Genomic DNA, 72,089 nt, shown 5'->3' with positions numbered 1-72,089 from the left:
TGTTTTTAGATATGCTTAGATTGGCTTTTAATGTGCGATTTTTTTTTTAATCAATACAACCAAATCTAATGAGCATGTATTATGTGAAAGGCCCTGAAATAACTAGGTATAGCTCAGCGAAAGAAGCTGCCCTCCCGCTTTTTGTATATCTATAATTCATATGCAAACTTATACTATTTATAAAGCACTGTTACATAATCAAAGACTATGTTGTGCCCTAACGTGACTAGTATTCAGCTTTTATCTAGGTTTATCTACAGTGAGCATCCTATTTCCCTATAGTGCTTTGAAAGCAATTTCTTTCCTATTCATTCATTCAATGAAGATATAGTGAGCACTCAGTTACATAGAGGGGCAAATTGGATAAAAAATGCACAAGTATTCAATGTTCCTATTCTATAAGAACAATGCTATCCAAAATGTGCCAAACATCTCCCTTTTCTTTTATGTCCTCCATATACTTTATCAATGTATGTGTGTATACGTATGTGTTGTGTGTGTGTATAAATATACACACACACACACATTTGACTCTTAAACAACACAGGGGTCAGGGGTGTCAACCCTCAGTGCAATTGAAAATTCTCCTATACCTTTACAGTCAGCCTTCTATATCCATGGTTCCTCCATATTCTCAGTTCCACATCTGTGAATTCAACCAACCTCGGATCATGTAGTATTGTAGCATTTACTATTGAAAGAAATCTGCCTATAAGTGGACCTCTGCAATTTAAATCTGTGTTGCTCAAGGGTCAATTATATATATAAACATATACATATATATATACATTTACTCTGCCTGATATATAGTGTATATACTTATACATGTATATATGTGCATATATATATATATTTACTGTATATTTATCTGTAGATACTCTGCTAACCTAGCAATACAACCCTTGCATCATCAGCTTTTCCCCAAGTTTTGCTCCATCATCAAGGCTAAAAGTTAAATCAATTGCTGATATACTTCACTTGGTTCAGGTTAGCAGGCTTCATTATTCTCAGTCATGTCCTCAGCACCATGAAAGTATAAGACTAGATCACGGCATGGAGGAGTTTTCAACTTATTTTACTACTAATGGCTTTCCTAATCTTCTTTGCCACTTGAATGTATGCCCTTCCATAGAATTTACTCCTATTAGCTTTCCATTGAAACACTTTTTAGCACACAGTATGTTCTCAATAAGCATCACCTGACTGAAAAGCTACTTTCCAAAATGATTGAGGTGGCTTGCATGAAAATGGAAATATGCATTTAGACAAGCAAATGGAAATGCACCATTAGATAAACATATACAAACTAAAGCTAAATTAAAAGGGCCTACAAAATGTTTAACCCACTCAACAATTTGTTTAATGAATTGAAGACAATAACTGTTTTTAAAACTATGTCCATATAACTAATTTGAAAATTAAATCTTGCCCTGTGCTTTCTCACAGCTATCACAAAGAGCAAAATACAGATTGTGTGATCTTATTTCCAACAAAAAGAAGTATTTCATTTTATGAAAGAAAACATGTTTTTCCTGGGTGATGAATTCTAAGAATTTACTGCAAAGCTAATTAGATTAAAGCAAAATTCAGAGCACATATCTTCCTTAATGATCTAAAGAAAGATGGGTAAATTGACACAGAATTGCTAAAATGAATGTGTTGGATTGAGTGAGATATACAGCTCTTTCCAGAATTTCTTTTGTGATTCTATCAACTATCATTCTTTGTGTTATTTATGGCTATACCCAGGGATAATTATTATTTATTAGAACAAGTTGGTGAGCATTTTCAAGAACAGAAGAAAAAGAACACCAGATTGCTAAATGAGCATACATGTCTTATATGCTTTCCCAAATGCACAATATATTTGTACAGTATAGGTTATCTTGCATGAAAAAACATACCTCAATATTAATATCTATTTGCTACTCCCCAAAAGAGCAAACGTGGGAGATTCAAGATGGTGGAGGAGTAGGTGGACATGGAGTTCATTTCTCTCCATGGATGCATCAGGAATACATTTATAGATGCAACAATTCTCACAGAACACTGGCTGAAAACTAGCAGAAAATCTTGGACACTGGAAAAACTATAAAGATCCCTGCATAACTGGGTAGGATGGAAAAAAAGAAGGGAGAAGGAGGAGGAGAGGAAACGGGACGGGACCTGCACCCCAGGGTGGGGGAGATGAAGCAGAGGAGAGATTCCCAAATTTGGGGAAACCCCCTCTCCGACAGGGAAATCGATTGGGACAAAAGGGAAACATTTGAGGCTGTCGGAAGAAGGTGAAGTGGCCGATCTGCGCCAGACGGGACAGAGTGAGAAATACACATATGGTCCGTACCACAGCTCTATGTGCCCCAGACTGGGATGGTGTTCACAGGTGTGCAAGGGGTCTGGGAGCTGATGCATGGGGATTGGAGAACAGACCCACAGAGAAAACTGCTGTTGGCTGTGGGGAGACAGCCTGAGGGGATGGGAGGGAGGAAATCTGCAGCAGGCAATGCCTATGGAGGAAGACTGGACTGCCATTGGGTGCTATTTCTGAGTCACACACAGGGGGAGAAGCCACTATTGTAACCTCTCTCTCCCCACACGCTGGCGCCTGCTGACGACAATAAAAGAAGCCAGCTCAGGACTGGCTCTTGTGTGCCAGCTGCCGAGCAATAAAAAGAAAAGCCGCCTCAGAGCTAGCCCTCACATGCCTTATGCCAGGCACCAGAAAAGGCCCTCACTAGGGCCATATCTCTTACGCCCATGGCCTTGGCTTCTCTGTGCGTTTGGAGCCACTGGGGCTCCCAATATCGAAGCAGGCATACCACCTCTGCACTCGGTCCTCAAAGGTGCAGAGCCAAGAGCTCCAAGGCAGCCTCAGGACCAGACTCCTGTAGGTGGACCACACTCAGAGGCAGGGATAAAACCAAACCTTAACCCCAGAGACAGGGTGACTAAACAAGAAGAATGAAAATCTTCCCATCAGCTGTATAAGCTACAGATTAAATCCCCACGATCAGCTGGGTAGACCCTGCATCTATGGAACATCTAAGTAGACAACGAGTATTCCCACAAATGAAAATGGTGAAGCTCAGGCACCTGCGGACTTTGGGGGTAGTACACACAGGAAGTGGGCCAGATCACAGTCTGAGTGGTGCCCACAGGGCCCACAGCAGGTCCAGACACCAGCCCAGAGGCAGAGGAGAGCCTCATGGGGAGGCAGAGGTGGGCTGTGGCTCACAGCGTGGGCAAAGACACGTATAGCGGAGACCCCAGGGAAACATAATTATTACTATTAATTTTATTATGTTTTGATTCATTCTGTTGTTGGTTCTAGTTTTTTTTTTGTTCGTTGTTTAGTTTTTTCTTTTTTTTTTAGTCTTTTGGGATCCCCATGTTTTATAACATTTTTAATTTTTATTTTTTTAATGTCTATTTTTACTTTGCTTTCTTGCCCCTTGTTTCTGCCCTTTTTATTTTATCATTATTATTTTTCCAATCACCTTTATAGTTTGTTCTGTTTCCTTGCTTTATTCTTCAGTTAACACATTGCTTTGGTTTTGTTTTTAGGTTACGTGTTTTTGTCAGTTTTAATCTTAATTGTTTGATTTTATTTTTGAGTTCTATTTGTCTGGTTGTTCTCTTGCTTTTTAATTTGTTTGGCTCAGTTTTTGTTTCTTTTACCTGTGTGTGTGTTTCCTTGTTTCTGTTTTTCTTTCTTTGATTTTGCTTTTACCATTTCTCTGGAGTTTTATCTATTTTTTTTCTTAAATATATTTTTAATTTTTTTGTATATTTCTGTTTCTATGTTGAATTTCTGTTGTTTTCCCTTCTTCCCCTTTCTCATTTTCTTTGTTTATTTTAATATCATTTTTGTCAGTTTGCGTGGTTTCCTTGCTTCACTTTTCAGTTGGCACTCTGCTTTGGTTTTGTTTTTTGGTTTGGGTTTTATTGTCAGCTTTCTTCTTAATTGTTTGATTTCATTCTTGGGTTCTTCTGTTTGTTTGGTTGTTCTCTTTCTATTTGACTTATTTGGCTCTGTTTTTGTTTCTTTTGTCTGTGTGTGTTTCCTTGTTTCTGTTTCTGTTTGTTGATTTTACTTTTTACCATTTTTCTGGGGTTTTGTTAGTCTTTTCTTTTTTTTTTTTCAAATCCCCTTTATTGCCGGGACAAGTAACTTGTGGTGTCTTGGTCCCTTGACCATAAGTTGGGCCTGAGGCTCTGGAGTTGGAGCACCAAGTCCAGGATCCTGGACACTAGAGAATTCCGGCCCCAGGGAAGAATAATCGCCAAGAGCTCTCATGGAGGCCACTGAACACAAGCTCCACCCAACTGACAGCACCTCCCGGCACTGGACGCCTCACACCAAACAACAAACAAGACAGGAACACAAAGGCACCAATAAATATACAGACTACCTAAAGTAATACTAAGCTCACAGACAACCCAAAACACACCACTTGATAAGGCCCTGCTCATCAGAGGGAAAAGACGCAGCTCCACACACCAGAACACAGGCACCATTCCCTCCCATCAAGAGACCTACACAAGACACTGGACCAACCCCAGCACTGGGGGCAGAGAAAGAAGCAAGAGAAACTATGACCTTGCAGCCTAGGGAAAGGAGACTTCAAATATTGTAAATCAGACAAAATGAGAAGACAGGGAAATATCATACAGGAAAAGGAGCAAGATAAAACCCCACAAGACCAAATAAATGAAGAGGAAATAGGCAAACTACTTGAAAAAGATTTCAGAGTAATGATAGTAAAGATGATGCAAAATCGTGGAAATAGAATAGAGAAAATACAAGAAACGTCTAACAAGGTCCTAGAAAACTAAAGAGAAGACAAACGGTAATTAACAACACAATAACTGAAATTAAAAATACTCTAGAACAAATCAACAGCAGAATAACTGAGGCAGAAGAATGGATAAGTGACCTGGAAGATAGAATGGTGGAAATAGCTGCCGCAGAGCAGAATAAAGAAAACAGAATGAAAAGAATGGAGGACAGTCTCAGAGACCTTTGGGACAACATTAAGCGAACAAAGATTCGAATTATGAGCGTCCCAGAAGAAGAAGAAAAAAAGAAAAGGGTCTGAGAAAATATTTGAAGAGATTATAGTTGAAAACCTCCCCAACATGGGAAAGGAAATAGTCACCCAAGTCCAGGAAGCGCAGAGAGTCCCATACAGGATAAACCTAAGGAGAAACACGCTGAGACACATATTAATCAAACTAACAAAAATTAAACCCAAAGAAAAAATACTAAAAACAGAGAAAGCAACAAATAACTTACAAGTTAATCCCTATAAGGTTAACAGCCGATCTCCCAGGAGAAACTCTACAGGCAAGAAAGGAGTGGCAAGATATATTTAAAGTGATGAACCGGGAAAATCTACAACCAAGATTACTCTACCCAGCAAGGATCTCATTCAGATTTGATGGAGAAATCAAAAGACTTACAGACAAGCAAAAGTTAAGAGAATACAGCACCACCAAAACAGCTTTACAACAAATGCTAAAGGAGCTTCTTTAGGCAGGAAACACAAGAGAAGGAAAGGACTTCCAAAAACAAACCCAAAACAATTAAGAAAATGGTAATAGAAATATACCTATCAATAATTACCTTAAATGTAAATAGATTAAATGCCCCAACCAAAAGACATAGACAGGCTGAAAGGATACAAAAACAAGACCCGCATATAGGCTGTCCACAAGAGACCCACTTCAGACCTAGGGCCACATACAGACTGAAAGTGAGGGGATGGAAAAAGATATTCCATGCAAATGGAAATCAAAAGAAAGCTGGAGTAGCAATTCTCATATCAGACAAAATAGACTTTAAAAAAAAAAAGGCTACTAAAAGACACAAGGAAGGACACTGTACAATGATAAAGGGATCAATCCTGGAAGAAGATATAACAATTGTAAATATTTATGCACCCAACACAGGATCACCTCAATACATAATGCAAATGCTAACAGCCATAAAAGGGGAAATCGACAGTAACACAATAATAGTAGGTGACTTTAACACTCAACTTACACCTATGAAGAGATCATCCAAAACAGAAAATAAATAAGGAAAAACAAGCTTTACATGGCACATTAGACCAGATGTACTTAATTGATATAGGACATCCCATCCAAAAACAACAGAATACACTTTCTTCTCAAGTGCACACGGAACATTCTCCAGGACAGATCACATCTTGGGTCACAAATCAAGCCTCGGTAAATTTAAGAAAACTGAAATTGTATCAAGCATCTTTTCCGACCACAACGCTATGAGATGAGATATCAATTACAGGAAAAAAACTGTAAAAAATACAAACACGTGGAGGCTAAACAATACGCTACTAAACAACCAAGAGATCACTGAAGTAATCAAAGAGGAAACCAAAAAACCTAGAAACAAAGGACAATGAAAACATGATGCCCTAAAACCTATGGGATGCAGCAAAAGCAGTTCTAAGAGGGAAGTTTATAGCAATTCAATCTCACCTCAAGAAACAAGAAAAATCTCAAATAAAAAACCTAACCTTACAAGTAAAGAAATTAAAGGAAGAACAACAACAAAAAAAACCCCAAAGTTATCAGAAAGAAAGAAATCATACAGATCAGATCAGAAATAAATGAAAAAGAAATGAAGAAAAAATAGCAAAGATCAAGAGCAAAGAACTAAAAGCTGGTTCTCTAAGAAAATAAACAAAATAGATAAATCTTTAGCCAGATGCATCATGAAAAAAGGGAGAAGACTCAAATCAATAGAATTAGAAATGAAAAAGGAGAAGTAACAACTGACACTGCAGAAATACAAAGGATCGTGAAAGACTATTACAAGCAGCTGTAGGCCAATAAAGATAACCTGGAAAAAATGGACTAATTCTTAGAAAAGTACAAACTTCCAAGATGGAACGCGGCAAAAATAGAAAACATGAACAGACCAATCAGAAGCACTGAAATTGAAACTGTGATTAAAATTCCTCCAACAAACAAAAGCCCAGGGCCAGATGTCTTCACAGGAAAATTATATCAAACGTTTAGAGAAGAGCTAACACCTATCCTTCTCAAACTCTTCCAAAATATAGCAGAGGGAAGAACACACCCAAACTCATTCTGTGAGGCCACCATCACCCTGATACCAAAACCAGAAAAAGATACTGCAGAAAACGGAAAATACAGGCCAATATCACTGATGAACATAGATGCAAAAATCCTCAACAAAATTCTAGCAAACAGAATCCAAAAGCACATTAAAAGGATCATACAGGGCTCCCCTGGTGGCGCAGTGGTTGAGAATCTGCCTGCTAATGCACGGGACACGGGTTCGAGCCCTGGTCTGGGAGGATCCCACATGACGCGGAGCAACTAGGCCCATGAGCCACAACTACTGAGCCTGCACAACTGGAGCCTGTGCTCCACAACAAGAGAGGCCGCAATGGTGAAAGGCCCGTGTACTGTGATGAATAGTGGCCCCGCTTGCCACAACTAGAGAAAGCCCTCGCACAGAAACGAAGACGCAACACAGCAAAATTAATTAATTAATTAATTAACTCCTACCCCCAACATCTTCTTTAAAAAAAAAAAAAAGGATCATACACCATGATCAAGTGGGGTTTATCCCAGGAATACAAGGACTTTTCAATATACACAAATCAATCAACGTGATATACCATATTAACGAACTGATGGATAAAAACCATATGATCATCTCAATAGATGCAGAAAAAGCTTTGGAGAAAATTCAACACCCACTTATGATAAAAACTCTCCAGAAAGTGGGCACAGAGGGAACCTAACCAACATAACAAAGGCCAAATCCAACAAACCCACAGCAAACAACATTCTCAATAGTGAAAAACTGAAAGCATTTTCTCTAAGATCAGGAACAACACAAAGATGTCCACTCTCACCACTATTACACATACTTTTGCAAGTCATAGCCATGGCAGTCACAGAAGAAAAAGAAATAAAAAGAATACAAACTGGAAAAGAATTTGTAAAACTGCCACTGTTTGCAGATGACATGATACTATGCAAAGAAAATCCTAAAGATGCCACTGGAAAACTACTAGAGCTAATCAACGAATTTGGTAAAGTTCCAGGATACAAAATTATGCACAGAAATCTCTTGCATTCCTCTACACTAACAACGAAATATCAGAAAGAGAAATTAAGGAAACACTGCCATTCACCACTGCAAAAAAAGAAAAAAATACTTAGGAATAAACCTACCTAAGGAGGCAAATGACCTGTATGCAGAAAACTGTAAGACACTGATGAAAGAAACCAAAGACAATACAAACAGATGGAAAGATACACCATGTTCTTGGATTGGAAGAATCAATACTGTGAAAATGACTATACTATCCAAAGCAATCTACAGATTCAGTGCAATCCCTATCAAATTACCAATGGCATTTTTTACAGAACTGGCACAAAAAAAATCTTAAAATTTGTATGGAGACACAAAAGACCCTGAATAGCCAAAGCAATCTTGAGGGAAAAAAACAGAGCTGGAGGAATCAGACTCCCTGTCTTCAGACTATATTACAAAGTTACAGTCAACAAGACAATATGGTACTGGCACAAAAACAGAAATTTAGACCAATGGTACAGGATAGAATGCCCAGAGATAAACCCACAGACATATGGGCACCTAATTTATGACAAAGGAGGCAAGGACATACAATGGAGAAAGGACAGCCTCTTCAATAAGTGGTGCTGGGAAAACTGGACAGCTACATATAAAAGAATGAAATTATAACACTCTCTAACACCATACACAAAAATAAACTCCAAATGGATTAAAGACTTAAATGTAAGACCAGACACTATAAAACTCTTAGAGGAAAACATAGGAAAAACACTCTTTGACATAAATCATGGCAAGATCTTTTTTGACCTACCTCCTAGAGCAATGGAAATAAAAACGAAAATAAACAAATGGGACCTAATGAAAATTAAAAGCTTTTACACAGTAAAGGAAACTATAAAAAGACGAAAAGACAACTCTCAGAATGGGAGAAAATATTTGCAAATGAAGCAACTGACAAAGGATTAATCTCCAGGATATACAAGCAGCTCATGCAGCTCAGTATCAAAAAAACAAACAACCCAATGCAAAAATGGGTGGAAGACCTAAATAGACATTTCTCCAAAGAAAATATACAGATTGCCAACAAACAAATAAAAAGATGCTCAGCATCACTAATCATTAGAGAAATGCAAATCAAAACCACAATGAGGTATCACCTCACACCAGTCAGAATGGGCATCATCAAAAAATGTAGAAACAATAAATGCTGAAGTGGGTGTGGAGCAAAGGGAACACTCCTGCACTGTTGGTAGGAATGTAAATTGATACAGCCACTATGGAGAACAGTATGGAGGTTCCCTAAAAAACTAAAAATAGAACTATCATATGACCCCGCAATCCCACTACTGGGCATATATCCTGAGAAAACCATAATTCAAAAAGATACATGTACCACAGTGTTCACTGCAGCACTATTTACAATTGCCAGGACATGGAAGCAACCTAAATGTCCATCAACAGATGAATGGATAAAGAAGATGTGGCACATATATACAATGGAATATTACTCAGCCATAAAAAGGAACAAAATTGAGTTATTTGTAATGAAGTGGATGGACCTAGAGTCTGTCATACACAGTGAAGTCAGAAAAAGAAAAACAAATACCGTATGCTAATGCACATATATGGAATCTAAAAAAACAGTACTGATGAACCTAGTGGCAGGGTAGGAATAAAGATGCAGACATACAGAACGGACTTGAGGACACAGAGTGGGAAGGGGAAGCTGGGATGAAGCAAGAGAGTAGCATTGACAGATATACACTACCAAATGTAAAATGCATGGCTAGTGGGAAGCTACTGCATAGTACAGGGAGATCAGCTTGATGCTTTGTGACCACCTAGAGGGGTGGGATAGGGAGGATAGGAGGGAGACACAAGAGGGAGGGGATATGGGGATATATGTATAGCTGATTCACTTTGTTGTACAATAGAAACTAACACAACATTGTAAAGCAATTATACTCCAATAAAGATATTTTAAAAATTAAAAAGAGTAAGACTTTATTTTAATATGAAGTATCACATGAAGTTACGTAAGTGAACACAATTTTAGCTTATAAGGCACTGCGAAAATGTAAATTAGTGACTAACATTGAAAAAAGTATAGTTATTTATCAGTGTTTTATTAGTGAGAACAAATTGCTACTCTGCATAGGCCAAATGCATTGCCTGCCAGTACCACAGCAAGCCGCTGAAGCCATTATCCCTGATGAATGCAATCATTAGGCAGCCAGGCTTTGTACCGTGTGTCCATGCCCCCACAGGACCAGAAGTCAGTGTTCCTGGGCTAGGCATGTAATCCAAGGGCAGTGAATCTATTGGGTTGGTTTGTGACATTAAATGAGAACTGGTTAAATTTTTAAAAAATGCTGGGGCCAATGTACTTCTTTCTCTTTGGATTCAAACTAAGAAATGACAGGAAGATTGAGCAGTGACAGAACTGAAAGTGACAAAGGAATAATGCAGTAATAAAAATTACTTAGGAATATAGGCATAGAGGATAATAGAGTTGCCATCAGAGGTGTTTTGGTTTATGACAGGATCCAAGACGGTAGGTTGCCTCCAAAAGCACTTGTTTTGCAGTTCAATACAAATCCATCTGTGTTCTAATAAGAAAACATCTTAACCCTTTTTTCCCCAGGTTTAGTGAGATATAATTGTCAACACTGAGTACGTTAAGAGACACAATGTGATTTGATTGACATATATATTGCAAAATAATTACCACAGTAAGGCCAGTTAACACAACCATCACCTCACATAGTTACCAGTGTGTGTGTGTGTGTGTGTGTGTGGTGAGAACCGTTAAGATCTGCTCTCTTAGCAATTTTCAAGCATGTGATATATTAGATCCCTAAAACTTACTCATAACTGGAAGTATGTACCTTTTAACCATCATCACCCAATGCCTCTCTCCCCACTGCAACTCTACTCTGTTTCTGAGTCCAGTTTTCTCAGATTTCACATATAAGTGGTATCATACAGTATTTGTCTTTCTCTGACTTATGTCACTTAGCCCTCAAGTTCCATCCTTGTTGTTGGAAATAGTAGGATACTTTTCTTTTTTTATGGCTGAATATTATTATTTATATTATTTAGAAAATACTATGTATGAATAATCATATTACGTATCAACAGTTATATATTATCAATATCAATAATTACACTATATTAATAATTAGTATTTTATATATATACATATACCTCCTGCTTTTCAAAGGCTTGCTTTACACTACTTGCCTTTTAGAACCGGTTTTTGTTAATCAAAAGAAATCTGAAGAGGATTTTTCACGTATATGAAAAAAGGCAAAAAGTAAAAATAGTGTTCAGCGCTTGTTTTGCAGTGAGGCCATTATATAAGCAGTGTGTACCTGGAGTAGCAAGAGTGGCACCGCCAAGCTCCTTCCCCATGAACTACACTCAGCATCTCAGCATCAAGCCACTATAGTTTGAACTGTGTCTGTGAGCATCTGTGCTTTATCCAGATTTATTTCGTGCATCCATTAGCAAAATGTATGTATCCTAAGGTAACTGCTTCTTCACTTTACACCATTTCAGCTTAAGAAAGGTTTCATAGGAACACTCTGCTTTCGAATAGTGAGTGAAACCTGTATAGGACATCCTTATCCATTCATCCGTCAACAGATATTTAAATTATTTCCATATATTGGCTATTGTAAATAATGCTACAATGAACATGAGAGTGCAGCTATCTCTCCCTATGGAAATGATTTCATTACTTTAGGCTATACACCTAGAAATGGGATAGATGGATCACAAGAGTAGTTCAATTTTTAATTTTTTGAGGAATCTCCATATCATTTTCCATATGGCTGCCTCAATTTACTTTATCACCAATAGTGCACAAGTGTTACTTTTCACGACATTCTTCCCAGCATTTTATCTCTTGGCCTTTTGATAACACAGATCCTAACAGGTGAAGTAATACCTTATTGTGGTTTTGATTTGCATTTCCCTGATGACTAGTGATGTTAAGGACCATTTCATGGTACTGTTAGCCATTTGTATATCCTCTTTGGAAAAACACCTAACCCAGTCCTCTACCCATTGTTTAATCCAATTATTTAGAGTCTTTTGCTATTCAGTTGTATGAATCTCTACATTTAGGATAGTAATCCCTTATTAAATATATGGTTTGCAAATATTTTCTGCCATCCCATAGATTGCCTTTTCACTTGTTGACTGTTTCTTTTGCTGTGTAGAAGCTTTTTAGTTTGATGTAGTCCCACTCATTTACTTTTCCTTTTGTTGCTTGTGCTTTTAGTGTCATATCCAAAAATGCCAACACCAACATCAAGGAGATTTTTCCCATTTTCTTCTAGAAGTTTTACGGTTTCAGGTCTTACATTTAAGTCTTTCATCCATTTTAAGTTAATTTTTCTCAGTTGTGTAAAACGGAGTCCAATTTCATTCTTTTCCATGGAAATGTCCAGCTTTCACAACACCATTTATTGAATAGTCTACCTTTTTCCCATTGAGTATTCTTGGCTCCCTTGTCAAATATTAGTTGATCATATATGCATGGGTTTATTTCTGGGCTTTCAATTATGTTCCATTTATCTATGTGTCTGTTTTTATGCCAGGACTATACTTCTTAATTATTACAGCTTTTTAATATAATTTGAAATCAAGAAAAGCGGTGCCTCCAGCTTTGTTCTGTCTCAAGGTGACTTTGGCAATTTGGGTTGCCAAATTTGACTTTGAGATTCCAGACAATTTTTAATTTTTTTTTCTACTTCTGTGAAAAATACCATGGGAAATTTGATAGGAATTTCATTGAATTTGTTGATGCCTTCAAGTAGTATGGATAGTTTAACAATATTAATTCTTCTCATCCATGAACACAAGATATTTCCCATGTATATATGTCTTCTTCAATTTCTTTTGTCAATGTCTTACTGTTTTCAGTGTACAGGTCTTTCCCTTTGCTTAAATTTATTACTTTTGATGATATTGTAAATGAGACTGTTTTCTTGAGTTCTTTTTCAGATAATTCATTATAAGTGTACAGAAACACAATTGATTTTTATACATTGATTTTGTATCTTGGAATTATTGAATTTGTTTACTAGTTCTAACAAGATTTCAGTGGAGTCTTTAGGGTTTCCTATATATAAAATAATTTCATCTGCAACCAGACACTTATACTACTTCCTTTCTGATTTGGATGATTCTTATTTCTTTTCTTGCCTAATTGCTCTGGCTAGGACTACCAGTACCATGTTGCATACAAGTGGTTTAACTGGGCACCCTTGTATTGATCATGATCTTAGAGGAAGAGCTTTCAGCCTTTCACTGTTGAGTATGATGTTAGCTATGGACTTGTCAAATACAGTCATTATTTTGAGGTACATAACTTTTATACCCAATGTTGACAGTTTTTATCATGAAAGAATGTGTATTCCACTATTTTTGGATGAAACATTCTATATATATCTGTTAGGCCCACTTGAACTATTGTGTCGTTCAAATTCACTGTTTCTTTATTGATTGTCTATCTGGATAATCTATCCTTTGCTCACAGTGGGGTTTTAAAGTTCCCTACTATTAATTGATATTTATAAGACATTCCATCCGAAAACAGCAGATAACACTTTCTTCTCAAATGCACATGGCACATTCTCAGGATAGATCACATCTTGGGTCACAAATCAAGCCTCGGTAAATCTAAGAAAACTGAAATGACATCAAGCATCTTTTCCAAACACAACACTATAAGATTAGAAATAAATTACGGGTAAAAAAGAGACGTAAAACACACAAACACATGGATGCTAAACAATACATTAGTAAATAACCAAGAGATCACTGAAGAAATCAAAGAGGAAATCAAAAAATACCTAGAGACAAATGACAATGAAAACACGATGATCCAAAAGTTATGGGATGCAGCAAAAGCAGTTCTAAGAGGGAAGTTTAGAGAAATACAAGCCTACCTCAAGAAACAAGAAAAATCTCAAATAAACAATCTAACCTTACACCTAAAGGAACTAGAGAAAGAAGAAAAAGCAAAACCCAAAGTTAGTAGAAGGAAAGAAACCATAAAGATCAGAGCAGAAATGAATGAAATAGAAACAAAACAATAGCAAAGATCATAAAAACTGGTTCTTTGAGGAGATAAAGAAAATTGACAAACTTTTAGCCAGACTCATCAAGAAAAAGAGGGAGAGGACTCAAATCAATAAAATTAGAAATGAAAAAGGAGAAATTACAATGGACACCACAGAAATACAAAGCATCCTAAGAGACTACTATAAGCAACTCTATGCCAATAAAATGGACAACCTGGAAGAAATGGACAAATACATAGAGAGGTATAACCTTCCAAGACTGAACCAGGAAGAAATAAAAAATATAAACAGACCAATCACAAGTAATGCAAGTGAAACTGTGATTGAAAATCTTCCAACAAACAAAAGTCCAGGATCAGATGGCTTCACAGGTGAATTCTATCAAACATTTAGAGACGAGCTAACACCCATCTTTCTCAAACTCTTCCAAAAAATTACAGATGAAGGAACACTCCCAAACTCATTTTATGAGGCCACCATCACCCTGATACCAAAACCAAACAAAGATACTAGAAAAAAAGAAAATTACAGACCAATATCACTGAAGAATATGGGTGCAAAAATGCAAAAAAAATAGCAAACAGAATCCAACAACACATTAAAAGGATCATACACCATGATCAAGTGGGATTTATCCCAGGGATGCAAGGATTCTTCAATATACTCAAGTCAATCAATGTGATACAACATATTAACGAACAGATGAATGAAAACCATATAATCGTCTCAGTAGATGCAGAAAAAGCTTTGGACAAAATTCAACACCCATTTATGGTCAAAATTCTCCAGAAAGTGGGCATAGAGGGAACCAACCTCAACATACTAAAGGCCATACCCAACAAACCAACAGCAAACATCATTCTCAACAGTGAATAACTGAAAGCATTTCCTCTAAGATCAGACACAAGACATGCATGTCCACTCTCGCCACTATTATTCAACAAACTTTTGGCAGTCCTAGCCACAGCAATCAGAGAAGAAAATAAATAAAAGCAATACAAATTGGAAAACAAGAAGTAAAACTGTCACTGTTTGCAGATGACATGATACTATACATAGAAAATCCTAAAGATGCGACCAGAAAACTACTAGAGCTAATCAATGAATTTGGTAAAGTTGCAGGATACAAACCTAATGTACAGAAATCTCTTGCATTCCTATACACTAACAAGAAAAGATCCGAAAGAAAAATTAACGAAACAATCTCATTCAACACTGCAACAAAAAGAATGAAATACCTAGGAATAAACCTACCTAAGGATATAAAAGACCTGTACTCAGAAAACTATAAGACACTGATGAAAGAAATCAAAGATGACACAAACAGATGGAAAGATATAACCCGTTCTTAGACTGGAAGAATCAACATTGTGAAAATGACTATACTACCTAAAGCAATCTACAGATTCAATGCAATCCCTATCTAATTATCAATGGCATTTTTCACAGAACTAAAACAATAAATCTTAAAATTTGTATGGAGACACAAAAGACCCCGAATAGCCAAAGCAAACTTGAGGGAAAAAAAACGGAGCTGGAGGAATCAGACTCCGTGTTTTCAGACTATACTACAAAGCTACAGTCATCAAAACAATATGGTACTGACACAAAAACAGAAATACAGATCAATGGAACAGGATAGAAAGCCCAGAGATAAACCCACACACCTATGGTCAACTAATCTATGACAAAGGAGGCAAAGATATACAATGGAGAAAAGACAGTCTCTTCACTAAGTGGTGCTGGGAAAACTGGACAATGAAATGTAAAAGAATGAAATTAGAACACTCCCTAACACCATACACAAAAATAAATTCAAAGTGGATTAAAGAACTAAATGTAAGACTGGACACTATAAAACTCTTAGAGGAAAACATAGGAAGAACACTCTTTGACATAAGTCACAGCAAGATCTTTTTTGACCCACCTACTAGAGTAATGGAAATAAAAACAAACATAAACAAATGGGACCTAATGAAACAAAAGCTTTTGCACAGCACAGGAAAACTCTAAACAAGACGAAAAGAAAACCCTCAGAATGGGAGAAAATATTTGCAAATGAATCAACGGACAAAGGATTAATCTCCAAAATATATAAACAGCTCATGCAGCTCAATATTTAAAAAAAAAACAACCCAATCCAAAAATGGGCAGAAAACCTAAATAGACATTTCTCCAAAGAAGACAGATGGCCAAGAGGCACATGAAAAGCTGCTCAACATCACTAATTATTAGAGAAATGCAAACCAAAACTACAATGAGGTATCACCTCACACCAGTTAGAATGGGCATCATCAGAAAATCTACAAACAACAAATGCTGGATAGGGTGTAGAGAAAAGGGAATCCTCTTGCACTGTTGGTGGGAATGTAAATTGATACAGCCACTATGGAGAACAGTATGGATGTTCCTCAGAAAACTAAAAAATATAATTACCATATGACCCAAGAATCCCACTACTGGGCATATACCCAGAGAAAACAATAATTCAAAAAGACACATGCTCCCCAATGTTCACTGTAGCACTATTTACAATAGCCAGGTCATGGAAGCAACCTAAATGCCCATCGACAGACAAATGGATAAAGAAGATGTGGTACAATGGAATATTACTCAGCCATAAAAAGGAACGAAACTGGTTCATTTGTACAGACGTGGATGGACCTAGAGACTGTCATACAGAATGAAGTAAGTCAGAAGGAGAAAAACAAATATCGTCTCAACGCATATGTGTGGAATCTAGAGAAATGGTACAGATGAACCAGTTTGCAAGGCAGAAATAGACACACAGATGTAGAGAACAAACGTATGGACACTAAGGGGGAAAGCAGGGGGTGGGGAGGTGAAGGTGGGATGAATTGGGAGATTGGGATTGATATATAAACACTAATATGAATAAAATAGATAACTAATAAGAACCTGCTGTATAAAAAAATAAAGTTCAAAAAAAGAGTTCCCTACTATTATTGCATTGCTGTTTATTTCTTCTCTTAGTTCTGTTGGTGTTTTCTTCATATATTTAGGTGCTCTGATGCTGAATGCATAAATATTTACAATTGTTATATGTGCTGGATAAATTGACCCCTTTATAAGATAAAATGGCCTTCTTTCTGTCTTGAAAACAGCTTTATCTTCAGATAACATGAGGAAGTATTAGTTGCTGGGAACTAGAAATGATAAACTAGAGCAACTGTATATCTAAGGTAATCCAAACTTCTCTAAAAGTATTCTTAGACATTTGTAAAATCTCAGTTTCCAGATAACAAAACTAACTCCAAATCAGACATGAGCGCAGAAGCATGGAGTCAATAAATTTTAACAGTATTTATAAAACTTTTTCATTTAAATAATTTCGGCATGCAGTAAAATTGCAAACTTAGTGAGAAAGATGTTTCAGCCTTCACTCATTTCCCCTAATGTTAACATCTTACATAACAAAAGTACAATTACTATGAAGAGGAAATTAACAGTGATGCAATATTATTACTAAACACTAAACCTTATTTGATATTCACCAATTTTTCCACCACCAGTCATTTACTGTTCCAGGATCCTATCCGGGATCCCTTATTGCATTTAGTTGTTATTTCTCCTTAGTTTCCTCTAGCAGTTAATAGTTCCATAGTCTTTCCTTTTCTTTCATGATCTAGACATTTTTGAAGAGTACTGATCAGTTACTTTGTAAAATATCCCTCAATTTATGTTTGTCCAATAATTTCTCAAGATTAGAATGAGTTATGCATTTTTTTGGAAAAATACCACAAAAACAATATTGTGACTTTCCCAGTGCATAATACCAAGAGGTTCATGGTATCTATCAATATGTCATATTACTAATGATGGTTATGGTGATCACTTGATTAAGTTGGTGTTAGCCAGGTTTTTTTCACAGGTTTTTTTTTGTTCAAAAGTATCTTAGGGACATACTTTGAGACTATGCAAATCATGTTTCTCCTCAGTGTCTCCCCACTACCTTTAGAGGGTTTTATCTGCAACATGTATTACTGTGGTGTTTGTCTAAGAGTAACTTCTTATTTCTCTATTTTCTGCTACATTTTTTAATTGAAATTCCACTGTGAGGAAGAGCTATCTCTTCTCCCTCACATATTTGCTTATTTATGGAGTTATTAATATCAGCAAGAATGCATGAATATTTCTTTTATTCTTGTGTTAAAGTTCAATACTATTATTATTTATTTTGTTATTCTATTTGTTATGGCTTTGGCCATTAGAGGCTCTTTCAGGTTGCCTCCTACGTTCTTTGGAAAAGCAACCAACTTATTATTATTATTATTTTTTTGGTATTTTCTTAGTTCCTGGAATCACACAGTGTTGCAGACTCAATTTGTGTTTTTCTTGTCCTATGCCTATAATCAACCCCTTCTCTAAGGAGTCCTGGTTCCTATTTACTGGAGAATGATGTTTACGACCAAGATCTAGATGTTGGGTATACTCACTGTTACTTGAGCATCATGGCTTCTGACTCTCTCGACATACATAGCTAGGTTATATATGTGTGCCTACAAACTCACACACACAGTTTATCTGACTGTATTTATAAAATCACCTAATGGCTAAAATTTATTTGCAGTACTTGTAGCACTTTCACAGTCATCATCACTTGCAGCACCTTCACAGCCATCCTGAGACATGTGGAGAGCAGTGAAAAATTTGAGTCACCTGCCATATATGTTTGCAGCTAAGGTAAAACAAGACAAGCTTTTGCCTTCTTGTTTCAGCTTTCATAGTATAAACATGTGTTTTCGGGCAGCCTATTTAGTGCCATTTTTTTTTCATTTTTGTGCGTTTTGTTGGTGATTTTACTGTTTAATATGGCTCCCAAGGGTAATGTTGAAGTGCCATCTAGTGTTTCTAAGCACAAGAAGGCTGTGATGTGCCTTATGGAGAAAACATGTGTGTTAGATAAGCTTCATTAAAAATGAGTTATAGGACCACTGGTTGTGAGAGTAATGTTAAAGAATCAACAATAACTAAGGTGTCTTTAAACAGAAACACACGTAAAACAAGGCTAAATATTGATCAGTTGATGAGAATACTGTGAACAAAGGCTTGCAGGAAACGAATCCTATATTTTCCATAGGAGAAATGATTTGGTATTCACTAGTTCACTGTCTGTGGTGACTTCGTAGATTATAACCATTGTGAATAATGAGAACACGCTATATTTCTTTATCTATCTGTTTATATATTAAAAACAATGAATTTATATTGATACCTCTCATTCCAATCGAACACCACAGGATTCACTTTAGCCTTTCCTCCTTTCTTTATTTATACTTCTTTCTGAAACAGTGAGGAGCCCAGCTCTCATTACCTACAGTCTATTTAGGCTATTTATTTGTTCAATTCTAGTATATACATAAAAATTCTAGTATATACATAAAAATTCTAGTATATATAATATGTGCATAAAATGTGCTTTGCTAACTCATTCCTGTTAGGAACACTTTTACTAATTAGATTATAGCATTTATGTACATGTTTTTGTCATATGTATCCAGTTAAGATTCTGTTCTCCACAGTAAATTTGGTTATTTTCTTCACTACTCTCTTCAGTGTGGTTAAAATACTCACTTGCAATGTAGTTAGGTTAATTTTTTAGTTTGTGGTCTATTTTGGCTTCTCTCCCACCTCTTCATTAATTTTAATTATACATTGGTTTATTTGAGGGATATATAAAATATTACTCTATAATTCCAAGAATCAGAGTTATACAGAAAGATATACCCACAGAAGTGTCACTAGTGTCACTAATGATATATTTCAATTGAATTGATTCTGTTATTTACAAATTACGAATTTAAATGTTTTCCATCTCAATTCTAGAACCTAGGTTTGCTACATGCAGTTCTACATAACTATAGGTGTTCATATAGGTTAAATTAGAAAACCTAAAGGCAGAAGAATCAAATGTCTTACTTTCAGATAATTCAAGTAAACTCTACTTTTTTTAATCTACTTTTAACCATGTAAATAAAAGCAGTAAGGTACACTGAGCAGAATGTAGAGTGATTATTTTAAAATTAGACAACTAATTAATTTTTAAGTTCATCTTAATCATTTGTAAAAGATATAGTACAATATATAATAACATATGCATCAGTATGTATCAACATACAGTTTTTAAGGGTTTTCACATTTACTTCAGATAACTAGCTACCTAATTAGCACACTGAGTTTGAAAAGGTATTACTGAATTTAGTAAAACCTCTGCAATAGAATAACAAAGATATTTCTCGTCACAGAATATATGAAAGGACATCTTAATACAGATCTATGAAAGTTCTAACAGTAAGCAGCAGTTAAGATAGTCAGCAGGTTCAAAAATACCAATAGTTGAATTCTATACTTGCTCTATTCAAGACAATAACCACTAGACACATGTGGCTATTGAAACTGAAATTGAAATTAGTTACATACAGTTATAGGTCAACATATAAACCCCACGGTTCATCAAATCAAAGAAATATGAGACATACAGAAAAACTAGAGAGAAAATAACACAAGCATACCACTAAAAGAAATCATTAAACCACAGGGAAGAAAGTAAAAGAAGAAGAAAAGAACATAGAAGAACTACAAAAAGCACCACATAACAAGTAACAAAATGGCAGTAAGTATATACCTATCAGTAATCACTGTAAATGTCAATGGACTAAATGCTCAATCAAAAGACATAGGGTGGGTGACTGGATAAAACAACAAGACCCATCTATATGCTGCTTACAAGAGATTCACTTCAGAGCTAAAGACACACAAAGACTGAGAGTGTAGGGATGGAAAAAGATATTTCATGCAAATGGAAATGACAAGAAAGCTAGGATAGCAATACGTATATGAGACAAAGTAGACTTTTTAAAGAAGTATATAACAAAAGACAAAGAAGGACATTATATAATGATAAAGGCATCAATACAAGAAGAGGATATAACACTCATAAACATGTATGTACCTAACACAGGAGCACCTAAATATATAAAACAAATATTAACAGACATAAAGGAAGAAATTAACAATAATACAATAATAGTAGGGGACTTTAATACCCCACATATATAAATGGAAATATCCAGACAGAAAATCAATAAGGAAACATTAGTCTTAAATGACAATTTAGACCAGTTGGACTTAATAGATATCTACAGGACATTGCATCAAAAAAAAGCAGCTTATACATTCTTTTCAACTACACATGGAATGTTCTCCAGGATAGATAACATCCTATGCCATAAAACAAGTCTCAAAAAATTTAAGAAGACAGAAACTATACCAACCATTTTTCTTCAAATACAATGGTATGAAACTAGAAATCAATTACACAAAGAAAAATGGGTAAACACAAACACACGGAGACTAAACAATATGCTATGAAAAAAAACAATAGGTTAATGAAGAAATAAAGAGGAAATGAGAAAATATCTCCAGACAAATGAAAATGGAAACAGAACAATCCAAATTCTGTGGGATGCAACAAAAGTAGTTATAAGAGGAGAATTTATGATGATACAGGCCTACTCCAAGAAAAATGAAAAAGCTCAAAGAAAACAAGGTTACCTATCATCTAAAGGAATTAGAAAAAGACCAAAAAACAGCCCAAAATCAGCAGAAAGAATGAAATAATAAAGATCAGAGAGGAAATACATAAAATAGAGACCAAAAAATAGAAAAGATCAATGAAACCAAGAGCTGGTTTTTTGAAAAGATAAACAAATTTGATGTGCCTTTAGGAAGGCTCATCAAGGAAAAAAGAGAGAGGATCCCAATAAACAAAAGAAATTATAGAGGAAAAATAACAATCAATATCACAGAGAAACAAAAAAAATCATAAGAGAATGCTATGAACATTTATATACCAATAAATTGGACAACCTGGAAGAAATGGATAAATTTCTAGAATCATACAATCTTCCAAGACTGAATCATTAAGAAATAGACAATCTGAACAGATAGATCAGTAGTAGTGAAGTGGAATTTGTAATTAAAAAAACTCCCAGGAAACAAATCTCCAGGACCAGATGGCTTCACAGGGGAAGTCTACCAAACATATAAAGAAAAGCTCATACCTATCCTTCTCAAACTATTACAAAAAATTGAAGAGGAGGGAACAGTCCCCAACTCTTTCTACAAGGCTACCATTACCCTGAGACCAAAACCAGAAAAAAAAAAAAAGAAAATTACAAGCCAATATCTCTGATGAAAATAGGTGCAAAAATTCTCAATAAAATATTAGCAAACTGAATCCTACAGTATGTAAAAAGAATTGTATACCATGATCAAGCTGGATTTATTTCAGAGTCACAAGGATGGTTCAACATTCACAATCAATCAATGTGATACACCACATTAACAAAAAAAAGGATTAAAAATAACATGATCATATCAATAAATGCAGAAAAAGCATTTGACAAAACTCAGCATCCATTCATAATAAAAATTCTCATCTACAGTTGGTATAAAGGAAACATATCTCAACATAATAAAGGCCATTTATGACATACCCACAGGTATCATCATACTCAGTGGTAAAAAACTGAAAGCTTTTCCGCTAAAATCAGGAACAAGACAAGGATGCCCACCATCACCATTTCTATTTAACATAGTATTGGAAGTCTTAGACACAGCAATCAGACAAGAAAAAGAAATAAAAGCCATCCAAATTGGAAGGGAAGAAGTAAAACAGATGACATGATACTATATACAGAAAGCCCTAAAGTCACCATTAGAAGTAATAAATGAAGACAGCAGAGTTGCAGGACATAAGATTGATATAAAGAAATTTGTTGCTTTTCTATACACTAAATGAACTATCAGAAGGCAAGAAAACAATACCATTTAAAATCACATCAGAAAGAAATAATACCTAGGAATAAACTTAACCAGGAGATGAAAGACCTATACTCTGAAAACTATAAAATCTTGATGAAGAAAATTGAAGATAATACAAAGAAATGCAAAAATATCCCATGTTCATGGACTGGAAGAATTAATATTAAAATGCCCATACTACCCAAAGCAATTACAGATTAAATGCAATCCCTATCAAAATGCCCATGACATTTTTCACAGAACTAAAACAAATAATCCTAAAATTTATGTGGAACCACAAAAGTTCCTGAATCCCCAAAGCACTCTTGAGAAAAAAGAATAAAGCTGGGGATATTATATTTCCTGACTTCAGACTATACTACAAAGCTACAGTAATAAAAACAGTACAGTCCTGGCACAAGAACACACACAGATCAAGAGGACAGAATACAAAGCCCAGAAATAAACCCACACACCTATAGTTAATTATTCTATGATAAAGGAGACAAGAATAGACAATGGAGAAAAAACAGTGTCTTCAATAAGTGATGCTGGGAAAAGAGGACAGCTACATGTCAAAGAATAAAATTAGAATATTTTCTCACACCATATACAAAAATAAACTCGGGCTTCCCTGGTGGCACAGTGGTTGAGAGTCCGCCTGATGATGCAGCGGACACGGGTTCATGCCCCAGTCTGGGAAGATCCCACATGCCACGGAGCAGCTAGGCCTGTGAGCCATGGTCACTGAGCCTGTGCGTCTGGAGCCTGTGCTCCGCAATGGGAGAGGCCACAACAGTGAGAGGCCACAACAGTGAGAGGCCTGCGTACCATGAAAGAAAAAAAAAAACTCAAAATGGATTAAAGACCTAAATGTAAGATCAGAAACTCTAAAACTCCTAGAAGATAACATAGGCAGAACATTCTTTGACATAAATTGCAGCAATATTTTTTTGGATCTGCCTCCCAAGGCAAAGGAAACAAAAACAAATATAAGCAAATGGGACCTAATTAAACTTAAAATCTTTTACACAGCAAGGGAAAACATCAACACAACAAAAAGACAACATACTGAATGGGAGAAAACATTTGCAAATTATATGACCAATAAGGGGTTAATATCCAAAACATATAAACAGCTCATACAACTATCAAAAAAAAAAAAAACTGATTAAAAACTGGGCAGAAGAACTGAATAGACATGTTTTCCAAAGAGGACATGCAGATGGCCAACAGGCACATGAAAAGATGCTCAACATCACTAATCATCAGAGAAATCAAATGAAAACTACAATGAGGCATCACCTCACACCTGTCAGAATGGCTATCATTAAAAAGAACACAAATAACAAATGTTGACAAGGACGTGGAGGTAAGGGAACCCTAGTACACTGATGGTGGGAATGTAAACTGGTGCAACCACTATAGAAAACAGTATGGAGGTTCCTCAAAAATTAAAAATGTAACTACCATATGATCCAGCAATTCCACTGCTGGGTATATATCTGAAGAAAATGAAAACACTAATTCAAAAAGATACATACACCCCAATGTTCAGAGCAGCAATATTTACAACTTCCATAATATGGAAGCAACCTCAGTTTCCATCAACAGATGAATGGATAAAGAAGATGTGATTGATATATCTATAGATCTATCTATCTACCTATCTATAGATAGATATAAAATGAAATATTCAACCATAAAAAAGAATGAAATTTTGGCATTTATAACAACATGGATGAACCTGGAGGGCATTATGTTTAGTGAAATAAGTCAGAGAAAAAAAGACAAATACTGTATGATATCATTTATATGTGGAATCTAAAAAATTAAAACAAATAAATGAACACAGCAAAACAGAAAGAGACTCACAGATATTGAGAACAAACCAGTGGTTACCAGTGGAGAAAGGGAAGAGGGGAGAGGCAAGATAAAGATAGGGGATTAAGAAGTATAAACTATTATGTATAAAATAAATAAGATACAGGGATATATTGTACAGCACAGTGCATATAGCAAATACTTTATTATAACGTTAAATGGAGTATAATCTATAAAAATACTGAATCACTATGTTGTACCCCTAAAACTAATACTGTAGATCGACTATACTTCAACTAAAAAATGAAGAGAGAAAAAAATGGAGGGGAGCATAATAGGAGAATAACAAAATATACTAATCATCACAGAAGAAAACATGACAAAGGCATTAAAACATGCTTTTGAGAAATATTAAATGTATGAAAAGCAGTTGTATATTTTATGCTACTCTGACTTTTGGGTTAAGTGAGAAACAATAAGCTAAAAATTACATAGATAATATGCTCCTAAATTTGTTGAACATATATAATATAGAGGCAACAGAGAGGTGTTTAGGCAGTTAAATACATGGACCTGGAGAAAAAGATAATTAACTGTTTACAGTAGATTTCTCTGGGTGTTGGATGACAATATTGTTTTCATACTGTTTTTACAGTTCTACAATATTCACAGTTAAGTTAGGTTTTGTTGTCTAATCAGAAAAATAATGTGTTCTAAAAAAAATAGCCCAGGATCTGAATTATGTGCTTCCTCTGAGTTCTTACAGATCAGTGAGGAACGAGAGCCAGGCAGAGGATATGACTACAGAACCGGAATTGGACAGTATTTCTTTCCAAAGCCCTTGACTAACATCACTCAACTCAACTGTGCTTCACTCCACACACTCACCTCAGCTCAGCACTAGAGGACTGGGACACTGACTTTCACTGCTCAGGGTCGCCTTATATGGAAGTAAGTTATTTGCCAGGTTGTTCATATGTTTTACTTCTCAACTGTGAAGTCCAGGTTCCAATCCTTTGGTCTCCTTACATAGTGTCTCATCCAGCATCCTTATTTATTGCAAAAACAAGGACATTAAAAAGTCGAACAGAAAATTCTCCCTTGACTAGAAAGTGCCCAGTTTTTTATCCCATCAGGCACTCTTTTCATACAAAGGGTGAAATTAATAGTTGAAGACCAAAACCACTCCTAGGGGGAAACGAGATTTTTTTGAGTAACTAAGAAAAAGCTTGAGGCAAACTTATTAAAAGAATTATTTGGCTAATCCAAAGTCATCATAGCTAAAGTGTTTTTGTTTGTTTGTGGCAAACATCCATAGAGATGTTTGCAGTGGAAGAAAATTCCCAATTTCAGAATTTCACAGACAGGTGAAATGGTGAATAGGAACAGAAATAGTTGGAACAATGAGATACAGTTTGATAGAACTGTGTAAGGAAGGTAGAAACTTCAAGCAATCACAGATAGACCGAAAACTTTGTCAACATTATACCAGTTCTTATACATGGACATGACAAATTCAGGACAGAACAGAGAAAATAAGCAGATGATGACAAGGCAGGTGGTCTAGTGGTTACAGGCACAGAAGCTGAAGTCTGATGGCCAGAGTGGAAATCTCACCTCCACCATCACTAGCTGTCTAACTCTCAACAAGTCACTCAGATTTCTCTACTGTAAAATGAGGATAATAACAATACTTAACCTACATGGCTCTTGCGAGAATATAATAAAGCCACATAGTAAGTTTAATAAATACTAGTTGATTTAGATTATGAGGTGGAGAACATAACTATTTCAGTGGAATCCATTTTATTTGCTTTACAACATGATAAGAAGTTGAATTACTATTTAAAATTTAAACATCAGTTTGAACTGCAGTCATGAATGCTAGGCCCTAGTTGAGGTTCTTCAATCTCAAGGTGAGCTATGGGCACACCATTTTCTTTTCTAAGCCCCAGTGGTGTCATGAGGTGTACTGGATAAGCTCTACATTGCTGCTTTCAAATTCCTATGATCTATATAGCTGGGAGAAAAAAAGTGTTTTAATACTGCTGCTTAAAAAATATTTTCACAGCAGGAACTGAAATAGTGAAGCATTTCAACATATTTATGTAACAGCTAAATTAAACAAAGAGTGTTAAACAATTTTCCAGTGGGGGAGCTACAGAAGTAAAAACTGATCAAAACAAAGAGTTTTTAGAATGTATGCATACTAAAGTTTCACTGAATGGAAGAAAATCCCTGAAAAACCAATCCTAGTATTGAAAAGAGAAAAAAATAAGCTTTTTCTTTTCTCTGCATGTACCCTCCTTCATAGTCTCATAGAGAGATGGAAGGTATACTGATGACAGATAAAATTAATTTCACTGACATTACATGTTTTCACCTTTTAACATTATAATCTAATTTAACTACTATTTATTAACTTACGATGTGATATTAGAAGCTGGTAGGGTTTTTAAGATTTTTTAAGAATCTCATGTCTGTCCTAGGAAGTTATATATTATATATAATAGAATAAGACATGTTATATATAATAAAGTACATTAAAATATATGGTATTAATGTGGTATTTTTATACACTATAGAATATAGTGTATAAAAAATATATGGTATTTTTAATACACTATAGAATAAGATACATATAGTTAAAGATGAAAGGTAGAATGTATTCAAATACAAAAATAAATGGCTTAACTCCAGGATAGTAAATTCAAATGATAATCAGACCCAAGAAAGGCAAGTAAGTACAATGGGCAAAGGAGATAAGGAGCCACACTGAAGCATGTTTTCTCAAAAAAGCTGCCCATGGATTGCTGCCATTTGGTAATGGAGGTCCCGAGTTCCCAGATCTTCTAATTTTCTAAAGAGAAACAAGAATTTAGATGTTTATGTAAAATATCTATTTTTTTTTCCTAGTGTTGGAAATTATTTAAACGTTTTTAAACATGGTATAAATCAAACAGACACAACTCCGAGGCCTATGCATCCTGTGAACTGCTACTTTACAATCTTTGGATTGTTAAACGCTATAGAAAAATATTTGTTAACATTTTATGATTCTTCAGATGTTTAACATGCTGTAATATTTTTCTCATAAAGCTGGAGGCAATTATTAGACCAATATTTGCAATTTTATGGGGAAATTGAGGATGAGGGAAGCTAAATAATGTCTACATGGTCACATAACAATAAGCAGAAGATTTGGTTTCAAAATCAGGTTTGTCGCCCTCCAATGTCTGTCCATATCCTTTTCTAATAGGCAACATTTTTTATCAAAAAAAAGATATATGAAAAAAGAGAACATTATTTTAGACCTGGTAGGGTAGGTAAGATTTGGGTACCCAAAGGGGAGATATAAAATGGTTTCAGTTAGAGGCAACATGTGAATGCTGGAGGAAGGCATGAGCATGGTATTTTTAGAGGCTAACTTGGAAACTGGACTGCTGTCAGTAGACACTTCACAGTGGGAACCAGGGAAAGTGGATTATATATAATACATAAATAATGTTTAATTTAACATTCACCACAAAACAGAACATTGAAAGCTAGTAAACTTAAAGGAATTGCTTTTTTTATTCATGTTAGTCTTCAGTGTCAAGCAATGATCAACAACCACCTTTATTGTCATTACTATTTTAAAGTTACATTTCTTAATTTCATCTGGAGATTACTCAGTCGCCCTACAAAGTGTCTTACACTGATATCGCAGACAGTATGATCTGCCCCCACAAAAGTTTACGAACTTCCTTGATCACTGCCATGAAACTAGTCTACCTTCTTAAACAAATAATTTGTTAATTTCAAAAACACAAAACGAAGACTGATTCCTTTAAAATCAAATTGTACTATCTCCCTTTAAATTACCTAAACTTTGTGGGAAAATTCGAAATAATATTTTCATGAGTAAGGTTATGTATCTCAGATCTAGCCTTGGAGAGATAGTCCAGTGTTGCTAGAACTTCTGATATTTTTCTTCAAAAACAAAAACAAAAAAAAAACTGGAAAGCTGGGGTTTTTTAAATGTAAAGTCTCTTAATTTTTCAAATCTTGGCTCAGTTAAGAAGATAACTTATAAGCTTAAATATATATATATATATATATATATATATATATATATATCTGCAGACCCCCTAAAGGAAATGGAGGAATTAGCTAGAGTTGGGTCAGAGTAAGGAAGAATTGCAGCAATGTTCAAACATTGCTGTAAGAACCTTTGTATAAGAAATGGCTTATACAAAGGTGAGGAGGAAAACGACTACTAATTACATTTGGGAAACAGAAATGTAACTTGTTAACTTTCTTTACCACAACCCTCCTTGCCTCCCTCCCCCAATTTCCCAACAAAGTTAAGAAAATAGTGTAGCCTCACTTATATTTTAAGATATTTTAATAAACCAGCTGAAGCAGCATGTGGGTTTCAGGCCATTTTCATTCATGAAAAGATTAGCTCTGTATTAAATACATTTTAAACTAAGAGAAAAGATATAGATATTATTCTAGAGCTTTAAAATACTGCATCTCAAATTTACCTAATTATTTGGTTTGGTATAGTTAGACACACCCTAGAGGAATATCTAAGAAGTTCCTAGGAGCATGAGACTTTTTCAAACATTACAGCTGTTCCCCCCAATTCTAGAAGATTTGGATGGGTGCCGTGTGTGTGCGTGTGTGTGTGTGTGTGTGTGTGTGTGTGTGTGTGTGTTGTGTGTGTGTGTGTGTGTGTGTGTTCAGTTGTCTGGGTTCTGGGGATTGTAAGGATTGACAATCACAGCCCTAGCCCTAAGCAACTGACATGCAAATATCTTATTCCTCAGATATATAAATAAATTTAAAACTGTGGAAATCAACGTAACTAGTCATGACAGTAACTAACATGTAGGACAGGCTGACCACTTTTGTAAAGCCATTTTACAAATATCATTGATTGCCCCTTATCCCAACCTTGAAAGATGAATGCTGCTTACTGCTTAAAAAGTGTGTATGTATGATATTCCTCTCATTATTATCCAGTAGCTGGCAGAGCCAGAAGCTCAATTTAGATCTGCTGACTTGGCATGGAAAAAATGCTCTTTCAGAGATAGTGTGTTGTCCTTAACATATGTGGATGAATGTGATGGGGAACACACGGTTAGATGAATGAGCCCTCACGCTGGGCTCCATAAAAGGGGGAGATTGCTGAAAGCCTCTGTCTCTCACCAGAAATGTCTCTTCCTGCCAAGGAGCTTGTCTCCACCCTAACACTCCATACCCCGATCTACGAGGCTTCCTCCTTTTTCTTAGCCACAGACACAGCCTCTTCCATTTCTCCTAAATCCTTACTCAACTGCCTCTTCTACTCCCTCTTTTTGAACTCACAGGTTCCTACCAAAAGGAACTCAGATTTCTGGAGTCAGAGATCTATGTTCAAACTCTGAATCTGACATCTACAAGCTCTGTGATTCTGAAGAAGGTAAATACTGTATCTGAGCTCTAGTTTCCTCCTCTGGAAAATGGTACTGGGGAAAGAGAATAAGTAAAAAATTATTAATTAAATATGATAACCTAAGAGTCATGTCTGGTAGCTACTACTGTTATATACTATATCTTTAATGACATATTGTACCCTCAATTTATCTGATTTTGGGGAATACATATCTCCGTTTCTCATTTCTATCTCAGAAAGGCAATTCTTCACAAATTATGTCAAATAGAGTTCTATAGCATGAGTAAAGGAAATGAACTCAGAGGTCAGAATGTCAGAGTCTGAGTTCATGTCTTCACCTCTTCCTAGCTGTGGAAACTTGGACAATTTAATGACTCACTCTATGCCTAAAATAGGGATAGCAATGCTACCCATCTCATAGAGCTTTGGTGTTTAATTTAATTAAATAGAAAATAAAGTAGAATGCACTTAAATTATGGCAGGAGCTCAATAAATTTTGCTATTATCTGTTAGTAGTGATATTATTTCCTTCTTTATTTAAACCACAGTCACATTCTTTTGGTCAGATTATCAGGGGACTGAAATTGATGTCCAGTTGGTAAATGGATTAAAATATTATAAACCATAAAGAGAAAAATATATTTTTCTTTCAGATTACAATTTACTTTGTGTCTCAAATTAAATTGAAGCAATTCTTTTCTGAGTCTTGGAACTTCAGCTTATCCATCTATTTTTTCCCTTTTAAAAAATACATTTGGCTCATGTTTCTGTGAAAACTAAAGTCAATGCATAATTTACAACATACAACCAAAATCAAACATTTAATTTTATGTTTTATTCAAGTAAGAGCAACAGAGCTGGGAGGGGATAAAAGTTGGAATTTGCTTAAATTTGTGATACTGTTAAGATTCACGAAATATACTTAAAGCAAAGATGAGGTTATTTTAGTTGCAGTGAAGATACAAGAAGATCCCAAAGGAATGAAGCAGTGAGTAGAATTTCACCCCTAAAATCTTCACTGGGAATATACTTTTTTCAGTTGCAACAGAAGATACAAAACTAAAAAAACAAACAAGCTGAAAATTAACTAGCCTTCATTTTATATTCCATTTCTATAACTACCAAACAACATATGGCCCATTATATTGATTTTTTGTCTATTTTTTTTGTTCTAAGAGCAGAATGTATTCTCAACTATATTAATCATATTTCTAAATAAAGGTTATGCTTTGATATGTAGGTTATATATAGTCCCTGATAACCTCTGAAAGCACACAATATTTTTTATCTATGTAGACTTAGACATGATGCTTCAAAAAAAAAAATTGTAAACTTGGCCAAGTATCTGCAAACATAGCAGATGTTTTCTAGAAATTTCTCTCAGCACTGATATTTTTGTGTATTTTGTAAGACTGACACATGCAGTTCTATGCTGGTTGCATCTCTTCTGTTATGTGTTTGTTTGTACATAGACATAATCATATTACCGTTTAACCAAAGTGCTGCCTACTTGATATATCAGCTGGTCTCCTAAGTATTCACTGATAATTACAGGTTCAATCCTACATCTAAATGCTTATTAAAAATACTTCAAACCTTCCATCTGATTCCAAGACTATGGCTGGGAACTAAGGCTGAATAATTTATCTCAAACATGTACCTGCTTGTGGGTAACTGCTACACTGCATGTACAGATAACTTCTGCTCATGTATGTGTTTCAAACCATTCATTAACAATTCTTCTTTTTAATTTTCCTCTCTATTTTGCTTTTTTAAATGGCCATTCTGCAGATTTTCTGGAAAGTCATGAGATAAAATAATTACTAAACCAGGAAATTAAAGAAAGGCATTTTAAATCCAATGGAAAATGCAAAATGTTAGATGTTAATGTTACTTTCAGAGAATGCACTGCCCACTCATTTTGCCTCATAGCTTCTGAAGCCACTTTTAACCTTTCATTTTTTGTTTGTTGGTTTGTTTCACTGGGTTCCCAGTTATCCTTGGAAAGAGTTCAGAGTTGTTCCATCTTTTCCATCCTCAGCATCACAGCTGAATTCGAGGCCCTGAACACTTCCAGCTTGTTTTTAACTGACTAAATGACAGTCTTCTCCAACTCTAACCTACAAAAGAAATATCCTCTAGATTAAATTTCCTAAAACACAACTTTCATCATGTCATAATGTTGCTCTAGATCCTATTGTGGTTCTAGTGACTATGGGAAAAGCCCACTCTTTGTACTGACAGGTTCCAAGCCCTGGGAAATAGTATCCCATTTTAGTTGTCAATCTAACCTCCTATGACTTCCCAATTTACTGTTGCCCCCATCAGAATAAATTCCTTTGCATCCCCCATGCACCATGTTTATTCTACCTGTGATTTTCCTGATGCATGCTGCTTCTTTTTTCCCCATCTTTTCATCTGTCCAAATCCCATCTACTCTCCAGGGCCAACTTAAATGATAACACTTCAGATACTTCCTATGAGAAAATTCAACTGCTCCAGTCCACAAGCCATATTTTTCTTGGAATGTACACCATACTTACCAACAGACTATGTTATTCAGCAAAGTTTATATGCTGCACTGCATTGCTTCTCCTTTGGAACTATTGCTAGTCCAAAAAGATCATAAGCTGCTTGAGGTGATGAGATATGCCCTATGTTTTCTATTACCCATTGTGCTTTTTTCATTGCTGGAAACACACTAGGTATATAAGGACACAAAGTAGACTCGACATAATCTTTAAAAAAGGGCTTACAAAATTCAATTCTACTAATTGTAGTGTTACTTAAGGATAGATTAATGATTGTCTCAGATATGTGAATGAGACAAACCTATGTTCTTGTAAAAATGGTCAAGTAGAGATCAAACTTTTATAAACAAAATAAATAGGTTAAATATACTGAATGGTGATATTCAAATAATCTTTTTGTGACTCTCTTCATAAAGAGAAGAGGACCGGGCTTCCCTGGTGGTGCAGTGGTTGAGAGTCCGCCTGCCGATGCAGGGGACATGGGTTCTTGCCCCGGTCCAGGAAGATCCCACATGCCGCGGAGCGGCTGGGCCCGTGAGCCGTGGCCGCTGAGCCTGCGCGTCCGGAGCCTGTGCTCCGCAACGGGAGAGACCACAACAGTGAGAGGTCCGCATACCGCAAAAAAAAAAAGAAGAGGGCCACCTGATTTTCAGAGTTTCAAGCATACATTTCAGTTCTATTCTCTTAAAAAGAAAACGTTTTGATTTTCTAAAATAGGAGTTAAAAAAATACATATAAAAAATCATATATAGGAGGACAGCAAAACAGACATGTTTTCCAGCTGTGAGAAGGGTACAAATAGAAACCCAGAACAGTGTATCAGAGCACAAATGAGATTCAGGGGTGTCCACAGAGGAAGTCTCCGTGTGACAGAGTATCAGTCTGACCTGGGTGAGGAGGGCATCCACATGGAAGGGCAACCTGGAGTTAGCTGTGAGTTGGGGAAGCATCCGAGCAAGAGAGAGGAGGAGAAGCTCGGCACAGGCACTCAGAGCCAGAGTAAGCAGTGATTCCTGTGGGAAGGCACCTGACCTGAGACGCCAGCACCTAAGCAAGATGAGGAGGGCATCTTTCATGGGTGTGGCCTTGTGTGTGGTGTCAGAGCCCGAGCACAGCGAGAAGGATCTTTCTGCATGTAGGCTGGTCCAGCAGGGAGAACCGGAAGCCCAAATGCAGTGAGGAGCATATTTGTAAGTGAGGGCAGCATAGCACTGGATGTCAGAGTCCAAATGGGGCAAGGAGCTCGTCTACGGAAAGTGACTTAGGATGGGGTATAGAATCCCTAGTGGAATGAAGAGGACATCCCACATGGGAGTCAGAGTTGGAACAGGAGAAGGGCATCTGTGTGGGGTAGGAGTTGAAAACGAAGACAAATAATTGGTATATTAAAGACAATATATTTCCTGGGAGAAACCAGGAGACAGGTTTCTCAGAATCAGAGATAAGAGTTAAACATATGCAAAAGGAGAAAACTAAAATAAATCTGGTAGTTTGGGACTGGTAGTGGTTATACTAAGAACTCATGGTTTTCACTACATAAAGAGGAATAATTATTGACATAAATGAGAGTGTGTTTGTATGTGTGTTATATATATCTCTATACTCCCTATATTAATCCACTATAAGGCCTGGAAGCACTGACACTCCAAAAGCAATCAGTACACCTAACTCCTGGGTCTTAGCTTCTACCATTCTCCATTAAAAGGAATGAGGCTACTTGAAGAAATGGCTGACTCTGGGCCTGAGACACAGAATGTGCAAGATAAGCTACAAATATCCAATACGGCTATTCAAAATATATAAGGAACTCATACAACTTAATAGCAATAAATAAATAAATAATCCAATTTAAAAAATGAGCAAAGGACCCGAACAGACACTTTTCCAAAGAAGATATACAAATGGCCAACAGGTATATGAAAAGGTGCTCAGCATCACTAATCATCAGGGAAATGCAAATCAAAACCACAATGAGAGATCACTTCAAAACAGTTAGGATGGCTATTATCAAAAAGCCAAAAGATAAGCATTGGTAAGGATGTGGAGAAAAGGGAACTCTTGTACACTATTGGTGGGAATGTAACTTGGTCATATGGAAAACAATATGGAGGTTCCTCAAAAAATTAAAAATAGAACTACCCTATGAGCCACCAATTCTACTTCTGGGTATATATCCAAAGGAAATAAAATCCATATCTCAAAGAGATATATGCACTCTCATGTTCATTGCAGCATCACTTACAGTAGCCAAGACATAAAAACAACCTAAGTGTCCATCAATAGATGAATGGATAAAGAAAATTATAAATATAAACCAAATTTTCTTTATCCATACATATATTTATATCTTATATATAACATATATAAATTTACCATAAATATATATTTTATATATAAATACATATTATTTATATATGTAATGTATAAATACATATAAAGATATACATACACATGCAATGGAATAGTGTTCAGCCATAAAAAGGAAGGAAGTCCTGCCATTTGTGACAATATAAATGAACCCTGAGGACATTATGCTAAGTGAAATATGCCAAACACAGAAACAGAAATACTGCATGATCTCACTTACACAGGAAATCTAAAAAAGTCAAGTCCATAGAAACAGAGAGTAGAAGAGTGGTTACTACTGGGGCCTGGGTCTTGGGGGAAATGGGGAGACATTGGCCAAAAGGTATAGACTTTCAGTTTTAAGATAAGTTCCGAATGGTGACTATAGTTAATAATGATGTATTATATACTTGAAATTTGCTAAGGGAGTAGATCTTAAGTTTTCTCACCATACACACAAAAAGGAGTTAACTGTGAGGTGATGGATATGTTAATTAGCTTGACTGTAGTAATCACTTCACAATGTATACATATATCAGATCATTGTATTGTACACCTTAAACAAATACAATTTTTATTTTTCAATCATACTTCAATAAACCTGGAAAAAAAATTTTAAAGATAAGCCACAGAAAGGAAGTGCTCAAATAATGGCACATATCCTAAGAACAGACAAGTTGGCATAAGTGGGCTACTGCTTGCCAAATTGGGAACAATTTGAACACAAAAATAAAATAGAAAGCCTCTAGTCTATATTGATAAAAATTAACAAATTAAACTACAGATTTATGAGGAACGGGATATTTACGCAGTTCCACAGTACCTTCCCACAAAATATAAATTACAACAGGGCAAAGAGTTACTTTACAGTGAAGGAATATAGCAGACACCACATTAATCTAGTAATCAAGGTGAATATCATGAGTAATGGGGCAAACTGAAACCATGCACCACCTGATAGGATATAATGAAAAGATGAAAGTATTCCTTCTGTGGTTTCCTGATAAATCTGAACGTAATCATGAGGAAACAGCAGACCGATTCATATTGAGGGAACATTCTACAAAATAACTAGCCTGCAATCTTCAAAAGAGTTAGGGTCATTGAAGTCAAAGAAAAAATCATGGAAATATTCCAGACTGAAAAAGTCAAAAGAGGCAAAATAACTAAATACAATGAGAATTTTAGCTGGATTTTTTGCTGGATGCATTTAGGACAATGGGTGAAACTTGAATGGAATCTGAGATGTCTCTGGATGTATCAAAGTTGATTTTTTGGTTTTGAAGGTGGTGTCATGATTATGCGGTAGAATGTCCTTGTTCATAGGGTTTAAACACTAAAGCATTTCGGAATGATAAAGAATCAAATTAGGGCTTCCCTGGTGGCGCAGTGGTTAAGAATCCGCCTGCCAATGCAGAGGACATGGGTTCGAGCCCTGGTCTGGGAAGATCCCACATGCTGCGGAGCAACTAGCCCCGTGAGCCACAATTACTGAGCCTGCGCGTCTGGAGCCTGTGCTCCACAACGGGAGAGGCCGCGATAGTGAGAGGCCCACGCACTGCGATGAGGAGTGGCCCCCACTTGCCGCAACTAGAGAAAGCCCTCGCACAGAAACGAAGAGCCAACACAGCCAAAAATTAAAAAAAAAAAAAGAATCAAATTAGTAACTTACAAATGGTTCAGGGGAGAAAAAGCATTCTTTGTACTGTACTTCCAATTTTTCTTTTAAGTTTGAGATTCTATAAGAAAATCATTAACAATAGATACTCTGAAAATTATTAAAATGTATTAAAATACAGTAATGTAAACCCACATGTATATAAAACAAACTAGAGCAGGGCAGGTTGATGCAAGTACCAAAAAGGAGTGTGTAGTTTTATCTATGCTGAAAATGTATTTTTACTCTGAAAAGTCACTACACCTAATTAGTGTTAAATACAACTGATTTTTGATTAGTAAAACTAGTTGTTCCAAATCTATTTCTTTTTCTTTTTCTCTTTTTTTTTTGACCACGCCTCAGGGCATGTGGGATCTTAGTTCCCCAACCAGGGATCAAACCCGTGCCCCCTGCAGTGGAAGCGTGGAGTCCTAACCACTGGACTGCCAGAGGAGTCCCCCAAATCTCTTTCTTAAAAATCATCTCAGAAAGGCAGTTAGTCTAGCCTGGTAATGACTGGCTGAAGTTCAAATATGGTGGACTGATTTTGTCTTTGCTAACGAGAAGAGTCATAAAAATTTTTTAGATAAATGAAACACCATAAAAATACACATTCTTGATCTAACAAGAGATATTAGAAAACATGAAGCAGTTCAAAAATTTGGGCCAGCAGCCTGACATATGTATCTCTTAACAGATTTCACTTCTACTGTATAGAAAGTTTCTCTCCTCTCCTTCCAGTATCATGGGCATTATTGATCAAGAGATGTTCTGAAGAAGCAGCTGGTGCAACTGATTGGAAGCTATGAAGAAAATTTTTACTCAAAGTCCTAGAATTTTAGATGTATGTATCCCAGGATAACAAAAATATCTCTTTGACAACCAAAGCTCTCTTCTTTCTAAACTCTATATGTTATAAATAACACCTATGTGAGAACTGAGATCTTATCCCTAGTCACTCTAAAAGAAAGAATAGATTCCCAAGTTACTTGGCTTTTATTCAGCACTACTCCTGCCACATCTCAAAGACAAAAAAGACTAAGAGATGACAAAGACTGATTTCTTTCCTCAACTCCACCTGTGTGTGGTCTATACAACACTATAAATTCTGCCAATAGATACATAAACCTGATAAATTACCCTGAACCATAAGCCATTTTAACGGATCCAACTGAACCTGAGATGTAATTCAACTTTTAGTTTTGTAAACTTTTACATTAATATCTCAAGAGGTGTCCTGACAAAGACAGAAAGCCTGGGGCTGCTACTTCCTCTGCTTCTACAGCACAGCTTGAACAGGACATCTTGTAAGCTGAGGTTTTTCCAATGTAGCATGCAGATCTGCAAACGCCCAAAGGATATTTAGAGCCTAAAAGAAAGCAATCCTTTGAATGCCTTTTGATATAGTGGCCTGCAGAGAAGAGTAAGAATCAAATAGTAGACCCTGTCCGTTTCCTTGAATAGTCCCATAGCCCTGGTTCTTAACCCTTTTTGTTATTTTCTGTAATAACAATAATAATCATCATCATTATTATTATTGCATACCTGTACTATTCCTAGTTTTGCAATGGGGAAGGGACTTTTTTTTTTTTGCAGTACACGGGCCTCTCACTGCTGTGGCCTCTCCCGTTGCGGAGCACAGGCTCCGGACGCTCAGGCTCAGCGGCCATGGCTCACGGGCCCAGCCGCCCCGCGGCATGTAGGATCTTCCCGGACCGGGGCACGAACCTGTGTCCCCTGCATTGGCAGGCAGACTCTCAACCACTGCGCCACCAGGGAAGCCCGGGAAGGGACTTTTAATAAATATCCTTCACTCGGTCTCTTGGGCAACTTAATTTGAAGGTTATAATTTTATAAAAAATAAGGTCAGTTTCCTCTTATTTTTGACAGGCAGCAGGAAATAAAATCTCTACCTTAAATTTTTGGTAAAAAAAAAATCAAGGTGTATTATATTTTCATACAGTTGAATCCTAGGTAAGGCTAGTACCAGTCCTGAGTATAATTAAATGATATCATATCTGGATTAAATTTTTAATTCTAGAAGAAAATATTTAACCATGTGAAGGACATTATCAATTACTTTGACAATTCCAACTCTTCATTTTCTTCATGCTTTCTTGAAATTACTTCATAGATTTAATATCTTGGCATATATCTTGGTTATTTAACTTAATTTAGAAAATAATCTCTCTGATTTGGTCCTTTCAGAATTCCTTACCTTTCCACATTTTTTTGCACTAAAATTTTCTCTAAAACTAATTCTTATCTACCAACTTATAAAATGTTAAACATTTAATTACACTGCCTGAATATCAGTTTAAAGTTCTTGTCAGGGTCTGTCTTAGCCCATCTGGGCTGCTACAACAGAACACCATAAACTGGCTGGTTTATAAACAATAAACATTTACTTTTCACAGTTCTGGATGCCAGAAGTCCAAGATCAGGGTGCCAGCATAGTTGGGTGAGGGGTTATCTTCCTGTCACAGACTTCTTATTGTATCGTCACATGGTGGAAGGGGCCAGGGAGCTCTGTGGGGTCACTTCTATAAAAGCACTAATCTCATTCATGAAGGTTCCACTCTCATGACCTAAGCACCTCCCCCGCCTCCCCACCAAGGGCCCCACCTCCAAATACCTTCACACTGGGCATTAGGACATACGAATTTGGAGGTGACACTAAAGTTCAGGCCATAGAAAGGTCTCAAAATTTAAGTCTGCTTTCAGAATGAAGTTTCCAGTATTATCTTTTTTCTTCTCCCTATATCATCCTAGAACAGGATTATCATAACTAGTATGGAGAGTTTTCTAATCCCTGTCCTTTATAAGTACTTAAAGTATAGAAAGACATTTTCAATGTTATACAGAAGAAATCAGAAGAGCTGGGTTTGAGTCTTCATTTTTCATAACATATTATTGGATAAATTATATAATATCTTGTCCTCGACTATTTCTAAGTACTGTTATTCCCATTTTAGAAACTGAGAAACCTACAGCTCCAAGAGGTTCAATAACTTGAGCAGGGTCAGACAGCTAATAAAAGGAGTCATGATTCAAAACTATATCTGCCTATCTTAAATATCTGTGTGTGGGTTTTTTTTTTTTTTTAAATTCTGTTCTGTAATGACATCCTTAATTATTCTGCTTAATAGAAGGTTCTAATCCAAGTTATTTCAATTTTTGAAGTAATAGAACACATTCTGTTCAGTTATGCTTCCATGTTTGATATCAGATACTAGGATAAATATGAAGAATAAGATACAACTCTTTCTTTCAACAAATTTACAATCTAGAATAAAAACAGCAAAATTGGCCTTGATTATACAGGGAAGAGGTTGCCTTTTTTTTTCTACTTATCTTTGACATTTTAATCTTTCACTGGAGGTAGAACCTGTAATATACGAAAACGCAATGAATTGTGAGAGAAATCTGGTTTCGGATCACATGCTGTCATCACTGGCTCAGTCACAGAGAAATAGCACACAAAGGTTACCTAAATGAAGCTTTTCCTAAATTGGGTTTCCAGGTCAAGAGATTTCTTTTTCTTGTTGGAATAAAAGTATTAAATCAACTACTGGAATTTTCATCACGCATACAACATGTCAGTGTCTATAAGTGTCTATAAGTGTCTATAAGTACATGGTATGATAAGATTTTCAAAGAACAGGGGTGAAAGGTAAGGATTTAGGGACAAAGACAGACTCATAACCCAGAATGAGAATCTGCACTTGTCCCAGTGGCCATAGAGAAACTGCCAAAGACATCTGACCCTAGGGGTAGTAACGAGTGTAAATTTCAGAGACTGGCTTAAAAATAACTCATGTGCCAGATTCCCTGTTGAAAAAAGCATTATAAAAAAACATCTACTCCAGAACAATGTGAAGAAAACAACTATAGAGACTATAAACAGATTTATTCTCACAACAAATATAATTATTAGTCCTTGGTATCAATATATATTAATCATAATTATTCACACATTTGTATATTGTGATGAATATAAGCACAGAAATGTAGTTTATTTTAAAAGAATCCAATGCAGTTGGTAAATTTAGTCACTGCAAAAGGGCTCTGATTTATAAATTCAAAATGTCAAGATATAAACTAAAACAAAAATGAAATAAAACAAAAGAAAAAGTAACTAAAGATGAAGTTATTTCTCAAACAGGAATAGGCAGCAGAATCTATTTTCAGTCTTTCAGAAAATAAATTGGTGAAACCAGAAGTTCAATATGAGGAAATGCCTTTTCACAAATTTAACAACACTTGATTAAAGGAAAAAGAAAACCCCTATCTGTACATGAAGGAGTCCACCTACTGGACAGAACTGTTAACTGGTATGGAAAAAAATATCACAAGCAGGTGTTTTATAATCTAGGCAGAAATTTTCTCGGCAACATGAAAATATAATTGGCTTTTTAAAAGACAATTAGCAGAGGCCTGCGGCCACCGGGACCAAACAGGCGGCAGGGCGAGAGGCGTGGACTTCGGAGAAGGGGCTCACGCCAGGCACGTGCTCCTAGTCCCAGAGTATTTAAAAGATGCTTCAAAGAAGATGAAAAGTGGGCTTATGTCTGTAAAAATGGTTAACCCATGTTCAGGGGAAGAAGCCATTTACTTGTTCAATATGTGTCTACTGCAGCTGTTTGAAATAAAAGTTTTCAAGGAAAAAAACCATTCTTGGTTTATAAATGAATCAGTTCAATCAGGAGTTCTTCACTTTGCCACACCCATGGACCCTCTGTTTCTGCTTCTCCATTACCTTACAAAGGCTGATAGAGAGGGAAAGTTTCAGCCCCTGGATCAAGTTGTGATGGATGACATGTTTCCGAATTGCATCTTGTTGCTGAAACTTCCTGAACTTGAGAAGTTACTTTGACATGTGACAGAAGAGAAAGAAATAGACAAGAAGAAATACTGTAAGTACAGCAAAGAGAAGACATTAAAATGGCTGGAAAAAAAGGTTAATCAGACTATGGCAGCATTAAAAACCAATAGTGTAAATGTCGGTGCCCAGGTACAGTCTACTGCATTTTTCTCTGGTGACCTGGTTTCCAGTGACAAGGAAGAGGATTATAATTCGTTATGCCCATGGTCTGATATCTGATTACATCCCTAAAGAATTAAGTGATGACTTATCTAAATATTTAAAGCTTCCAGAACCTCCAGCTTCAGTGCCAAACCCTCCATCAAAGAAAGTAAAGTTGGGCTTCCCTGGTGGCGCAGTGCTTGAGAGTCCGCCTGCCGATGCAGGAGACGCGGGTTCGTGCCCCGTTTCGGGAAGATCCCACATGCCGCGGAGCGGCTGGGCCCGTGAGCCATGGCCACTGAGCCTGCGCGTCCGGAGCCTGTGCTCCGCAAATGGGAGAGGCCACAACAGTGAGAGGCCCGCATAACGCAAGAAAAAAAAAAAAAAAAAAAGAAAGTAAAGTTATCAGATGAGCCCGTAGAAACAAAAGATTACACTAAGTTTTACACTAAAGATTTGAAGACTGTAAAGAAAAATAGCAAAATGACTGCAGCTCAGAAGGCTTTGGCTAAAGTTGACAAGAGTGGAATGAAAAGTATTGATTCCTTTTTTGGTGCAAAACATGTTAAAAAAAACTGGAAAGATTTGAAACACTGAAAATTAAATCGAGCAAAAATATTTGCCTTCTACATGTCCCATTTTCATCCTTCCTCCATTCCACTGTACTTCCTAACCCTTAATTACCACCTTTTGAAAAAAAGTAGGAAGGGGGCAATTTTCAGATTCACTTGAACATTTCTTTGTGTTTGATGTTTGTGTTTCCTGAACAAAATATGGGAAAGTAATTGTGTAACTTCATGGCTTGTGGTCTTTGGAGTTTTGTTTGACATCATGAAAAGTAATTAGAATTAACCTCTAACATCCTAATTTCCTCAATAAACTGATGTGTGACAAAAAAAAAAAAAATTAGCATTACAATTCTAGCAAGAGGCAGGAACCATTAAGTGTACCTCAGTCTAGGAGGGTTTAATATATATCAAACTGAAAGGAAGGAAGGAAAGGAGAGAGGAAGGGAGGGAGGGAAGGAGTGAATCTCATCTCTTCTTTCTAGACTCTTCATGTTTCATTGTGTTCATTTTTTGCTGAGAAGCATTTTAGGGCATAGATTTTCACGTGCATTTTCCATAGGAAGATACTATGTCCTCCAAGCCCAAGAGTATTAGGGGAAAAAAAAAAAAGTAATAGGTGCTAAAAAAAGAAAAGATTGTCTTATGTCCTTCATCTATACACTGCCTGCCACCCAGGACACAGAGATTTCATCTAATTATGTATATAAAACTACTTTACAAAATAAATATCTCATACAGATATAAGACAAATGAATCACAGATGAGTCTTGTTTGACAATTCATACCAAGCAGGCAAGCAGTCTTACTACCTGATTCCTCCCTAGTTACCTCACAGGAGCAGAGTTAGCCTCTGCACCCTAGAGGCAGATTGAAGAATAAAAACTTAGCCTGGTCCAGGGATTCTTTGCCACCTCCTGGACATGCCTCACTCCTGTTTGGAACTATTACTCAGGCCAAAACCAGTAGTCTGCCAACCCTTGTGGAAGGCATCGATGTTCCAAAACGGAAGGCCTGCTTGCTGTGCTGACACCACTCTTAATGACTTAAAACATCTGGAGAACAACATTTCACAGTGACAATCAGAGCTTTCCTGGTAAGCAATAACTCACATGCTGGGTACTGTGCATTAGGAGCACAATGGGAGTAGCAAAGTAGTGTCCCTTAGAAGGGGCCACAAGAGCTCATCGCTTTCCTTTGAGGCAAACACTTTGGTATCTCAGAGGGGTGCCCTCAGGTATTAGACACTGCATTCCACCAAGACTTCGATGAATTCTTTTAGGAAATAAGCCACATTTAAATCCCGGTCTATTTCCAGCTTGTTAATGCCAATTTATGAATTTAAGTGTTTTCTAAAAATAACAGATTTTTTTTTTTTTTTTTTTTTTTTTATTACGGGGGCATCTTCTGCTGTGGCCTCTTCCGTTGCGGAGCTTTTTTTTTTTTTTTTTTTTTTTGTAGTACGCGGGCCTCTCACTCCTGTGGCCTCTCCCATCGCAGAGCACAGGCTCCGGACGCACAGGCTCAGCGGCCATGGCTCACGGGCGCAGCCGCTCCGCGGCATGTGGGATCCTCCCAGACCGGGGCACGAACCCGTCTCCCCTGCATCGGCAGGCGGACTCTCAACCACTGCGCCACCAGGGAAGCCCTAAAAATAACAGATTTAATTCAAATCACCAAAGTAATACATAACAAGTCAAGTAGCAGTGATGGACAGGTTACTATATTTATAAAGATGACAGATCACTATATTTCTTCTTGAATGATTATATTGCAGTGATGTACTTCCCTATTCGTCTCTTGTATATACTTCCTCTAATTCCCAATTCTCTCTCTTCCCCTAATCTCCACCCTAGATACAACTAATACCACAAAGCAAGCACCAAAAGATATTTTAAAGTAAGTGGACAGCCACTTATCTGCACTTTCTAGTGTTCCTATAATGATCATATATTAATTAATTAATATATGGTAGAACTTGTTCCATTTGGTACAACTAGTTCAGCCACCTTTATAATAAATCCCCAAGTTTCCATCATCCACTATGTTTATTACCTACATTCTCTCTGGCTAGGATTTAACATCTTCTTTCTTAAGTCTGGCCTTAGACCTGCCATCTGCTCCCTGGACTTAGCTTCTGTCACAAAACAGTCTTAGCATGCAACTCTTCCCCATATCCACCAAGCCTGACATCACAACACTACTTGACTCTTCTTCAAGTCAGGGACACTCTCACATACTTTACTCTCTTGTTTTCACTGACTGAATTCTGTTTTCCAATATTGTTCCAACATGTCTGAGCAGGCTTCCACTGTATTATCTCTCAGAGAAGGAGAGAGCCTAGATAAATATAACAAAAAGAACAAACATACATTCAGCACAGGGTAATGGTAACATGGAGAGAGGGAAGTCTAATTTCATGCGAAATGAATGCCTCCTGAGTAGTAGTTCACAATGAGGACAGAAAGTCAAAGCCCCTCATTTTTTTAATAAAATTATTAGGACAGGAACAAAGGGCTCTGAATAAAAATAGTGCTCAATAAATATTGTTGGCTTACTCCAACTGTGTAAACATGCACGCATGTGCACACACAAACATACACACACACACAAACATAAACAAACACACTAAAATGAAACTAATAAGAAATGCATCAAAATTAACAGTGGTTACCGCAACTAGGGTGCCTGCCAGACGCCTGTGGGGGACCCCAACGCCCAAGGAGATGGGAAGAACCCCCAAGCGAACCAGTAGGATGTGGGGGGACTGAGGCAGGAGAAGAAGTGGAGGCCGGACAGGACCAGTGCCCCTGAGCAGTGGCTGAGAGAGGAGAGGGGTTCCCACACCTGGAGGGGCCCTCAGGGGCTCAGATCAGGGGGGAAGCGGGCCCAGCGTTTCTCCTGTCCAATCGACCAGGGAAGTCTGCCCCGCTCTCGGGCTGGATCCTATGCCCTCATGGTTCCCCTCCAGGCTGGGTTGATCCTGGGGGTGCAGAAGAGAGGCCAGAATAGAATAGGAGAGGCAGGCGGGGGGAATGGGAAAGGAGCAGAGGGCATTTGCCCCACCCACTCGGGCATGGGGAGCCTGCTGAGCTCCCAGGCTGGTCCCCTGCCCTCCAAAGCTCCCCTCCAGGCCATGTGGGTCCTGGGGGCATAGGAGGGAAGCCCGGGAGATCAGGAGAGGCAAGCGGGAGGAGTCCTCCAGGACTGGAGGAGCGGAAGAGAAGTGGAGGGCGTTTGCCCCACCCACTCAAGCCCAGGAAGCCTGCTGGTCTCCCAGGTGGGGGTCTCCTGCCGTCTGAGACCAGAGGCAGGGGCAAGCCTGGGCCCCTTCTGTTCTGTTGAGCCTAAGCCCCAACCCCTCACCCCTCCAACTTTTCCAGCCCTTTTCCTAAGCATAGGCCCCACCCACTGCCCAAACCTCAACCCTGCTTAGCCCCGCCCTCCACAGCCAATGCCTTTTCCACTTTTTTTTTTCTCTTCCTCCTTTTTACTATTGTGGTTCTGTTTTATCTTCCAGTTGTTGTTTCATCTATATTTTTATATTTTTTCTAACACAGCTGTTAGTTAACTAGTCTAATTTTATTTACTTCATTATTGTTCTCTCCCTTTTTTTTTTCTTTCCCCACCCTGCTCAGCTTGTGGGATCTTGGTTCACAAGGCAGGGGTTGGGCCGAAGCTCCTTTGGTGGGAGCTCCAAGTCCAAACCACTGGACTAACAGAGAACCTCAGACCCCCCGGAACATTCATCAGAGTGAGGTCTCCCAGAGGTCCTCATCTAGGCACCATGACCCAGCTCTACCCAACAGCCTACAAACTGCAGTGTTGGAAGCCTCAGGCCAAACAACCAGTAAGACATGAACACAATCCCACTCATAAAAAAAAGGAAAAAATAATGAGATGGCAAAAAAATATGTCACAGATGAAGGAGCAAGGTAAAAACCTACAAGACCAAATAAACGAATAGGAAATAGGCAATCTACCTGAAAAAGAATTCAGAGTAATGATAATAAAGAGGATCCAGAATCTCAGAAATAGAATGGAGGCATGGATAAAGAAAATAGAAGAAATGATTAACAAAGTACTAGAAGAACTAAAGAACAACCAAACAGAGATGAACACCACAATAACTGAAACGAAAAATACAACAGAAGGAATCAATAGCAGAATAACTGAGGCAGAAGAATGAATAAGTGAGCTGGAAGACAGAATGGTGGAAATAAGTGTCAAGGAGAAGATTAAAGAAAAAATGAATGAAAAGAATGAAAAGAATTGAAGACAATCTCAGAGACCTGGGACAACACTAAATGTACCGACATCTGAATTATAGGGATCCCAGAAGAAGAGAAAAAGAAAGGGTCTCAGAAAATATTTGAAGAGATTATAGTGGAAAACTTCCCTAACATGGGAAAGGAAATAGTCACCCAAATCCAGGAAGCACAGAGAGTCCCATACAGGATAAACCCTAGGAGAAACACACCAAGACACATATTAACCAAACTAACAAAAATTAAATTCAAAGAAAAAATATTACAAGCAGCAAGGGAAAAACAAGAAATAACATACAAAGGAAACCCCATAAGATTATCTGCTGATTTTTCAGCAGAAACTCTGCAGGCCAGGAGGAAGTGGCAGGATATACTTAAACTGATAAAAGAGAAAAACCTACAACTGAGATTACTCTACCCAGCAAGGATCTCATTCAGATTCAACAGAGAAATTAAAACCTTTACAGACAAGCAAAAGCTAAGAGAACTCAGCACCACCAGACCAGCTTTACAACAAATGCTAAAGGAACTTCTCTAGGTGGGAAACAGAAGAGAAGAAAAAGACCCACAAAAACAAACTCAAAACAATTAAGAAAATGCTAATAGGAATATACATATGAATAATAACCTTGAATGTAAATGGATTAAATGCCCCAACCAAAAGACACAGACTGGCTGAATGGATACAAAAACAAGACCCATATATATGCTGTCTACAAGAGACCCACTTCAGACCTAAGGACACATACAAACTGAAAGTGAACGGATGGAATAAGATATTCCATTCAAATGGAAGTCAAAAGAAATCTGGAGTAGCAATACTCATACCAGACAAAAGAGACTTGAAAATAAAGACTGTTACAAGAGGTAAGGAAGGATACTACATAATGATCAAGGGATCAATCCAAGAAAGAGACGTAACAATTTTAAATGTTTATGCACCCAACATAGGAGCACCTCAATATATAAGGCACATGCTAACAGCCATAAAAGGGGAATTCGACAGTAACACAGTAATACTAGGGAAATTTTTTTTAAATAAATAAATAAATAAAAATAATACTAGGGGACTTTAACACCTCACTTACACCAACAGACAGATCATCTAAACAGAAAATAAATAAGGAACCACAAGCTTTAAATGACACAAGAGACCAGGTAGATTTAATTGATATTTATAGAACATTTCACCTGAAACTGGCAGAATACACTTTCTTCTCAAGTGCACATGCAACATTCTCCAAGACAGATCACATCTTGGGTCACAAATCAAGCCTCAGAAAATTTAAGAAAAATGAAATCATATCAAGCATCTTTTCTGACCCCAACACTATGAGACTGGAAACCAATTACAGGAAAAAAAACCTGTAAAAACCACAAATACATGGAGGCTAAAGGATGCACTACTAAATAACCAAGAGATCACTGAAGAAATCAAAGAAGAAATAAAAAACTACATAGAAACAAATGACAATGAAAACACAATGACCCAAAACCTATGGGACACAGCAAAAGAAGTTGTTTTTTTTTTTTCTATTTTAACATCTTTATTGGAGTATAATTGCTTTACAAAGGTATGTTAGTTTCAGCTTCACAACAAAATGAATCAGTTATATATATATATATATATATGTTCCCATATCTCTTCCCGCTTGCATCTCCCTCCCTCCCACCCTCTATATCCCACCTCTCCAGGCAGTCACAAAGCACCGAGCTGATCTCCCTGTGCTATGTGGCTGCTTCCCACTAGCTATCTACCTTACATTTGGTAGTGTATATATGTCCATGCCACTCTCTTGCTTTGAAAAGTTTGAAGAGGGAAGTTTATAGCAATTCAATCTCACCTCAAGAAACAAGAAAAATCTCAAACAATCTAACCCTACACATAAATCAACTAGAGAAAGAAGAGCAAAGAAAACCAAAGTCAGTAGAAGGAAAGAAATCATAAAGATCAGAGCAGAAATAAATGAAATAGAAATGAAGAAAACAATAGCAAATATCAATAAAACTAAAACCTGGTTCTTTGAGAAGATAAACAAAATTGATAAACCCTTAGCCAGACTCATCAAGAAAAAAAGGGAGAGGATGCAAATCAATAAAATTAGAAACTACAAAGGAGAAATCACAACTGACACCATAGAAATAGAAAGGATTATAAGAGAACACTACAAACAACTATATGCCAATAAAATGGACAACCATGAAGAAATGGACAAATTCTTGAAAAGTTACAATTTTCCAAGACTGAACCAGGAAGAATTAGAAACTATAAACAGACCTATCACAAGTAATGAAATTGAAACTGTAATTCAAAATTTTCCAACAAACCAAAGTCCAGGACCAGATGGCTTCACAAGCAAATTCTATCAAACATTTAGAGAAGAGCTAACACTGATCCTTCTCGAACTCTTCCAAAAAATTGCAGAGGGAGGAACACTCCCAAAATCATTCTATGAAGCCACCATCACCCTGATACCAAAACCAGAAAAAGATATAACAAACAGAAAATTATAGACAAATGTCACTGATGAACACAGATGCAAAAATTCTGAACAAAATACTAGCAAACAGAATCCAACCACATATTAAAAGGATCATACACCACGATCAAGTGCGGTTTATCCCAGGAAGGCAAGGATTCTTCAATATATGCAAATCAATCAATGTGATATACCATATTAACAAATTAAGGAATAAAAACTATATGACCATCTCAATAGATGCAGAAAAAGCTTTTGACAAAATTCAACATTCAACATCAAAATTCAACGTCCAGAAAATGGGCAGAGAGGGAACCTGCCTCAACATAATAAAGACCATATATGACAAACCCACAGCAAACATCATACTCAATGGTGAAAAAATGAAAGCATTTCCACTAAAATCAGGAACAGGACAAGGATGTCCACTCTCACCACTATTATTCAACTTAGTTTTCAAAGTCCTAGCCATGGCAATCAGAGAAGAAAAAGAAATAAAAGCAATAAAAATTGGAAAAGAAGAAGTAAAACTGTCACTGTTTACAGATGACATGATACTATCCATAGAAAAACCTAAAGATGACACCAGAAAACTACTAGAACTAATCAATGAATTTGGTAAGGTTGCAGGATACAAAATTAATGCACAGAAATTTCTGGCATTCCTACACACTAACAAAGAAAAATCAGAAAGAGAAATTAAGGAAACCATCCCATCTACCATCAAAAAGAATAAAATACCTAGGAATAAACCTACCTAAGGAGGCGAAAGACTTCTACTCAAGAAACTATACAACACTGATGAAAGAAATCAAAGATGACATAAACAGAGGCAAAAATATACCCTGTGCTTGGATTGGAAGAATCAATATTGTGAAAATGACTATACTACCCAAAACAATTTACAGACTCAATGTAACACGTATCAAACTACCAATGGCATTTTTCACAGATTTAGAACAAATAATTTTACAATTCGTATGGAAACACAAAAGACCCCGAATAGCCAAAGCAATCTTGAGAAAGAAAAACAGAGCAGGAGGAATCAGGCTCCCCAACTTCAAACTATACTACAAAGCTCCAGTAATCAAGGCAGTATGGTACTGGCACAAAAACAGAAATATAGATCAATGGAACAGGATAGAAAGCTCAGAGATAAACCCACACACATATGGTCACCTAATTTATGACAAAGGAGGCAAGAACATACAATGGAGAAAAGAAGCCCTCTTCAATAAGTGGTGCTGGTAAAACTGGACAGCTACATGTAACAGAATGAAATTAGAACACTACCTAACACCATACACAAAAATAAACTCTAAATGGATTAAATGTAAGACCAGATACTATGAAACTCTTAGAGAAAAACATAGGAAAAACACTCTGACATAAACCACAGCAAGATCTTTTTAGACCCACCTCCTAGAGTAATGGAAATAAAAACAAAAACAAATGGGACCTAATGAAACTTCAAAGCTTTTGCACAGCAAAGGAAACCATAAACAAGACGAAAAGACAACCCTCAGAGTGGGAGAAAATATTTGCAAATGAAACAATGGACAAAGGATTAATCTCCAAAATATACAAACAGCTCATGGAGCTCAATATCAAAAAAACAAATAATTCAATTAAAAAATGGGTGGAAGACCTAAATAGATATTTCACCAAAGAAAACATACAGATGGCCAAGAGGCACATGAAAAGATGCTCAGCATAAGTAATCATTAGATAAATGCAAATCAAAACCACAATGAGGTTTCACCTCACACCGGACAGAATGTCCACTATCAAAAAATCTAGGGCTTCCCTGGTGGCTCAGTGGTTGGGAGTCTGCCTGCCGATGCAGGGGACACGGGTTTGAGCCCCTGTCCGGGAGGGTCCCATGTGCTGCGGAGCGGCTGGGCCTGTGGGCCGTGGCCGCTGAGCCTGCACTTCCGGAACCTGTGCTCCGCAACAGGAGGGGCCACAGCAGTGAGAGGCCCGCATATCGCAAAAAAAAAAAAAAAAAAAAAATCTAGAAACAATAAATGCTGTAAAGGGTGTGGTGAAAAAGGAACCCTCCCGCACTGTTGGTGGGAATGTAAATCGGTGCAACCACTATGGAGAACAGTATGGAAGGTCCTTAAAAAACTAAAAATAGGACTACCATACAACCCAGCAATCCCACTACTGGGCATATATCCTGAGAAAACCATAATTCAAAAACAAACATGTACCACAATGTTCATTACAGCACTATTTACAATAGCCAGGACATGGAAGCAACCTAAATGTCCATCAACAGATGAATGGATAAAGAAGATGTGGCACATATATACAATGGACTATTACTCAGCCATAGAAAGAAACGAAACTGAGTTATTTGTAGTGAGGTGGATGGACCTAGAGTCTGTCATACAGAGTGAAGTAAGTCAGAAAGAGAAAGACAAATACCGTATGCTAACACATATATGTGGAATCTAAAAAATTTTTTTAAAAATGGTACTGATGAACCTAGTGGCAGGGCAGGAATACAGACGTAGACGTGGAGAATGTACTTGAGGACATGGGGAGGGAAGTGTAAGCTGGGACGAAGTGAGAGCAGCATCAACATATACACTACCAAATGTAAAATAGATAGCTAGTGGGAAGCAGCAATGGAGCACAGGGAGATCAGCTCGGTCCTTTGCAATGATCTAGAGACATGGGATAGGGAGGGTGGGATGGAGGCTCTAGAGGTAGGGGATATGGGGATATATGTATGCATATGGCTGATTCACTTTGTTGTACAACAGAAACTAACACAGTATTGTGAAGCAATTATACTCCAATAAAGATCCATTAAAAAAAATTAAGAATGGTTGTTTCTGAGGAGTGGAATTTTTTCTACAATTATTGTTTTTCCAATGTTTCCTCATTAATCTAGTCTGTGTTACTTTTACTACAAGGGAAAAAAATGATTTACACAAAGGAATAAATACCAGCAGAATTTTTTAAAGAAATTCACCTAAGCCTTGAAACCTCTAACCAGCACAGGTCCTCTAACCAGCACAGCCACCTGAGCCAAACTCCAGAAACAATGGCTCTAGCTGAAGGTTGTAACATAGCAGACTTAAGCCCCAATTAAGTAGAGTCTGTCATGAGTCCTGAAGCTTTATGTTACTCTGGTGTGTCTGAGTAGAAATGCAGCCTAAGTCTACGCCTTCCTCAGTACATGTCATGTTTTCATAATCACAAGGATTTGGCTTCTGTTCTAGTACAGATTAGCTGCTAAAAGCCAGGTGTGGCAACTGGCTGGGAACTATCAATATAATGGATTTGACTGTGGAACAGAAAGGATACTGCTCTAAAGCAAATGGAGCCCCTAGAACATTAATGACACCTTATTCATTCATTCCCTAAATATTTACTCAATGCCCGTACTATGCCAGGACATTTGAGACTTTGGGCATATAAAAGACAAATCAGGCCACATTTCTTTCCACATAGATCTTACATTCTACTGGGAGATGTAGACAATAAATAAAGATGTAAAGAAAAATAAAGCAGGGTAAAGGTGCTACTTTGAGCAGGACAGGCAGTGAAGTTTTCTCTGACAAGCTGACAAAGACTGAAAGAAATAAAAGAGCAAACCACGTGGACATCTGGATGAAGATCATTCTGGACAGGGGGAACAGCAAGTGCAAAGACTCTGAGGTAAAGTCCTTCCAGCATGGAGGAGTAGCAGAGCAGCTGGAGAAGGGCGAGTACAGATAGAAACTAGTGAGTCTGGAGGCAGATAATGTAAGGCCTTTGGGTCAGAATAAGGATTTTTTATTTCACTGAGTGTGACAGGAATGCATTTGAGGGTTTTTTACTCAGAAGGTAATAGCATATTTACATTTTAAATGTATCTTTCTGGCTATGTATGAAGTATAGCTAAATGGAGGCAAGAGTAGACACAAGGGGTAGAAGGATAAAGTAAACGTCCAGGTTCCAGATGACGGTGGCTTGAATGAAAGTGGTGACAACAGAAATGGAGAGAGGTGGTCAGACTCAGAATAAATTTCAAAAGTGTAAAACCAACAGTTTTGCTGATATGGGATATGAAATGAAGAGTGATGTCAAGGGTGATGCCGAATTTTTTGACCTGAGCAACCAAATGTTATCATTTACTTGAAGGGGAACACGCTGAGAGAAACAGACTTAGTGGAGAAAAAGCAAGAATTCAAGTTCAGATATGTTAGGTTGAAGTAGACAGTGGGATATGGGTCTGAAAGATTCAGGTCAGAGATGGAACCTGGGGAGCCTTCAGTGTCAGGATGGTAATTAAAAGATTACCTAGGGAGTGAAAGTGTCTAAAGAAGAGAAGAGGTCCAGAGACAGAGTCCCGGGATACTTCCACATTTAAGGCCGGGATGAGGAAGAGGATGCAACAGAGAGGACTGAAAGGGAGAAGCAGTGAGGAAAGGAGAAGAGCAGAAGAGAGACGCCCCCAGAGCCAGCTGAACTAAGTGTCTAAGAGAATGCACTTTGAATAAGACAACTACGTAAACTTTCCTTGTCTTGTCTCTGATCTCAGAGGACTTAGAGCAAAGACATGAACTTACATCAAATTTCAGTTTCCCCCATCCCTTTGAAATCTATGCAGTAGACTAGTGAATACAGTGCTACCCCATTATGGATCAGTCTGTTTACCCTGAGCCTACTCTTGCTTCTTCCCCTTGTTCTCCTGCCTGTGTCACTAGTGAATGACACTGGATTCAGCACAAGCTAAAGACACCACAGATTTTTCAGAATGCAACATCCTGAAAGCCAAGCTTGATTGTGAGCATTGTAAAACCAAATTAAATTTTAGGCATGTTATTCTGATGCAGTGAAGAGAAAATGAATCTCAGATGTAAGTAGGTTTCTTTTGTTCCAGCTCTGTGCAATGGACCTCTTATGTATTCATTTATTTCCTTACATTTTCACCCTATTCAGTTAAATTTACTTTTAGCTTTGTTGGGCATCCTTTAGGAGAGGCAAATATTAAGGACTATTATCGAGTACAACTCAAAGGTTCCAAAGAACAGCCTACTTAATGCATCAATGGAAAGGGAAGAACTCCTTTCCTCCCAAGACGGTCAAGTACTCCTTCTTGCTAACTCCAGTAGCCTGTGAGTCTTCCTGACTTTGATACTAACTGCAAGGACTGTTGGTATTGAGATTATAATATAGCCTAAAAGGAAAAGCAAAGCAGTATCACACATGGTATCAGACTTCACTGATAATTTTCATAATGTTAGTAGGACAAGTTTATCAGAAACGTCACACGAGTTAATATAGGCAAACAGCATAGGTGGGCATCTTTTAAGTCACTATCATGTACCTTTATTTCTATAATCCTTTATGGACTTTATGATACATCTTACAAGAGGTGTTTACTGGCTTTGCCATGATTCCGGAACTGAAGCACACAAAGACATGCATTCCTTGCATAGGAGTTACTTTGGGGACTTGCCACCACTTTATATGAAAGGTAGAGCTTAGTGCACTTGAAGAGATGATTTGTTCAATGGTGCCTGACTCATCCCAAACTTTGCCCTTCTTACCCACATCAATTTCCATTATCAGAAAGAAAAATGACTCATTAGAAGGACAGAAAAATCAAAGTAGCCCCTACATCTTCAGAAAATAAGAATCAGAATAGGTCACTGTACCCCAAGACCACTAGTTATTTTGGTTCAGTATTCTTATTGTTGTGGAAAAATTTTTATGGACAAATATGGTTGGTGAACACCAAGTTAAATTTATTCTTCTGAATTTTATTTGTCATTTTCAATGTGTAATTATAAATACTCACTTTCTTACCTAAATGTATAGACACAGTTTTGAATTTTTCAAAAAAGAGCCCCCCAAATTGTATAAGCTCAAATTGCACTAAAACCTCATCTCCTTGAGGTAAAAAGTGTTCATTAAAATCACATAGCTGGAAAATAATAAAAAGTGGACTTGAAGCTAGGGCTGTTTGGTCTCAAAGAGCCCCTATCATCATTTAAACCTCAGTGTTAATGCATTTCATCTCCTCTTGAGCATAAATAATCTTGGAGGGGAGAGAAAATTAATGAGTCTTCTGGAGAAGGAGATATTGCTAGGCACACAAAGACGAGTCTAAAGGCACCTAAAGTTAAACTATTCCTACTTCAAAATTTTGCCTATACTTGAGCCACTGGCCTCCTGTTACAGGGCTGGCTAAAAAGAATTATTTTGAGTATATATGAGTATGAACCTTTATTTTGTCCTTACCCATGCATTTCTATAAATTTGACTATGGTTTCACAATTGGCATGCCCATGAGATTGTCTGATGGCGGAAAAAGAAAAATCTGCAGTACGCCCTTTATTTATGGAAATCTTTCTCTCAGAGGTACCAACCTACTTTTATTTTTGGATGCCTTTTATTATTATGGCGGTTGTGTTATTCGTAAACATACCCAGTGGCAATTTCATGACTTGCATACCCAATAAATGCAATAAATAATTAAAGCTAGCATTAAGCATGCTAATAAATCTACAGAGTTGTTTCCTAAAATAATTACACCAGTAATGTAAAAAGGTTACAGCAAGCAGATAGGCAAGGCAATCTCAAATACTTGAGATTTGATCATATTTCTAGAAAATTCACAGTAGCTCTGCTATTAAAGCTAGAGGGAAACACCTTCCTCTAGGGAGTACTTTCGTAGTTCATTTTGCACCATGCTAGCACTGACAAAAAAAAAAAAAGGGACTAAAAGCACAAGGTTCCATAATAGGAGTAAACCGCAACACACCTAATACAGAGTTTTGGGCAATTGAATACTGTATATTTTGCCAATAGCAAGCAACAGTCCCCTTTTGCTTTTATTAATGCAGTTCAGCTGATATGAGCAGACAACTGAAAGAGAAGGAGAATGTGCTTTATCATCTGTTGCCGAATTTCAATTTTCTCCTTCAAGTACAGTTGAATGCATTTTCTTTGCAACCCAAAGACAGAAGATCTTGATTACTGTTGCAAGAATAATCTCAGCATTTGTGCGAAGAAGATAGGAAAAATAAATAGTCTCTCTGGATGATGTGTCAGCCTGTGAACTTACAAAACAAGATATATTCTTGGAGGTAGGGAAATTAAATTAAGGTGAAATGGTAGACATATTTAAATGACAACTGAAGGCTTATTTTGTGGGCCATGGCTGGCTTCCCAATTGTCCTTTGTCCTTAGCCTCACCACAGGGACACAGACAACAAAACCAGAAACAAACAGGGTCAAGACAGGGGCAACTGCCTGGAAATACAGGCCACTCAAGCTGTGGGCTCTGTCATGAACTGCTAGCTTTTTTGTAAAAATTAAGTTTCCAACTCCTTTCTCCCCTGCCTTCCCCTACCACAACTCTTGTTTTGGGTCTTTAAACAGAAGAGGAGGTGATATATCTTCATATTTCTTCTCATTTTTATCCATGTAAAAAAGATAACAATTCAACATCAGCTCAGTTGGGATTCTTTCTCTCTATAACAGGAAAATTTGCTAAGGCAGAGAAATGTCACTTGGACTTCTGTTAAGAAACAAAGTAGTTATTTACCCCAGTAGTACTAGAAGACACTAGGAACGAGTCCATTACCATCCACTCTCAAGTGATAGAGTGCAGGGCAGGCCACCCCAAAATATGCCCCTTTGGCATACTGATTATTTTGAATTAAAGTTACTGAAAAAATAGCTGGTTCAAGGACACTCTGACCCTCTGTCCCCCGAAAAGCAGGAAATAAATTTTCCATAAGAAAGGTATCCTCCCTGAACCAGGAGACAGACATTCTTATGACGAGATAGGGAATTCAGAGCCAAGGTCACATAAACAAAACTTGTTTCTTCCTCACTAATTTACTACCCTAAGCTCAGACTTCTTCACCTTGCCAATTCTTCACAAATCTGTTTTGTAAAGAAAAAAATGTTGCCTGCCATTCCAGTTCTACAAAGATCAAGCCATTAGCCACCACAGGTGCTCACCGACAGTACACCCTGAGGGAAATTCAGGATGGAGAAAAGCAGGAAGCATCCTGTGCTTTGGATATGTTGGCCCTTAGATACTCGAGATGCATATCTAAGGAAAAATTTCAATGACCCCATATTCTTGCATCTTCCCATATATATAAAAGCACTAAAATCATTAACTTGAGATGATTAGCAGTAATCTTTTTATGCTTGACTACATGTTTTTCCCAGCAAAAAAGTTCATGTGGATCCTGGCTCCTCCCTTTCCTCTTGGGGGCAGCTCCTCAGAGCTATCTATGAAGCTGTCTTCCGGGCTAGAGTCTTCAGTACGGTCCCTGAATAAAACTTAATTCACAACTTTTATGTTGTATGTTTTTCAGTCAACAGTTTTGGTGACTGTGAAGGGACCCAGAACAGAATTCTCTCCTTTGCCTGAACTCCACCAGGATCTGGAGCCTTGGTACCAGCAAAGGTCACTTGTGCCAGTCCACCTCCTCAGTGAGCCTAGATGACTGGGCAAATATCTCCTAGGTCTTAGATCTCCTGCTATGGGCTGATGATCCCAAGTTTTTTTTTGGTGATGAATAAAAAGATACCTGACTCCTCAGTTGAGAGACAGTGAGGAAGATTTATCCAATTGAAAGATACTGGGTGGGGAGGTACCCCCCAGCTGAAAGATACTGGGATTTGCTCAGTTAAAAAACACTAAGCCATCTAGACTGGGTTATTAGGTAGGAAGCTGGCCTAACATCTTTCCTAAATGAGGGGCATCAGAAAGCCAGCCTCCGACCTAACACCCCAGGCCAGATTCACGTACAATACATACAAAACATATTTGCAAGTACTTACTTAATTGGGAACTAAGGAAATCTCACCTTAAAAAATGGCCAAGATGGGACTCTTTTTGACATTCCTAAACTGGTTTTTGTGTACACAGTTAAAGAAAGCTAGCTTGATAAAACATTTTTCTAGAATTCATCTTAAAGGAAGAAAAACCTTTCTAGGAGGAACTTGCATTTCTCTCCCTATGCCTTTGAGATGTAAATGTTCTACCTGATCTTCTTAGGTGTTCTGTTCTGTGTTTTGAGAGCTTGGTCTCTGCTATTTGCAAGGTATACCTAAGGTGAACATTTGGTAGCCAGGTGAATAGACTGGGATTTTGAGCAGTCTCTTTGTGCCAGCTCTCAGGGAAATTTGTCAAAAGGGGTCTCATCTCAACAAAGGCCTCATCTCAACCTTTGTTGTATCCACCTGTGCAACAAAGGCCTTTACTTAGACTATTCAGGGGAGTAATCTTTCTGGACCTTGTGGAGGCTGCATCTTTTGCACTCTCTTGTGGGATGCCTCTTGTGCCTTATTGGTTTGAGTCACTATTAATACTACTTGCAAATGGCCAGAGGATGGATCCTTTAAATTGAAAAATACTTCTAAAGTGGTAAATTTCTAGTGAGTTCTCATTATAAATAGCTATTTTATTGGTACCTATGAAAAAAGTAAATTAAAAGGTGGATACAAAAAAATATAATTGGCTAACCTTAAAAACTCCCTTATTTTAAAACAAACTTACCAAAAAAAAGTATGGTTTGGCAGCCTTTTTTGTGGTCTCAGCTTCCTTTTAATAAGTCTTACAGATGTTAATAAAAACATTAGGTTAATTAATGTTAATTAAGATGATTAACAAGGCAACAGGAAGAAGTTAAGGGGAAAGTCAAGCAATTTCTTCCCAACAAGGTGGAACTCTTAAAGGGACTCATCCCAACAGGATGGAAATCTTTAGATGATTATTTTAAATGAGATAAATAAAATGGACATTGATGGGATAAAAATAGAGGCTGTGATACAACACTACCTAAGGTGGAATGGTCCAAAGGGACCCCCTATTCATCCAACATTAAAGGGCCCCAAACAAGTCCACTCTAACCCCAGTTTAGAAAAAATTTAAAAGACTGAAAGAAAAAATTACACTGAGATACCAGACCAGCAATTGCTTGGTACAACATTTAGGCCAATTAATCAAGTTAATGATTGACAAAAGGGCTTCTCTGGTGGCGTAGTGGTTGAGAGTCCGCCTGCCGATGCAGGGGACATGGGTTCGTGCCCCAGTCCGAGAAGATCCCACATGCCGCGGAGCGGCTGGGCCCGTGAGCCATGGCCTCTGAGCCTCAGCGTCTGGAGCCTGAAGAGGCCACAGCGGTGAGAGGCCCGCGTACCGCAAAAAAAAAAAAGGACTGACAAAAGGGTCTGGGTCCCTTGGCTCGACCCCTCACTGAGGACCCCAATGCCTTTTATACAAAATTAGGTTAAATGGCCAGGGGATAAAAGGGAAAGTTTCTGGGGCTCCTTGTAGGAATAATACTTGTTGGTGGGGTCCTAATGGAGGCTAAAATTAAGGTATAAGAGTTGAAAGCATTAGATGAAATTTTATAAAACTCAGTGCATTTGAACGGGCTTTATATAAGATGGTTAAATCTCTTTTACCTAATTATAATATTGTGGGACAGACTATTAAGTCTCACTGGGGAATGCTCCCCTGCCTGGTATTATAAGACAGGGCATATAAACCTGCCCCTCTGGCAATATTAATTAAATATACTAAAAGAAACCAATAGGGTTACCTGAACCCATACAATATTAAGTAAAAACTGGGGACTAATATTCAGGGGCTAATAAAGGCAATAATAGAGCGGTTTTTGTTGTTGATGTTTTTTGCCTCTGAGGTGAATTGCTCTGGGTTTAATTTGTGCACTCAGAAAGAAGGCCTTTGTTGAATGCCTTGTGCAAACTTTTGAAGGCTTGATAAAATGAACCCTAAAGTTCTAGAACATAGAACTCTTGATTTCCAGTTTAGTTGGAAATATTCTCACTGATATAAAAAAGCAAATTAAAGAAAATGTAGCTGGGCAAATCAATTTTTTGCTATCATTTAGGCAGCAGACCAGTTCTTTGGGGAATTAAAAGCAACTGTGTCTGTCTTGCAAATCTCTACAAATCAGAAATGTAAATACAGCCCACAATGACCTGAGACTGAGCCTAGTTAACTCAGTCAGGTAAACCAAAGGAAAAAAAAAAAAAAAAAAAAGGAGGAAAAGAGGCCTTTTTAAAAGTACAAACTACTGGAAAGTCTTCCTTGCTCAAAATCTAATTCACAGCTTACTTAAGGTTTTATCAAGGACAAATAAAAATCTTAAAAAGTCTTTTCCACAAATAGTAAAAAGCCTTAGTCATCTGAGCAAATATATTTAACTTATTCCAACTGTTATTTATAAACTAGTAAGTTTATATTGTAATCCCTGATTCATGTTTAAGTTTTGAAATGAAGCTATGAGATCGATGGTTATGTCTGTTTATATGTCTGTGTGTATGTTATAAATTTGATATTTCTCTACCTCTGGATAACATTATCAGAATCAAAATTAATTTATAAAGAGCTCTATTTAATTGACTTAAGAGTAAGTGCTTATAAATTAAATACTTCTAAATGTAATAGAAACTAACCCAAATGAATTTCAAATTCATGTGATCTGAGAAATATTCAATATTAAATTAATACGTGGTATTAAAGTTTAAGTTTGTTCGTTTAGTTAATACAGACATGTCTTACTTTTATTGTAACTATGTTCACTAAAAGTCAAATAAGGTCATATTATCTCTGTTATAAAATTTATCAGCAAAAAAAAAATAGCTTGGCATGATGGCTGACTTGGTCTACTATCTCATGAAATTTTCATGGCTAATCTAAACATAATTGCTGAGAACAACTGAATTAAATAGATATAAATGGGGTAAGAACTTTTAGGAACTTGTTAAGAATAATTATGTTTTAGGCTATGCCTACTAAAAAATAGTTTCTTCAGATTTTTGGTAAATAGAGCTTTGCTAAGTTAAGTTAAATGATGGAAATTTATTAAATATCTAGATCATTCCAAAATAAAATATTGGGCTGGCCAAAAAGTTCTTTCAGGTTTTTCCATAATCTTGCAGAAAAACCCAAGCAAACGTTTTGGCCAACCCAATAATATACCGAAACATTAATTACTGAACATAGGCTTCTGTTTGGAGAAAAACTAAAGATATTTAGGATTATTGATAAAAATGTTTGGTGCCACACTGAAAATTCTTCCTTAAAAAAGTACATTTTAGAAATCATAAACAATATTTATGTTTGCCAATCTAGAGAATGCTACTGTAAAAGACAGTTCATAATTGTTTATTTCTTAAGTTTTCACTAGAAATTAAGGTTTTTAAAAACTAAGAATTCTAATATATGTAATTAAAATACTATAAGTAGTAATAAAAACATCTGTGTATGAAAGGAAAAAAGATATAAGGAATGGAAATGCATGTCGTTAAGGGAAAAGAAAGTGATTTTTTCCTGGAGAGAGAAAAAGAAAGGGAAAATGTAGGACAAAATCTGAATGTAAATAAGAAAGTTATAGATGGTTTGCGGGAAAGGAACCCTGAAAAAAGAGTTTTGTGCATGGTCTCGATTGGCTAAGATTAGAATAGAATTTGAGTAAATAAGTTTTAATAGTAAAAATAAGCTGGTACAAAACTAGAATTTGTTTCCCTCTCTGTGTTAAGAGAACAAAGTTTTCTTGGAATACTGATCTGCTTTTGATAACAGGGTGTAAAGTTTCTGTACCTTTTAATTCACTGTAACTTTCTGTATTTGCCTTTCAAATCTTTTATTGTCCCTTTGGGTGAGTGAATAAGTACTGTTTCAAATGACCTATGATCCTAGTTGACCAAGTGTTTTTAAGCCTTTTGCTATCTTTGACAAACTTCCTCAAATCAAATCCTAAATGTTCTTTTGACATCTAGCTAACTTTGGGATGCTTCAGAGGGCCCCTGATACATTCCAAAGAGAGATATTAAATTAATTTGGTCTATTTAGTATGTTCAATTACCTGGGAAACATCAAATAAGTAGTAATAAACCTCAGATTATATTGCATGGGTAAATGCCATTAATATAGATATTCTAGAAATTACATGGAATTCCTAAAAATCTGGTATGTGCTGATATAATGTTATCAGTCATAACTGTAGTTATCTTAAAATGCTGTATGTCACAGAATTAACCAAATTTCTTTTTCAACTGCACTGTAATCAGATCTTCAACCCTGCCATTTTAAGTCTTTCATCATTTATAGACAGTTATTATTTTACTCAGATGCTTTTATAAAAATGAAGATTTTCAAGAAAATTCATAAAAAAGATTTTTGACAAATACAGGTTTCTGGTGATTTTTAGATCATACCACTGAACTAGGTAAGAAATTACAAAACTCTAATGGAAAACCTTAAGGCTTCATCCAGTGAAACAAAAATTAATTAAATTGGACTGCATGAACTGATAAATATGATTTATAATTTTATGACTTTTTGTCTGAAATATTACGGGCTTTTAATCTTTGTTTTCCAGAAAACCCTTCTTTTTATGCTATGACCTACACCAAGTTAATAAAGTATACCTTTATAAATGAAGATGAAACATTTATCTTTTTCTCTCTATGTGAGCCCTCCAGAATTTGGCTTCTCCAGCTGGCTCCCCTAAGGACCTGATGGCTTACTGTGATCCAGACTGCAACTAGTTATACTAATCATTGTTTTAACTTGTTCACTCCTTGTTTTTAAACTGTTTGTGCTTTGTGTCTCACTCTGCTGTACTATGACCTTATTAATGTGTTACTAGCTATATTACTTATATCTTGTCTATTTTATTAGATTGTTGTCTCTTGCATTACCCATTGTGTAACCAGACCTTCAACGAAATTAATGATGGCTAAATGTCTTGAGGCAACTGATCACTTATTTAGCCCTACATAAAATTAATTATAATTATGCAACACTAGATATGGGAAGCAGCAACAAGGGAAAAGCAATTCATGGATCATAATAGACCAGTAAGACAGATGGTCCAGAGAATCTGTTTATTAACAGGGCCTAATCCAGATATAGCACATAAATGGCCTATCACCAAGATCCTCCCCTAACCTAGGAGTTACGTTATTAGGGCCATGGGACAAATTAGTCATGAAATGCCTCCCAAACCTTGGTCAAATTTATGACCAAAAGGGGCCACTGAACAGAAAAAATATTGCCTGCCATTCCAGTTCTACAAGGATCAAGCCATTGCCACTGCAGTGCCCACTGACAGTGCACTCAGAGGAATTCAGGATGGAGAAAAACAGGAAGCATTCTGTGCTTTGGATATGCTGGTCCCTAGAGAGTTAAGACACACACCTAAGGAAAAATTTCAATGATCCCATATTTTCACATTTTCCCATACATAGAAAAGCACTAAAATCATTAACTTGAGATGTCTATTCCTTGTAATTAGCAGTAATCTATTTTATGCTTGACTACATGTTTTTCCCAGCAAAAAAGTTCATATATATCCTAGCCCCTCCCTTACCTCTTCAGAGCTGTTCTTCACAGTTATCTGAGAGGCTTTCTTCCAGGCTATAGTCCTCAAAAAGGTCCCTGAATAAAACTTAACTCACAACTTTTACATTGTGTGTTTTTATCTCAGTCCATTTTCTTTGCCTGAAAGGTATAAAAGCTGCCAGTTTTGGTCACTTCTTTGGGTCTCATATCTTTAGGGCCCATGTATGTACAAAATTAAATTAAATTTGTTTTTCTCCTGTTAATCTCTCTTTTATTATAGAGGGTGTCTCAGACAAGAACCTAGAAGGGTAAAGGAAATTATTTTTCCTCCCCTACACAAGTATTCTGTTTTCTCAAGCACCCCTCAGGATAACCCCTATGGCTGCCAACTCAGCACTGCCCTCCTATCACCACCCATACTGCTACCCCCAATCCCTCTCCACTGCTCAAACTAAATAGCTCATTCACAATTTATCTGACAAATCATTCTACAATAATGGGTGATGGTGTTTTAATGTGCAAATTTATATGGATATAAGAGTTCAGGCCTCCTCATTTCACACCCACCCCACCTTGGGTAATACTTTAAACTTGAAGATTAATTAGAATTTCTCAGATCTCATTTTCTTTTACTTCACAAGAAAATTTCACATAGCTCACCACTTGTAGTGTAAACCCTGACAGTTGAGTTTTCTACTTTTTGTAATGCAAGTGCCTGACTTAAGCTTTGATTGCCCTGGCATCCACTTCAAAGGGCATCCCCTTCAAAGATGGCTATCTCAAACACATTGTCAGTCACATAGCTAGATAAAGACCAATGCCTCACCCCGTCTCCTTTGTTTTGAAGATCTTTGCTGATTTGGATAATTGCCCGTTTGGGCCCATTGGTTTTTCTCTTCCTGCTAAATTCCTCCTTTTATATTTAAATTCACCAGTAAGGAGTGAGCCTGCAAAACCTTAGGCCCCCACCCTCAACCCCAGTAAAAGCAGAACCCCAAATCCATGCCCTTGAGCAAGCTCTCCCGCCCACCCCATCTCCCTCTCTCATACTGCACCCTCACTGCATGGCCCCAGGTGTGCCATGTAATTTCCAAGACCAGTAAGTAATAAAGCTTTTTTTTTTTCCAAAGTTTCCTGAGTTATTGCTGAGGACATCTTGCAATCTGAATAAGAACCACAAAGGCTGGTCCAGGCAAGTTAGTTATCAATAGGCTAAGCGCAGCATCACAATTTTTTTCAGCTTCCCTAACTATACTGGCTATATTCTCTGACCTTCACCTCACTGTTTCTTCTAACCTTCTGTGAGCTATTCCTCTAAAATATACTCTTTAACCTTATAACTTAGAAGGCTTACTCACTCTCATGACTGCTACCACCTTTAGGCTGGTGAATTCCAAACCTTCATCTCTTGCCTAGAATTCCAGTAACATATGTTCATTATTCACATAGAGATTTTTCGCCTGTATATAGCCACTGACCAACATCCACGTGTGCATAAAGAAGAATTTGCCTCTTTCTCTTCCAAACTTATATACTTTTTTCCAAGTCTTGAAGCTCTGAATTACCTCTTCCCTTGCATTCATAAATTAAGTCTAAAAGAACTGTTGATTCTTCTTTGGAATTCTCTGTTCAAAAAGTCAAAATTAAGTTAGATGTTCTCATCATTTATTGTTTAGATTATTCAACTATTTCCCTAATTGGTGTTCCTGACTCAAGACTCTCTCCATTCAATTTATCAATTTATAAAGTACTGCTGCTCATTCTTTCACTTTCTGGTTTAAAATTTTTATTGATCCTACATTATGTATACCAGCTATCTTAAATTTTTTGGTCTAACCTGACAGGTTCATTGCTGACAGCATATGTCCTTCTGTTCCCTAAACATAGAAGTAATCAATGAATCACAGTGTACTGTAAAATTACTATACTGTAAAATCATGAAAACAAAAGGGGGGGCTGTTCATCACTTCTTGTTTATCGCTGTGTTTCACTATTCTTAGAGAAAAAATTTACTGTGTGTTCAAGAAATAGCTTTAGTTCATATTATTTTCCATACCTGATATGCTGTCTTCTTTCTTTACTTCTTATAAAAAGCAAGGTCCAAATCCTATACCATCTCCTCCAATAAATATTATCAATCCTCCAACCTATATTGATCCTTCTCCTTTTTACGTTTTTTTAAGAATAATTTGTGTTAGGTTTTTAAAAAAATATTTACTTATTTTTGCCTGGATTGGGTCTTAAGTGCAGCACGCAGGATCTTTTGTTGCGGCATGTGGGCTTCTCTCTAGTTGTGGTGCATGGGCTTAGTTGCCTCACAGCATGTGGGATCTTAGTTCCCTCACCAGGGATTGAACCCAAGTCCCCTGCATCGGAATGTGGATCCTTAACCACTGGAGGACCAGGGAAGTCCCGATCCTTCTCCTTTTTCAACTCCTATAGCTTTACAATACCCTATTTTCCACTTCACCAGAAGTAGCTTTGTCTTTCTAGCTAGATATTATTGTACCCTGTCTACTTCAAAAATTGTCACCTTATTAAACAGGAAATAAAATGAATTTGAATCCTTATAACTAGAATCTAAAAGATGAGTTAAGAAAGGCAAGTAAATAAGAGATCATCTCCAAACTACTGGGTTTAGGAAATAGTAGGGAATAAGTCTCAATGCCTTAGAAGGCATAAAATCCAGTGTGATAAAGCTGTAGAGAGAGAGAAACCTAAGTGCACTTGAAGACACGCACATGTGTGTATGTGTGTATACATGACATCTGTACAGATATGTATTTTTGTGTGGGTGGGAGGTACTCTTTCACCAAGGAGGGAGAAAAAGTAGTTGTGAACCAAACAGTGGTCTTCCATGAGAAAAACGTAGATACCTCTCTGAAAATTTCAACACTCAAGATAGACATCCCACCTAAATTTCAACCACAAATTCATTGTAAAAGTGAAATAAATGAATTTAAAAGTAATTTACGATCAGGAAACTTGCACAAGCCTCTTAGAGAGCCTCATCCACCAGAGGGCAGACAGCAGAAGCAAGAAGAACTACAATCCTGCAGCCTGTGGAATAAAACCCACATTCACAGAAAGACAAGTTGAAAAGGCAGAGGGCTATGTACCAGATGAAGGAACAAGGTAAAACCCCAGGAAAACAACTAAATGAAGTGGAGATAGGCGACCTTCCTGAAAAAGAATTTAGAATAATGAGAGTGAAGATAATCCAGGACCTCAGAAAAAGAATGGAGGCAAAGATAGAGAAGATGCAAGAAATGTTTAAAAAAGACCTAGAAGAATTAAAGAACACAGAGATGAACAATACAATAGATGAATTGAAAAATACACTACAAGGGGGCTTCCCTGGTGGTGCAGTGGTTGAGAGTCTGCCTGCCGATGCAGGGGACACTGGTTTGTGCACCGGTCCGGGAAGATCCCACAAGCCGCGGAGCGGCTGGACCCGTGAGCCATGGCCACTGAGCCTGCGCATCCAGAGCCTGTGCTCCGCAACGGGAGAGGCCACAACAGTGAGAGGCCCACATACCCCAAAAAAAAAAAAAAAAAAAAAAAAAATACACTACAAGGAATCAATAGCAGAAATAACTGAGGCAGAAAAACAGATAAGTGACCTGGAAGACAGAATGGTGGAATTCACTGCTGTGGAACAGAATAAAGAAAAAAGAATGAAAAGAAATGAAGACAGCCTAAGAGACCTCTGGGACAACATTAAACACAACAACATTCACATTATAGGGGTCCCAGAAGAAGAAGAGAGAGAGAAAGGACCAGAGAAAATATTTGAAGAGATTATAGTTGAAAACTTCCCTAACATGGGAAAGAAAATAGCCACCCAAGTCCAGGAAGCAAGAGAGTCTCACACAGGATAAACACACCAAGACGCATAGTAATCAAATTGACAAAAATTAAAGACAAAGAAAATTATTGAAAGCAGCAAGGGAAAAACAACAAACAACATACAAGGGAAAACCCATAAGGTTAACAGGTGATTTCTCAGCAGAAACTCTGCAAGCCAGAAGGGAGTGGCATGACATACTTAAAGTGATGAAAGGGAAGAACCTACAACCAAGATTACTCTACCCAGCAAGGATCTCATTCAGATTCGATGGAGAAATGAAAAGGTTTACAGACAAGCAAAAGCTAAGAGAATTCAGCACCACCAAACCAGCTCTACAACAAATGCTAAAGGAACTTCTCTAAGTGGGAAACACAGAGAAGAAAAGGACCTACAAAAACAAACCCAAAACAATTAAGAAAATCGTAATAGGAACATACATATTGATAATTACCTTACACGTGAATGGATTAAATGCTCCAACCAAAAGACACAGGCTTGCTGAATGGATACAAAAACAAGACACATATATGTGCTATCTACAAGAGACCAACTTCAGACCTAGGGACACATTCAGACTGAAAGTGAGGGGATGGAAAAAGATATTCCATGTAAATGGAAATCAAAAGAAAGCTGGAGCAGCAATACTCATATCAGATAAAATAAACTTTAAAATAAAGAATGTTACAAGAGACAAGGAAGGACACTACACAGTGATCAAGCGGTCAATCCAAGAAGAAGATATAACAATTATAAATATATATGCACCCAACACAGGAGCACCACAATACATAAGGCAACTGCTAACAGCTATAAAAGAGGAAATTGAGGGCTTCCCTGGTGGCGCAGTGGTTGGGAGTCCACCTGCCGATGCAGGGGACACGGGTTCGTGCCCCAGTCTGGGAGGATCCCACACGCTGCAAGGTGGCTGGGCCCATGAGCCATGGCCTCTGAACCTGCGCGTCTAGAGCCTGTGCTCTGAAATGGGAGAGGCCACAGCAGTGAGAGGCCCACGTACCACAAAAAAAAAAAGAAAGAGGAAATTGACAGTAACACAGTAATAGTGGGGGACTTTACCACCTCTCTTATACCAATGGAAAGATCACCCAAACAGAAAATTAATATGGAAACACAAGCTTTAAATGACACAGCAGACCAGGTAGATTTAATTGATACTTACAGGACATTCCATCCAAAAAAAGCAGATTAAACTTTCTTCTGGAGTGGGCACAGAACATTCTCCAGGATAGATCACATCTTGGGTCATAAATCAAGCCTCAGTAAATTTAAGAAAACTGAAATCGTATCAAGCATCTTTTCCGACCACAACACTATAAGATTAGAAATAAATTACAGGGAAAAAAAGATAAAAAACACAAACACATGGAGGAGAAACAATACGTTACTAAATAACCAAGAGATCACTGAAGAAATCAAAGAGGAAATCAAAAACTACCTAGAGACAAATTACAATGAAAACACAACAGTCCAAAACCTATGAGATGCAGCACAAAGCAATCTACAGATTCAATGCAATCCCTACCAAATTAGCAATGGCATTTTTTACAGAACTAGAACAAAACATCTTAAAATTTGTATGGAGACACAAAAGACCCCGAATAGCCAAAGCAGTCTTGAGGGAAAAAAAAAAAGAGCTGGAGGAATCAGACTCCCTGACTTCAGACTATACTACAAAGCTACAGTAATCAAGACAATATGGTACTGGCACAAAAACAGAAATATAGATAAATGGAACAGGATAGAAAGCCCAGAGATAAACCCACGCACCTAGGGTCAACTAACCTATGACAAAGGAGGCAAGGATATACAGTGGAGAAAAGACAGTCTCTTCAATTAGCGGTGCTGGGAAAACTGGACATCTACATGTAAGAGAATGAAATTAGAGCACTTCCTAACACCATACACAAAAATAAACTCAAAATCGATTAGAGACCTAAATGTAAGACCAGACACTATAAAACTCTTAGAGGAAAATATAGGAGGAATACTCTCTGACATAAATCACAGCAACATCTTTTTTGAGCCACCTCCTAGAGTAATGGAAATAAAAACAAAACTAAACAAATGGGACCTAATGAAACGTAAAAGCTTTTGCAAAGCAAAGGAAACTACAAACAAGATGAACATACAGCCCTCAGAATGGGAGAAAATATTTGCAAACGTATCAGTGGACAAAGGATTAATCTCCAAAATATATAAACAGCTCATGCAGCTCAATATTAAAAAAAATAAATAACCCAATCCAAAAATGGGCAGAAGACCTAAATAGACATTTCTCCAAAGAAGACATACAGATGGCCAAGAAGCACATGAAAAGCTGCTCAACGTCACTAATTATTAGAGAAATGCAAATCAAAACTACAATGAGGTTATCACCTCACACCAGTTAGAATGGGCATCATCAGAAAATCGAAAAACAACAAATGCTGCAGAGGGTGTGGAGAAAAGGGAACCCTCTTGCACTGTTGGTGGGAATGTAAATTGATACAGCTACTACAGAGAACAGTATGAAGGTTCCTTAAAAAACTAAAAATAGAATTACCATATAACCCAGAAATCACCCTACTGGGCATATACCCAGAGAAAACCATAATTCAAAAAGACATATGCACCCCAATGTTCACTGCAGCACTGTTTACAAAGCCAGGTCATGGAAGCAACCTAAATGCCCATCCACAGACGAATGGATAAGGAAGGTGTGGTACATATACACAATGGAATATTCCTCAGCCATAAAAAGGAAAGAAACTGGGTCATTTGTAGAGACATGGATGAATCTAGAGACTGTCATACAGCGTGAAGTAAGTCAGAAAGAGAAAAACAAATATCATATATTAACGCATATATGTGGAACCTAGAAAAATGGTACAGATGAACCAGTTTGCAGGGCAGAAACTGAGACACAGGTGTAGAGAACAAATGTACGGACACCAAGGGGGGAAAGCGGCAGGGAGAGTGGTGGTGGTGGTGTGATGAACTGGGAGATTGGGATTGACATATATATACTAATATGTATAAAATGGATAACTAATAAGAACCTGCAGTATAAAAAAATAAAATAAAATTCAAAAAAAAGTAATTTAAATTTTAATGATTCTGTGTGCAACATGGATATAGGCATTTTTGAGATCTTTAAATAATAAGCATAATAATTATTATAATAGCTATCATTTGTGAATTATTTGCTATGCCCCATGTATAGTATTAGCATCTTTATCCAGCAGAAATGACAGAAAAATCATGTAAGGGATGTGTGGGAAATAAAAGATTTCCTATAAAAAGTCCAATCCTCCTGCCACATGAAAATGAATTCATTATAAAGTTAGGGAATCCTTTCTTTCATTTCTCCTAGAAACATTTTCATACATCATAGGATTAAATCTGTAGCCATTTGTTTCCCTAATGATGGTACTAAATGCTCTGATCCAGAAGGATAATAAGATTTATCTCCTCCAAAGCCAAAGGGTTACATTCTAGCATAGGTCTGTAAGTACTGGGTGAAAGCACTGAGGGGAGTATTCCTAGGTATTTACATTTCAAGGAGGAATGAGACCCAGGACTTAGAGACATCTCTCTGTCTGAGATACACAAGGCTCTCTGGCTTCTGGGAAGACTTTATTTACATACAAAAGTATTATAATTATGAATCAGGCCCATCATGTTTCCAAGGAGACTCTTTCAGGAGGGGAGGAAGACAGCTACCTCTTTACTACTTAATAAGCGGAGAAAAAAATATGTTCTTTGCCTACAGACAGTTTGGCTACTTGAGTGGAACTGACTTGGCTCTCATTGTGTCACCAGAAGTATAAGGCAAAGGGCAGAGGTGGGGGTGGTGCTTTTATTATTAATAAAAATCTGTCACTGATACAAAGTATCCAAGGGCTCATTCAGAATAAAATTAATAAAGATGAATATTAAAAACCCAAAACTCAACATGATGTGACTTTACAGTCTTGGCAGTTCTAAACATTCAGGTGTATAACATATAACTTACTTTATTTCTACGTAATTTCACAGTTTGGTGTCAGAAAAGGTATATATAAAATTAAGGCATCAAGGGTGGTATGCATATGATCCTTGCTCATTTTTCTGGAGATATCTTGTGGAGATATAACTTGCATATATTCCCTCCACACAGCTATTAAACATAGATTGCTACTGAGCATTTATTGAGTGTACTGAATGGTGATGTCCTTGCTGACTTGATTCCCACCTCAGTTATGAGACACACTATAGCATCTGAAATTTCAGTTCAGTCACCCCATTGTCCTTATCATGGGCTTCCCACCTTGATGGAGCTGGAGGTGAGGAAGGTCAATAATTGGCACTCCTACTCAATGTTTGAAGAATTAAGAAATACAAATTAGTTGGCTTATTGGGAGATCCAAATATTACCTTTGTGTCTGATTAAAGCAGATGGTGAAAAGTGCAGTTTATCCATTAACATGTTTTCTAGCACTGAATCCAAAATTATGCTGTTTCCCTTTTGGTCTCAGTAATACGATATGGAGACAGTCCTTCACCCACCCTTGTAAAATGGAAGAGCAGAGCAGCTTCCTGAGGACAGTTCAATCCCAAGAACAAGTGGAGATAAAGGGGCTCCCAGTTTCTTCTTCTTAATTCAACAATCAAATAACTCCCTGAACTACTTAGGAAGAAGTTAGGTTGAAAGGCCAGACATGTTATGACAATGGATCTTAAGGAAACATCAGAGGTAGGGAGGAAGCAT

General features: G+C 37.1%; 1 pseudogene; it reads left to right on the top strand.

Moving 5' to 3' along the window:
* Positions 1-41,240: 41,240 nt before the first annotated feature.
* Positions 41,241-42,425, top strand: LOC103080432 (ribonuclease H2 subunit B-like; annotated as a pseudogene).
* Positions 42,426-72,089: the final 29,664 nt, after the last annotated feature.

Source organism: Lipotes vexillifer, unplaced genomic scaffold (assembly GCF_000442215.2).
Source record: "Lipotes vexillifer unplaced genomic scaffold, Lipotes_vexillifer_v1.1 scaffold1043, whole genome shotgun sequence".
In the NCBI taxonomy this organism is placed as follows: Eukaryota; Metazoa; Chordata; class Mammalia; order Artiodactyla; family Lipotidae; genus Lipotes; species Lipotes vexillifer.
This window is presented reverse-complemented; position numbering and strand designations above follow the sequence as displayed.